This window comes from Staurois parvus, unplaced genomic scaffold (assembly GCF_062004578.1).
Source record: "Staurois parvus isolate SC_StPar_1 unplaced genomic scaffold, SC_StPar_1.0 ptg000122l, whole genome shotgun sequence".
NCBI classification, from domain to species: domain Eukaryota; kingdom Metazoa; phylum Chordata; class Amphibia; order Anura; family Ranidae; genus Staurois; species Staurois parvus.
In genome coordinates this window covers 13,651,038-13,723,126 of record NW_028317918.1, presented here as the reverse complement: position 1 = coordinate 13,723,126, position 72,089 = coordinate 13,651,038, and positions in this window count along the sequence as shown.

Genomic DNA, 72,089 nt, shown 5'->3' with positions numbered 1-72,089 from the left:
GAGCGGGCGGGCTCCTCCCTGACCTCGTCCTCTTCTTCTTCCTACTCAGCGGCACCTTCTGGCCTTCCTGCATATCCCGGCACACTGATGGGCCCCGCCCCTCACGCGCTCCGAGCGCACTTCGGGGATCCGCCCAGCACTCCGCTCTCCTCTGCAGCCGGTCCCTTGGCCCGGGTGACAATCCTTGCTGTACCCTCAGCCATGGCGGCCCTGCCCCTGTCCCTTTCCCACAGAAGTGTCCCTTCCGTGTGAAAGGGGGGGGCGGCACTGCCGCCGTGCCGCACCCCTGAAAAGTGACGCCCTAGGCAAATGCCTAGTTTGCCTTGCGTCAAATACGCCCCTGATTCAAACAATGTATGGACAGGCTGAATGTACCCAAGTTGATTGATCTATTGACTTGGGTACAACCAGCCTGTGGGATTTTACATGCAGTTATTGCTAGCGGCTAATATATCCACCAGCAGTAATCACTGTGGCTCTGTGGAAGGGATTCTCCCATCAACACTGACTGTTTTGCATGGTTGCAAGAAAGAAAATCACTCCATCTATGGCCGGATTTAGTTTCTGAAGATGGGAGGGCTCCTAATTAGCTGATATTGAGCCAAGCACATACACTAATCTGTCATCTGTGCTGCACAGTTTTAGGTTACTAGAAATCAGTAGGAGACATGCTTTGCTTGTACCTGCTGCCTAAATTGTCTCCACAATTACTGATCCACACGTATGAAATTGAAATTACTATATAAAACCTGGAGGTATTTTGTTTAACGGGTTTAGATGAAAACAGTGCATAGTAATTTATAATTAAAAGTATTGTTGTGGTTCAAATTGTCACCTGATCACCCCATAGGCCCTACCCGGGTCCTGATCACTGCCATACCCCATATCAATGTTCTGATCAACCCCATACCAGCGTCTTGATCAACACCATACCTCATGCTAACATCCTGATCACAACCATACCCCATACCAGTGCCCTGATCACTGCCATACGTTATAGCAGCGACCGACATTTTAGGGTCTCAACTGATTAATTTTCAAATATATCCCATAGTTTGTAGACTCTATAGCTTTTACACAGACTAAACAATATACACTGTTTTGGGTTATTTTTACCCCAAAAATGTAGCAGAATACATACTGACCTAAATTTATGGAAAAAATCAGTTTATTTGCAATATGTTATAACACTAACTAAGCAAAAATTTTTTTAAAAATGTTAGGTTTTTTTTCATTTATATATATTTAAAAAAAAGGTGGTGATCAAATACCACCAAAAGAAAGCTCTATCAGTCTCAACAAAATGATGCAAATTTCATATGGGTACAGTGTTGAATGACTGAGTAATTGTCACTCAAAGTGATAGTGCTGAAAGCTGAAAATTGACCAGGACTAGGAAGGGGTGAAAATGTCTGGACTTGAAGTGATTAAATCACAAAAATGCAAACCCCTAGACTGTTTATTGGAGTCAGAGTGAATGGACCGTTGCTTGGGTGACTGGCAGCCTCTGTATTGTTTGGGAAAGAATCAGTTAAATTCAGTACCCCACTGGGGGTATTGCTACAGCAAAAACACAGAATATAAACTTCTAAAACATAAAATTAGTTGCCATAGCTACCTATTACAAGACTGCTATTTGCAGAAAAAAAAACGTTAGGATACAGTTGCTTCCTATGTCTTTACAGTAGGACTTCCAGTGGCTGTTTGATTCTAAACTGGTGTATTACCTGGATTGAGGGATCATGAGAGATTTCCACAACCCTAGTTCTTTCAGTTAGTGTTTTTTTTTTAATTAAGTCACATAAATATCTCTATCTCTAGGGTGCTGAATAACAGAATGGGTAATTGGTTGAATTATTGGACAGAAAGTAGATTTAACTTGCAGTTTTGCCAAACAGGTGCTAAGTTAGAATTAATAATGTAAATAGGTTTAGAATGGCAAAGTGCATCCACACACTGCCAAACAAATCAGAAAAACAAATCAGATTATGAAAGCTACACAAACATGAATTCTTCACAACAATGTGTCTGTGACTCATTCAGGGTAATGTGTTCATAGCAGCACCACCCCAGTGGAACTGCACTATTCTGATAGCAATCATGGTGGGACTCCCCTCACCGTGGATGGGTCTTTTTGGGAAGTTGCATGCTAATAGGCTCCTGCCCAGCTGCCCAAACACTGGTCTTGACAGTGGAAGGCCCCTCACCTGCCTGGACATCACTTGTCCAGCTACCAGTTGATCATCAATTGTGGCCTTTCTGAGCTGTTTAGGGATGGAAGCAGAAAAACGTATTTTCCCTTGGAGTGTCCAGGAGCCAAGGGAGTTGCTGGAAAAGGAATTAAATGAGCCTGTGCCTGCATGGTAAGTAGGGATTACCTATTGAAATACCTACCTAGGGCTAAAGAACATGTGCATGGGTAACTACATATCTGGAGGCCTACACTTCAAGCCTATCCAATCCTAGGGTTGCCAGACTATTTATCTGGCTTGTATCTTTGGTCATAATATGTGCTTTCCTTTTCTTAATTTGTAATGAAACAAACAAACAAAAAAATTTTTTCAAATGTGTAAGTGGTCACATATCCTCCTTTCTCTTCTGCAATGGGAGAAAATATGAGACTCTTTTTCTAAAACTTCAAGATGTGTGACGCAGGCAGAAACTGCTTACAAAAATTTATTTTTTGGTTCAAATCTCCAGAGGTTCTTCATCACCACAAGTCTTCAATCCTACAGCTGTGTTGGAGAGGTTTCCGTGCTGTGGGAACCCATTACCAAATATTTTCAGAGTATCCTGGTATCCAACCCTTTTGGGTGTCGGTCCTGGCCCTCCCTCAACATCATCTTGGGATTGTTTTACCCCAGTTTCAGTTTACTATTTATTGGGCACACCTATTCCGGGCATCTCCAAACATGCTAAGAAACTTTTTGCATTTGTCTTGCTAGCTGCTAAACAGGTTATACCTATAGGTTGGCTATCTTCTGCCCCCCCTACACACTCACAATTATTTCAGTTTATAGATGATATACACAAAATGGAACATCTACTGCTGTAGCGGCTGACTCCTTGCCACAATCTTCTAAAATCTGGGATTTGTGGGATAAAGTTTGGGATAAAATGTTTGCCTCACATTCCTGGATATCTACCTCTTGTCCTTTACTATTTGCTGCCCTCTTAAACTTGTTTTATTCATGTACTCCATGGTGTGTCCCCTTCCTCATCTCCTTCCTCTGTACCTTTTCCTGATGTAGTGTTTGGATTCATGAATATGGTCCTATATATGAGCCCATTAGTCTTCTGAGAAATTTTAGGCCTGTTTATTGAGCCTGCTCTATTTGTGACCACTTATTCAACATGTATGACATATATTTTGTTCTTATGTCCTTTGTGTTTCCAGATGTTAAACCTTTATTTTTTGTCATTATACCTGGTCGAAAAAGGAAAAAAATCAATAAATATACATTTATGAAAACAAGTTTTAAATGATAGAAAATGGCATGATATTATTTTAATATGATTTATGATATATTACTGGTGGAGCAGCAGTAAATCATGTTTTTGTTAACTAATATCCACTGCATGTAAATCAGGTCAGACAAGGTGGAAAATGTAACTTCACTCAATTCTAAATACGACCATGTTTGTTTTTATTTTCAGGAGTCCCTTTTTGATATAGTTTACTACTACATATATTTTACAAATATTTGCAAAACTGACATGGTCTATTTTAAAAGAAACCACCTATTTAAGAGTATGCACATATTGCACTTGCTTATACTGTAACTAGAAAAAGAAAAACTTATTTCTTGAGAAACTTATGAACATAAAATTGCAAAGATAAAATTGCTGAGAAACTCTGTTTCATCATTTTCATGTGTGATTTCCTTCCATCCGCACAGAAAACTGAACTTGGAAAGATTCTAGACACTGAAATGGTAATGGAGAAAGATTGCTTTTATAAAACTGCTTTTCCAACACTCTAAGGATTAGTAAAAGGCAAACATATTTCTTATTATGCTAGCGATAAAGCTCAAACTCATACTGGCACAGGCATTCTATCTTTGACTTTTAATGCTTGATACTTTTTCCCTCATGAAAGTGATGTTTTAGTGTTAAATTGAATTATTCTTGTGATGAACATTCCGCAGAGATAATAACTTTACAACAATGGAGGGAAATACAGACAGGACTCCTTTTCACTTAACTCAGATTGCAAATACCGTAGGTTGTACATCTTAGAAAATACTATCTATGATCTTTTTTTATTATTATTTGAAGGGGGGGTGGGGTTAGGTCATGTAAGATCTCCCTTTCCTGGTAGTTTACATCCATTTCCACATTGTAGTACCTAGATAAACTACAATAGCTGAGCCTCTGCATAAATGGGAAATAGCAGACTTCCCTAAATTCTGTCAAGTAGATATTGGCAAGCTGGAAATTTTAATTCCATCTCAGATGCATTAGTTCATTGAAAAATTTTGTTTAGTCATATTCTTTTGAAATTTGTTTCATATCTTCAGCATTCGTTTCATATATTGTTGGGTCCAGGTAGATTAAAAAAAACTTTGTAGTTTTTCTAGAAGATTGCTATATATTTGATAAATTATCGAATTAGATGGATTTGTTATTTTCGGACACTGGTGCAACCCACCATGAGAAATGGCATGAGCTGACTAGACATCCAAATTAAAGAATGGAACAAAATTTGGATCCATTCATTACCTGAATCCAATTATTCAATGGGGAAGTTCTCTTGTTGGTGGGACTTTAAGGGCACAATTCTCTTATATGATAAACTGAGCAATTCAAAAGTTTAAAAGATTTGCAGTTTTATTTATTTTTTTAAAAAATGAAGTTACAGTACAAATTATGGTGGTGTCATCAAAGATGGTATTTCCAATGTAGAGGTAGGTCATGCATAAATTGCAACTTACAGTTGTGGCCAAAATTATTCAACCCCCACTGAAATTGAGTGTTTTGGCCAGTTTGACATTGCTTTTGATCATTCAGTCATCTTGCTTACATTTACATTAAAGAGGCACTTGTAGGTCAGACAAATATAACATAACAGTTATAATGAAATAACCACAAATGTCTTTTCTGTGCTCACAGCATTATCAGTTTTATTCAACCCCCAAGTGACATTCAATCTTAGTACTTAGTACAGCATCCTTTTACAGTTATAACAGCTTTTAAACGTGAAGCATAGCTTGACACAAGTGTCTTGCAGCGATCTACGGGTATCTTCGCCCATTCTTCATGGGCAAAGGCCTCCAGTTCAGTCACATTCTTAGGCTTGCGCACTGCAACTGCTTTCTTTAAGTCCCACCAGAGGTTCTCAATCGGATTTAAGTCTGGTGACTGCGATGGCCACTCCAAAATGTTCCAGCCTTTCCTCTGCAACCATGCTCTAGTGGACTTGGAGGTATGCTTGGGATCATTGTCCTGTTGAAAGGTCCAACGTCTCCCAAGCCTCAGGTGTGTGACGGACTGCATCACGTTTCCATCCAATATCTCCTGGTACTGAAGAGAATTCATGGTACCTTGCACACGCTGAAGCTTCCCTGTACCTGCAGAAGCAAAACAGCCCCAAAGCATGATTGACCCTCCACCATGCTTCACAGTAGGCAAGGTGTTCTTTTCATCATAGGCCTTGTTCTTCCTCCTCCAAACATAGCGTTGATCCATGGGCCCAAACAGTTCTAATTTTGTTTCATCAGTCCACAGAACACTATCCCACAACTTTTGTGGTTTGTCCACATGGCTTTTGGCATACTGCAGTCGACTCTTCTTATTCTTTGGAGACAGCAAGGGGGTACGCCTGGGAGTTCTGGCACGGAGGCCTTCATTACGCAGTGTGCGTCTTATTGTCTGGGCTGAAACTTCTGTACCCACATCTGACAAATCTTTTCTCAGTTCCTCAGCAGTCACACGGGGACTTCTCTCCACTCTACGCTTCAGGTAGCGCACAGCAGTCGAAGTCAGCATCTTCTTTCTGCCACGACCAGGTAGCGTTTCAACAGTGCCCTTTGCCTTGAATTTGCGAATGATGCTTCCTAAGGTGTCTCTTGGTATGTTTAACATCTTTGCAATCTTCTTATAGCCATTGCCCTTCCTGTGAAGAGAAATCACCTCTTCTCTTGTCTTCCTGGACCATTCTCTTGCCTTCACCATGTTTGTAACCACACCAGTAAATGTCTAGAAGGAGCTGAGTATCACAGTCATTTTAAAGCTGCCTAATTGGTGCTTATTATGCTTGATTGCTGCTCGGTGACATCCACAGGTGTTTTCAATACCTGATGGAAAGCACCTGTATGAACCTCTGTTCTTCAGAGTGGTAGTCTTTAAGGGGTTGAATAATTGTGGCAATGAAGAAACCACATAAGAACCATTTACTACTGTATTACATAAACAATTGATGTCATTTTAGTTGCATTTGGGTAGTTACAACGTCCTTGTAGGATTTGATTCTGAATACAATTCCAAATGTACACTATAGTCCCTAAACCCCTTTACAGCATTGGGGGTTGAATAATTTTGGCCACAACTGTAGGTAACTTTCCAAAAAACTTTATTAGAACTTGTGATGAAGGGACTTGTATGCTGTATTGGAGCATGATTTGTGCTGTCTCTGCCAGCAGGTGAATATAGAGGGTGAATCTGGAAGACTGATTGTCAGGACCCAGGTCTGAACCTGTAACTTCTGCTGTGTCTGGCACTGTCGCATCTTGCTGAGCCATATGGGATGCTAGACAGATGCTAGACAATTACTTGAATGATACTACCTTGCACCTTGCTTCTTTTCAATCTTGAACCTCTAGCTCTTCCCGTGAAATTCCTATCCAAGCCATGCGTTTGCACTTTTTGTTTGGTAGATAATAGCTCAGACACGGTTTAATAAATTATGTGTTGGGGAAGCTAATGTATGTATGCAGTCAAAATAGGGAATGTTCTCCCTCAACTCATGTGAAAAACAGGGCCAATGAAGCACAAATGAGCCAAATGTGCATATCATAATGAAAACATCTTGTTCCCCCTGGGATGGGTATAACTGAAACCAATTGACAGCTCTGAACCACTTCACTATCACATGCACACTGGCTGAAAAGGATGGCTTGGCTGCTAAACCAGCATGATACAGGATGCGATCTTACCCAAACTTCACCCCTTCTTGGGGCAGCATCTCCTCCTGGCCATGCTTGTAAAGCTGGTTTTCCTGTCTGAAATTGGGGAGTCCATATAGCATTGATAATCCCATATTCTGCCAAAATTCCACTGGTTTACTTAAGAAACAAAGTAGATGTGTTAAGCTATTCCATTTATTACAGGCATGCACATGCTCAGTTTGATGTATATTGCTAGAAAGGGTTTTTTTTTTCTTGGGAGAGTGCATGTGATCAGCACAGGGCCAATCAACACTGTCCAGACAGAGGTCAAGGGATTTCCATTCTCCTAGAGCAGAAAGAAAACTCCTCCTACAAGCTTTAGCTAGTGTTGGGCTGGACACAGATAGAAGTCACAAGACTGCTCTAACTGCTGATGAGAAAAGGTATTTATCAGTTTATATTTACTAAAATAATTTGCATTTCCATTTTTTGTGTACTGTGGGAGACCAGATATAGTGAATACAGGGTCCTGGGTTTAATAACACTTTAAGTATAAGCAGGAGGTAAAAGAAAAGCAGTAAATATCTGACAGACCTCCTAACCCCCAAAATACAATAAATAAGGAAAAATAAAATCAATAATCCTTTTCCTGAGGAAGTCACGTGGTTGTGATGCGATGCGTTGAGTAACGGAGGCCGGAGACGTTATTTCCAGTTCGGATCGTAGGACCGTATGTGATATCTGCTTTTTTGTCAGCTTATCGGAGTCTGTGGACTCGTGGCTCTCTGTAAGTGCATATATTTGTGTGCCTTTTGGTTTTAAATAAATGATTACACTATTGAAGGAATTTGTCTTCATTTTTGAGTGCACGCATCTCATCCTGGTTTGTGGAGGACTGACTAAAGAAAGGAACGATTACATCTATCGTCATTGGATTCCCATCAAGTGATTTAAGTGACCACATGACCACTCAATTTGCAAGCAATATTTGACCTGTTTTTATAGGTCAAACTTTAAGGTGAGGGTGCAATTTATATGGTGGTGGTGCACAAAGTGGCTTCACCAACATTTATTCTGGCACAGAAAAGTTTAGAGCACTATTTAGTTGCACCTCGATTGGACTTTACTCATTGAATATTTTGTGGCACTTTTCATTGTATTATTATATTTTTTCACTTTATTGTTTGTCACTAACTTATGTATTTTTTGAATATTAATTAATTTTATATTTACTTATTTATTGCATTTTGTATTTTGGGGGTTAGGAGATCTGTCAGTAATTTACTGCTTTTTTTTTACCCCCTGTTTATATGTAATATCTATTTACATAATATTTCATTTATTCAGTATATCTATTTATTAATAGCACTTACAGTAGCACTTTTGGGTTTTAGAATGGTTGCTGATTTGTGAGTTGATTTTATTTTGAATGGGTTGTTATGGGAAGATGGTTCTTATAGTCTTTGTATGGTGTATGGCAGTGCTACACTTCTCTTTTTTTAGATACATTAGTAAGTGGGAACACTTTTTTGTGTTTTCAGCAGCTGCTTATATTTATTTATTCACCATTATTGTGTGGGTGGCAGCACATTCAAGTTTGCTGTTTTTTACTACAAAGGAGTGTGCTACAGAATTCCATGGGTACTACACAGTATATGTATTTGTCATTTCTCCAAAACATTACCATTACATCATTTAAATGATAAACTGACTTTGATTTGTCTTCATTTCTGTTTTTTTCCCACTGTAGCTGTCCCTGCAGTTCTATTGTTTGCTGAAAGAGCAATCAGCTGGAAAAATGTGTTTCATCTAGCAGTTTGGCTCCCAAAGCTACCTAGGTCTAATGGATTTATTTATTGGCATTTTTGTTCACATGCAAAGGGAAATGCAACATTTCTTAGAAGTTTCAAGTAACAAAGAATGTAAATGTCAAAGGCAATTAGACACAGTTGCAGAAAAACAGCATCTGAAAATAACAAAAAGTATACATGCTGTCAAGGACCTTTACCTATTCAAATGGGACAGTAAAGTCTTCATATAGGATTACTATTTTAAATGTACAAAGGTAACATATTTACTGACTCTCACTTGTTAGCAGAGTAAATCTTTCACCTCCCCAGTCTCTTCCTGTGTGGCTTTGACAGATTTCAAAATATGATACAGACCACTGCAAAAGTTACTAAGAAAGACTTCCCCTGCTGGCTTTCTGGTAAGTGAAAACAAGGACTCAGGGAGTGGGTGGGTTATTCACATATCTGGGAGTTGCAGTCTGAGAGATATGTGGATGGGGCAGCATACAGGAAGGGTTCTTTACAGCAAGCTGTGACAATGAGGAATAGTGGATTTTAATTTGAAATTTGAACAGTCAACCCTCAAGTGCTTATAATAATAATAATGATGATGATGAATAATATAAAAAATGCAATCCTAGATATAAATGCATTTAAGAGTAAAATAAACAAGCACTGATCTCTGGCACATGGAAATTCCATATTAGTCTTTAAAAAAAGTTTTAGTTTTATCTTAAAAATTCATTGATTAATTGATTTATTACTGTAATCCTTTGTTTTTCCAGCATGTAGTGTGGGTTCCTTTGGCGGTAGTCTATTTTCTATCTAGTCTTCACTAGGAACCCCAACACAAAAGGTCATTTTTATTCCATCATACTTTTGAATTGTACCCCACAGGTTTGTCTTCCTTACAACTCTTAGTAATTTTGTGTATTGACCTTCTTCTATTTCTAATGCTCACATGACTCAGATCAGAATATTTTGTATATGTGTTTTTATTTTAATCTCCCACCTACAGTATACCTCTTAGCTCAGCTAACAACTCCTGTCTGGCTTCTGATTTATTCTTTATGCTGTTCTCCACCACAGACGTTTCAATCATATTACCAATCACATGAATCATATTTCCTTTTTTTGCCAAGCTATTACACTGGGTAGACAGGCAATCTATTTTACATTTCTATAGAATACTGTGTCCAGTTCTGGGTACCTCACTCACAGTGCAAAAAGATATTGATAAAATAGAACGAGTCCAGAGACGGGTAACAAAAATGGTGAAAGGTCTGGGGGAAAAAACATATTAAGAGCGACTTCAGGAACTTGATTTGTACACTCTGGAGAAAAGAAGGGAAAGGGGAGATATGATTGAAACCTTTAAATACATCAAGGGGGTAAATAAGGTTCAGGAGGGCTGTATTCTCAATATAAAACCAAAATCCAAAACACAGGGACATGACTTCAAACTAACTGGAGGCAAGTTCAAAACTAATCATAGAAAGTATTATTTTACTGAAAGAGTAGTTGATGCTTGCAATAAACTTCCAACAGAGGTCGTGAGCCAGTCAACAGTAAATGGCTTCAAACATGCTCAGGACAAGCATAGATCTATAGTAAGACAAAAAAAGTAAATGAAATAAAAATGAACCACTCGTTATTTTTCTGCCATCACTTTTCTATGTTTCTATATATTACCCTCAATATTCTAGTATATGAGTTAATCCATTTTTAAACTTTCTTTTAATGCATTGTATTTTCTAACCATATTAGGGAGGCATCTGTCCTACTTTCTAGACTTTTCAGTTCTTGTCTATTTTATCTTTGACAGCTTAAATCCCTTCTAGTACTTTTGAGATTACTTTCTTTTGATAACTGTATTAACTATTAAGAGAAAAAAACCCTTGGTATTCCAAAAATGTCTTCTTAATAAGGGTTTCTAATGGTTGCAAATACATCATAATGTTTGGGGCAATATGATTAAATATAGTTTTTATTTATAGCTCAATTATTTAAAGTATTTTATTAGTTAAAAAGTTATTGAACATTAGATATCTAGTCTATACCTATTCTAAATTGTTTTGATGTTTGTTTAGAAAAAAATAAATGTACTACCTATTAATTCAAATACAAACATTAATTCAAATCTTCATTCAGCCTACACGCTAAAATCAGTTTAAAGTGAAAAGGTAATATTCTATAATCATTGGTGTCGAAAAGGTTATACTTGCTTAAGTGGCAGTTTCAGAAGAATGTCAATCACTCTTGCCTGATTAGACAAAATCAACTTCAAGTATGAAATTACCAGGTCTTCCTAGCCAGCATTTCAATAAATAGGCTGCTGAAGCCATAGAGAAATACATTAAGTTTTATATGATACTTTATTCAGGTTAGTACTAGAGCACTGCTCCTCTGTGGCAGTTCCTGGCTATGCACAAAGAAATAATTACTGAGCCAGTGTTGTGCTGATGCAAAGCCTTGACTCATCTGGGGTAAAGGGTAATGTTTAGACAATGAAACTGAACTGCTGCTCTTGCATACTGAAAGAATGACAGCTACTATACAAGCCAAAATGTGTAACATCTGTGACTGAGTATATATTAAAATGTAATAAAGATACACTTTTGACTCAGACACATTTTCCCTAAATATTGCATGCGATCCTGGAGTTGTTAATTCACTATGCCAAAATACTTGGTAAATACCACATGAAAAAGCGTTAAAGTCAATTCACAAACGGAAATAAATTATTAAATGCATGCGGTAGTTAAGTAGTGGTCCAGACATGTCGTATTTAAGGAATGTAAAATTATAATAGCCAATTTGAAGTAGTCTCTATCTTTTTGGATCATTTCTTTCAACAGTAATGCATAGAAAACTAAATATGGAAATATGAAAATCATTGGGGTTGATTTACCTAAAGTATATTTTTTTAGTTTTAGCTAGAGTGGAGGTAGATTAGAACACCTCTCAGGTTTTTTAGTGTTATGTATGCCTCCGTTAGGGAGATTCACCCTCTCTATTTGTCCCGTTTACCACTATCATTAAAAGTGAAAGTAAAAGAAAATCCTAAATTTTGGGTTGTCCCGAGAACACACTCAAGCGACCTGTTACCACCACTTAATTAAATGTGTATTTCCAAGATAAAAATCCTAATTTATTGGTTTAAATAAACTTTTTCATTTAAAAACCTACTTTCATGAGTTGTGTTGAAATGATAATGTTGGAAATTACATCAACTTAATATTGTGTGTCATGTACAGTTACATTTCTGCATTCATTGTTGTACAATGAAATTTAAGGTAAGGTACCTTAATAAATTTGACTTGGTAACTTAATTTTGCTCTACATTGAGAGCTGCATTGCAAGTCTCCCCCCCCATTCACTTAACACAAATCAAGTCTCAGTTGTTTCAAAAACTGTTCCTTGAACTTGATGGACTGAAAGCCAGTGCTAAAGTAATGGGTCTCAAGTACAGTATTCTCTGAAGAATGTATGTGTTCCATAGCACAGTCATACTCAGATGACATTTTTCACTTTTATTTCAGTTCACAAAATGGTTGTCGCAGGGTAATGCGGAAAGAATATAGCAAATTGTAAGAAAGCTCACAAAATATCAACTTTCAATATCCTCCAATAGCTTCACTATATTGCCACAATTTGTTGCACAATATAGCAAAGGTCTTGTAGAGAAACAGTTTCTGCACCATACAGACAATATTAAAAAAATATTAATGCAAAGTGCTTACTCATTCATCAGTACAACTTTAAGGATTTGATTTTGGTGTGCAAAAAATGTCAATTGTTTAACAATTGGATTGTTGGGCCTTGGTTCACACAATGAAGTGCATGTGAATCACAAAGGAACTGCAACACATTCCTGTGCAATTCACATGTGGTTCAGTGTAATGCAATTTGAGCCCATTCATTTTGAATGAGCTCAAATCACACCACATCGCACCAAAGACATGCATGCACCAATTTTTGAACCACAGTGCAACCAGATTGCATGTTTTGTTTTGTACCACTGACATCCACTGCAGACTGCAAGGGTAGTGCGATTTGAATGCGGTGCGTGAAATGCACACAGATTGCGGGGTTTCTGCAACACATTCTAGTGTAAGCCTAAACTGATTAATTCATTTTTGAAAGCTAGTATAAAAAAAACAAAGCTAAAAACTAATACAGAAAATCAATTTGGATCAACTTGATTTTTAACTGCTTTTTAACTTTAAAAAACTTGCTCATAATTGTAGCAATTAAGTACACGTGACTTGAAGGTTTCTTATAAAAACTGGAAAAACTATTTGAATTAACTTAATATGTTTAAGTACTCAACTTAAAAACATGTGTTTATAATGCCAGTAATTAAGTTGGCGGTAAATAAAAATGCATTAATTTCTATCAGAAAAGCTAATTACCTCAATGCAATGTAGTTTGTTGCTTCAACTTAATTTCACCAGACATTGTCATAACTTAAAAAGCTTGATGCAAACTGTTGCGTTAATTTTTTTTGTTGAGCCAAAACATTATTTTTTAGAGTGCAGTAACAGAGGATACATTTTCCAATTGGGACCTGGGGCGCCAAGGTATTTCTTTAATTTGTAGGGATTGCCTCTAACTTCCTGTTTGCATGCACAGAGGTGGCCATCTTTTCCTCCCTATGCAATCCATGCATACCCAGTGCCAGTTCTTATAGGCATCTACAAATGTAAGTGTGAATTTTTTACAATACTTCTGTGTGCTTTAATAAAATTGAATGGTTTTACTCTATGAGATCCTTCCTGGTATTTTATTTGCGTGCATAATGGTACACCATCTAAGAAGGACCTATAGGAACAAGCCATGGGAGACTTAGGGGTATATCCCCAAATACAAGTACTACTGACCTGACTAGCAATAGAAAGTCAACAACTTGTGGTGAGTGTCTGTCTGTGTGGGAACACTGGAGGCACTAAGAAGTGGAGCACCTATTTTGTTTACACCTGAGCAAGCAATGGGACTTTAAACTTGAATTTATTCATTGTTTATATGACTGCTTAGCCTTAATGTTATTTTGTATTTCTATAGCATGTCTGTTATGGGCATGTTTTATATTTTGTGTATGAAGGTTTAGAACAGCACAGTTTATTTATGAAATTAGCTTTTATAATTTTATAGAATTCACTATCATACAGTGGAATTTACATGGTTATCATAAGGTCAGAGAAAGACACATGACATTTCTAAATTTTCCTTTACTTTTATTCGGCATAACAATTAAAAGCTGTAATTAATAGTAACAAAATCAATGCATTTTATAGCTAATAAAAGTGACAAAATTATTTTAGAAATAGCACATCTTTCTCTGACCTTTTGTTATCCCTTAAAATCTCACTGTATGAAGGTTAATCTGTATGTAGTATAATATATAAGTAATGACAGGAACTTTAAGAGTTACGGTAATCCATAAACACAAAAAGGATTGACCAAGAATAGGACTGATTCAAGAATGTGTAGAAAAGTCTACAATGAAGTTCAAAGGTTGCAGCACTCAAAAAAACTCAAGAAAGGTCAGCCACAGCAAGATGAGACCAAATAGTTGGCAAAGTTGCATTTTGGTTAGAAGTTTAGATTATTATGGATTAGTATGCAGTTCAAAAATCATAACACATCTCATCATTGTAAAGTTGTAACAAATAATTTTATGGATTTCATATTCCAAGTTGCAAAAATGATAAATTCACTGGAAAGCAGAGAACCATACTAAAAAACGTACAGAAGACAAAGCGGCGTTTTAATTTAGACAGGTGACACATTTATAGCACCATTTTGATGCACATTGTAATAGAGTTCAATCAGTGTAGGGCTTCCCAATTCAGACAGACATTCAAAAAAATAACCCAGTCATATATTTATTAAAAATAATTACATTTGTTTTACAAACAACTAGCATATGTACAATAATCTCTCCAAAGCACTTTCAGGCTGGGAGGTCAGTCTAATATTGGGAGACTGCTGACAGACAGAGATGATGACCTCATCAGTGTGTTGCTGCTGACAACTAATTATTCAGGCTGTCAAGTTTCCCAGGAGAACTCATTTGCACATTGAGGACTTTGGCAGATTTAACAGGAACAAAAAATGTATTATAATATCTGTCCTCCTATTTATAGTATAGTAATGAAATATACTGTATATTACATTTGTACTTGAATCTAACATTTAATACAATTTCATACTTTGTTTACCAGATTATTTTATACACTTAGTAATACCTTAATAATTTAGCACTATACCTATTATATGTAGACTGTGGATATGACGAGCCAGAATTTAATTAGGTTATGGCCTAATATGACATGGCCATTAACCTCCTTGGCTGTATGATTCTTTCCGATTTTTTGTGCTGAAAGCTGTACCAATTTTTTGCATGGAAATAATAATAAATTTAATTCAATAATATAATCAAACCAAAAACACTGAAATTTGAAATACAGAGGCAAATTCGCACATCGCTGAGCAAAAGTCGCAAAATCGTTTTCAGTGTCTGATGACGAATTTCCCCACAAATCATTATCACTCAATTCTGCAAGTGGTTCTGATTTACTATCGCTGCTCTAAAACCGCTTTTGACGTAAAGGGACGCTTTTTGGACGCCATGGACTTTTCTCAGTTTCCAGGCAGAAAGAACATTCAAAATGCAGGCAGGGCACAGGACAAAGCAGTAGGGACAAAATATATGTGAAATGCATTGAAACAGCAATGACAGCAAAAATGACATTTTTTAAAAATTTCTAATTTCCCGCCGGCGCCCGAACGTCTCGACGTCACAGGGACCAGAACACAGAAGCCGGATGCCGGCATCGGCCGGAGGAGATGGCCGGGGACGCTGCAGGGGACACATCGCGGGAGGGAAGGACAAGGTAAGTGCTGCAGGGACCCCCAGAGCAGCGCCGCATGGTAAGCCCGAGTGTAGCTCGGGGTTACCGCTTTTAGTATAGAAATGTTACCCCGAGCTACACTCGGGATTACCGCTAAGGAGGTTAAGAGTGGTGCCTTGCACACCCAGGTCATTGAATTCTACTAATTCTGTTATTTATTAATAGGTTCATAGAGCTTAATATCTGAATTTTCCTTTTGTGGGAGGAGTCGAAACATGGTGGTGATCAGACACTAAGAGCAGGAGCTCCCGATGCCCATAAACGAGTGAAGGAGGGATAAGAGAGATCTTACCTGTCTCCCCGCTGCTTTGCCTGCTGCTGTGCCTTTTAGGGTGGTGTCTGGTGGCTGAAAGAGATGACCAGGGAGAGAAGATAGTCTCTCTCTGTCGGCTGGCTTGGAGTCCTGCGTGAGGAGGCTCAAGCTGTGGATGCTGGGGAGGTGGCTACACCCACAGAACAGGAGAGGATGGCCTGGGAGCCACTGCAGCATTATGTGTGTCTCCCAGAGGAGAGCCCAGTGTGGGGCAGTGGAGTGAGCAGGAATCTGCACCAGCGCTGTGAGAGCAGTTTGCTGAGAGCTGACTGAAGTCACTGAGAGAAGGGATACAGGATGCCCATAGGCTTGTTGGAGGGTGACCCCCGCTATACTAACAAGGACCAAAGACCCCTGGTGAGTCAAACACCCACTCTGTACACGGGACATTTGATTGGAAGAGAAGAAACCGAGGCTCCCTTAGCTGGGTTAAGTATAGTGGGACCAGGGGCAGACTGACAACTCATGGGGACCCCGGGCAATAGGGGATCATGGGGCCCCTGTGTCCTTGCCCAAACTCAAAAAATCCTATGAAAAAGGTACCAGGGGAATCTCATGGGGAGCCCTACTGACCCCGGGCCCTCGGGCAGTGCCCGAGTTTCCAAATGGTCAGTCCGCCCTTGAGTGGGACCACAAGCAAGTAGCAGTAAATTCTTCTTTTCTTCCTCTGCCTTATAATGGAAAGGCCACTGAGAGAACAACTGAAATTAGACAGAGTCCATAGGATTAAATAACCACAGGGAATTGTATCAGAGGTTCCTAGAGATGTAATTGTGCATTTTCATCACTACTAGAATAAAGCCAACATCTCGAAGAAGATACTCGGAGTCCCAGAAGTAAAGTATGGAAAAGTGAGACTGCAGATTTTTGTGGAAATAGCATCAGAGACTTTAGCTAGGAGGAGAGTTTAGAAACCACTACTGGACCTGATGCGCAAGGAGAATGTTAGATACAGCTGGGGGTTCCCAGCATGTTTGATCGGATGAAAAGACGGACAATCAGCAAGGCTAAGGTTTCCAGAAGATTTAAAGACCTTTTGTGAAAGACTGGACTTGCAGATAGTTGACATTCAAGGATGGTCCAAAGGGACTAGGGAAAGGGGGAGAAAAAGAAAAGAGAAAAGAGAAGGAGAATTTTTTTTTCTCTCTTCCTATACAGGGTTTTAAGGTTGGATGCAGCGGGGAGTTAGGGACAGGCGAGAAGGAAAAGAAGGGAGGGAAGGGAGTCATACCCTGAGGAGGAATCGAAGGGGGAAAATAGCCACAACTGATTCCAGGGCTAAATATGTGCCAGGGACAAGTGGGAGGGGGGAGGGGACTAGGGAGGAGGGGGAAGGGGGCAGAGTGAGGGGGAAGGAAGGTAAAAGTCACCCAGAGAGAGTATTTCAACTAGTCCTAAAATTTATAAATCTGTCTCCCTCTGAGTCCCCACATAGATGGAGAATAGATATAGAGTAGGAATGAATATGTGTAAGTTTATGTCATATAATGTAAAAGGATTAAATACCACGACTAAAAGATATAAGATCCTGATGGAAATTCACCAATATTCTATTAATGTGGTGTTCTTACAGGAAACACATTTATCTCAGGATATAAATATTAAGTTATACTCTAAATATTATCCAACTTTTATGGGGATTTGACCATTAAACGTGCAAAGTGGGTGGAAATCGGGATAGCAAAGAATGTTGAGTTTGTGGTGGAAGATAGAGCGGTCGATATATGGGGTCGATTTTTGTTCCTGAGAGGGAAATTACAAGGATTAGAACGTACATTAGCAAATATCTACTACCCTATTAAGAATCCGATGGTATATCTGGAGGGTGTCTTGAAAAATCTTATGGATTTCAAGAGAGAACAGCTGATTGTGACCGGTGATTTTAATTTCTGGATGGATCCATGGATGGATGTGTCAACATCGGCGCGTGGAGGGAGGGAGGTGGTAGTCTTAAATTGGTTAAAAAAATGCTCTGTCAATGTCAATTGATGGACACATGGTGAATTAAACATCCAAGGGATAAGGACTACACCTTCTTCTCTGCGGTACATGGGACGTATTCAAGGCTGGACCATATAACTATAAAACATAGATTTTTGGATTCTTTGGTAAAGGTTAATATTGAAGTAATCTCACTATCAGATCATGCACCTGTTACAATGAGTTTAAGGTGGGGAAGAGAGAGGATCAGAAGTAATATGTGGAAATTAAATGAAATGATGATATTAAAGAAGGAAATAAAGCAATATTTTACACTCAACAAAACTGAAAGGATGTCTGTTGCGACGGTATGGCAGGCACATGAGGCTTATATTAGAGGCATTTTGATATTGATAGGGGCCAAAAAAAGAAAGACTGTGGGAAAAAATTAATTTGGTAATTAAGAAATGATATGATCTAGAACAAGCACATAAAAAGAACATAGATGTGGAAATACAACAGAAAATAATTTTGAAAACAGAGGAATTAAAGGATATAATGGAACTAGAAGAGTATTTAATGGGGTGGCAAAGGAAAGATATCAGTGGTGAAATAGACCAGGAAAATACTTAATGAGAAAAGTAAGAGAAAAGAAATCAAGGAATTACCTGTATATAGAAAAAAATGAAAGATGAGAATGGAGAAATGGTCTATTTAACTACTGATATTGCTAAAGTGTTCCAAAAATATTATAGTAAGCTATATGATTTGAAATCTAATAACTTAAAAGAATCTGAAGGAGCGAGAAAGGAAAAAAGGCAGTTATATGTAAAAGAGGCCAGACTTCCTAGGCTGGAGGAGGAGTGGTTACTGGAATTGGAAAGTCCAATCTCGCAGGAGGAAATCAATGGGGTATTGAGGAGCACAGCTGTGGGAAAAAGTTTGGGACCAGATGTCGTCACGTTGAGATATTATAGGAAATTTCAAGAGCAACTTGTGCCCAAAATGTGCGTGTATATGAATGCATTGGTAGGGGAGATGAAAATGAGGGAAGAGTCGTTACAGGGGTATATTACAATTATACCTAAAGAATGGAAAGATCCATCCCAATGCACCAGCTATAGGCCCATATCACTCTTAAATATAGATACAAAATTATATGCTAAGGTTCTAGCAAGCAGGATGAAGAAGTTGATGCCAGATTTGATCCATATAGACCAGGTGGGATTTGTACCAGAGAGCAGAGATAACGGATTAAGATCATTGTATCTTTTGAAAAAGAGTAAGAGGGAGACTGATTCGGTGTTGATAATGTCAATTGATGCCGAAAAAGCCTTTGACAGGGTAGACTGGGGATTCATGATGGACACATTTGAAGCTTTGGGAATTGGACCTAGGAGGATTCAGTGGATAAAAAAGTTGTTTACTTTCCCTTCAGCAGTGGTGAGGGTTAAAGGCACACTATCAAAATGCTTTAAAATGTATAATGGAACAAGACAGGGATGTCCACTCTCTCCACTGCTTTTTGTTATCTCTCTGGAACCTGTCTTAGTGACGGTTTGAAAGAGCATAAATGTAAAAGGAATCTCGATAGGAAATGAAGAGCATAAAGTTGTGGCTTATTCAGACAATATGTTGTTTTATATTGTGAACCCTAGAATAACACTACCCAATCTAATGAAATTTTTAAAGATTATGGTGAGCTATCAAATCTGATGATTAATGCCTCAAAATCAGAGATATTAAATATTACAGTTCCAGAAAAAGAGAAACAGATCCTACAGAAAGCTTTCCCCTTCGAATGGAGGAAAGAGAACTAAGTTACTTAGGAGTAAAGCTTACTCCTTCCTTCAAAAATCTTTATCAGAGTAACTATATCCCATTAATAAATGAATTAAAGGAAGAATTGAAGAGAATATCTATTGGATCACTCTCCTGGGTGGGTCGTATAAATATGATAAAGATGGTGATAGTCCCAAAGATTCTATATAAATTTCACATGTTCCCAATAGATTTATCAGGATTCTTTTTTAGGATTATAAAAAAGATGATTACTAAGTATATATGGGTAAATAACAAACTAAGATCAGTTATGAAGTATTGTGCAGGGATAAAGAGAATAGGGGTTTAGGAGTGCCAGATTGTAGGAGATACTACTGTTCTGTGCTGTTCTCACGAATAGCGGATTGGATGTATAATACACAAGGGAAAATTTGGGTTAAATGGAAAGTACACTAAAAGGGTCACAATTAAACAAGATAATTTAGATTCCACAAAAGTTTCAAAATCTTTCAAAAAATATAGGCTTAACATGGAATGTTATAAGAGAGTGGGATAGATTTTACAACCAGAAAATGTATATTATATAGGGCGCTCTTGTTGGAGCCCAACCTCTGTAGCTGTAAGATAAAGGTGCCAGATGGATATCAGGGATGGATGGATGGAAGCAGTAACACTGAGGCAGCTCTTCTTAGAGTGGAAGCAAGGCTCTAATGCAGTAACAAGAAAAAGAGAGGAAGGCGCCTCTAAGTGCAGTATTAACAATTTATTAGTAGACAATGGAAAATTTGCACTTACAAGATAAACGGTTAAAAAGACTCATCATGTGGTAATTGGATCCATGTGGGACATCCAGCCGTCCAGCAGCAAGCTATGCCTATAGGATCAGATAGTAGAGTCCAGGATGTGCCTGTGCATCAAAAATGAAGCTTGGAGAGCAGAGTCAGATGTAGCAGGTGACAGGGGCGGTAATGCATTTTGGAGCATGCTCAATAGGCTCCTTCTTCAGACCTCAGATTTTACAACCAAATGGGCTGGGAGTACAATTCACTGTTAATACCGTTGGAGGTACCTAATTTTTTTCCTCCAGGGAAAGAAAATACTTTAGGTACAGTAAATGGATTAAAAATAAAAATGCATATTTGAAAGATATCATGCAAAAAGGAGAATTATGTTCTTTTTTAGATTTAAAAAATAAGAAAGGATTATTTTATAAGTTAAATGAATGGATATACCACCAATTGAGACACTTTGTGGTAGCCCTCCCACAGCCACTAAGGGCGATGGAGAACATACTCCAATTCGAACATTTATTTAGTCAGGAAACAACACATAAACATGTAACCTTCTGTATTTATAAAATTCTTATTAATACACCTGGATGTGTCTCTCCAGCGTTCTTGGGAAAGTGGAAAAAAGAGCTTAGATTAAAATTGGAAGAACAAGAGAAAAGGAAAATATTGAAATTAATACAAAGGGCTGTAGACATGAGAGTAGTGGAAATTAACTATAAATGTTTAGTCAGATGGTACCATACACCTACTGTGGTATATAAACAACAAGCTCAGAGTTCACCTTTATGTTGGAGGGGTTGTGGGAGGGAAGGAACAATAGCACACATATGTTGGGAGTGTCCTAAAATACAGGAGTTCTGGCAAGAAATAATACAAGAAGTTCAGGAGATAACAGGAATTAAAATACCAAACAACCCTAGGACCTGTGTATTTCATAACTTAGATTTTACAGTGAAACAATATAGGAACATGATAATATTTCATTTAATAAATGCTGCAAAGGGATTGATACCTAGATTCTGGCAGAGACAGGAAATTCCTAAAATAAAAGATTGGATAATTAGAGTTGAGTATATGTATAGGATGGAGGAACTGTGCCATATTGGAGAGGATAAAGTTGGAAAATTTTGGAAAATCTGGGAAAAATGGATAAGCTATAAAACAACTAAGAGATACTTAGAACAAGTAGGAATGTAGAAGACGGAAAGGGGAAAGACTGAAGTGAGTTAGGAGGAAGAGGATAGATGATAGAGGTTAACTGGGGATCTGGGTGACTGGGGAGAGAGAAATTTGTAAAACTTGTGATATAAAGAATGTGTGAGTTTAATAATTGAAATAATTGTTTGTTTTATAATTTTAAATCCAATAAAAGATATACAGTTAAGGAAATAAGTATTTGATCCCCTGCTGATTTTGAATGTTTGCCCACTCACAAAGAGATGATCAGTCTAAAAATGGTAGGTGTATTGTAATACTGAGAGACAGAATAGCAACAAAAAATCAAAAGAAATGCATGCCTAACAATTTATGCACTGATTTGCATGTTCATGTGGGAAATATTATTTGATCCACTTCACAAAACATGACTTAGTACTTGGTGGCAAAACCCTTGTTGGCAATCACAGAGGTCAGACATTTCTTGTAGTTGGCCACCAGGTTTGCACACATCTCAGGAGCTCAGGAGGGATTTTGGCCCACTCCTCTTGGCAGATCCTCTCCAAGTCTTTAAGGTTTGGTGGCTGATGTTTGGCAACTTGAGCTTTCAGCCCCCTCCACAGATTTTCAATCGGATTAAGGTCTGGAGACTGGCTAGCCCACTCCAGGACCTTAATGTGCTTCTTTTAGAGCCACTCCTTTGCTGCCTTGGCCGTGTGTTTTGGGTCATTGTCATGCTGGAACATCCATTCACGATCCATTTTCAATGCCCCGGCTGAGGGAAGAAGGTTCTCACCCAAGATTTGACAGTATATTGCCCATCCATCGTCCCTTTGATGTGGTGCAGTTGTCCTGTCCCCTTAGCAGAAAAACACCTCCAAAGCAGAATGTTTCCACCACCATGTTTGACAGGTGGGATGGTGTTCTTGGGGTCATAGGCAGCATTCCTCCTCCTCAAAACACGGCAAGTTGAGTTGATGCTAAAGATCTCGATTTTGGTCTCATCTGACCACAACAATTTCAACCAGTCCTTCTCTGCATCATTCAGATGTTCAGTGGCAAACTTCAGATGGGCCTGTACATGTGCTTTCTTGAGCAGAAGGACCTTGCAGGCACTGCAGGACTTCAATCCTTGTTGCCTTGTTGGCGTAGTGTGTTACCAATTGTTTTCTTGGTGACTGTGGTCCCAGCTGCCTGGAGATCATTGACAAGATCCTCAGGTGTAGTTCTTGGATGATTCCTCACTGTTCTCATGATCATTGACACTCCACGAGGTGAGATCTTGCATGGTGCACCAGGCCTAGGGAGACTGACAGTTGTTTTGTGTTTCTTACATTTGCAAATTATTGCACCAACTGTTGTCACCTTATCACCAAGCTGCTTGGCAATAGTTTGGTAGCCCAGTCCAGCCTTGTGTAGGTCTACAATCTTGTCCCTGACATCCTTGGACAGCTCTTTGGTCTTTGGCATGGTGGAGAGTTTGGAATCTGATTGTTTGATTGCTCCTGTGGACAGGTGTCTTTTATACAGGTAACAAAATGAAATGAGATTAGCAGCACTCCCTTTAAGAAACTGCTTCTAATCTCAGCTTGTTACCTGTATGAAAGACACCTGGTAGCCAGAAATCCTGCTGAATGATAGGGGATCAAATACTTATTTCCCATGCAAATCAGTGCATTATTTGTTTTTAATTGACAGCTCCTATGCATGTGTAGCCCCGTGCTACCCACCCCCTCTGCACCCACTCTCTCCACCCCACCGAAGCCAGTGCATTGTGAAAACGAAGCAGTGGGGAGAGCAGTTGAGGAGGGCTGGACTATGTGTGGACTATCAATCTCCCCCACTCATCTTCCCTCACTGGGTAGCAAACGTTGTGGACTGCACTGTGAAAACAGAGAAGTGTTGGTGGTAGCGAGTCTAATGGGAAGGAAATAAAGACTGGAGTGCACCTCCCCTTCTCCTCTCCTTCTGATGACGAAATGCACAGGACACACTAGGGAGTGTAATGTTGGAAGGTTATAGTGCAAGGCAAGTGGATGGGCTCTGGACTACAGCTCCCACGAAACCCAGTTACAGAAGAGGAGGGGAGAGTGCAGATTTTCCCAGGAAACTTCTCCGTCTCTTCAATATAGCATAGGAAGAGACATGGAGAATGTTGTGGCTGTATGTTTGTGCCAGAGAGAGAAACAATGAGCCACCCAAAACTCTTTTTGATACAGATCAGCTGTGTTACCTAAGATGGATGCCACGGGCAGCCCACAGTGATCTGACATCTGTTCGGACAGACCATTGCTACTGTGTCAGTGGGTCTTGTGAGAGGGCCTTGCACTCACTACTTGCTGCCATCACTAGAGCCATTAGGAACTACCTAACCCTATAGCTCTAATCCTGCCTGCAGACCTTGCTGACTGCCTTAAAGCACATTAACAATTTCTGAGCCCCAATGTTTAGCTGACTGAAGAATCAGGACTAAAACTGCCCCTAACAGTTGCTGCCCAAGGTCTTTGCCCCTTTGCTTATTTAAAGAGGTACCTCTTAGGAGATGCTGTACCATAGCATATCTGTACCATACCCCAGCCACTCTAAACCAGAGTAGTAGCACCCACTCACATTGCATTTAATGTTCATTTACATTATTTTTTATTGCAGGTTTTTTAATATCTGTATTGATTTCAGTTAGTGATATAGAAACTGATCTTAGTCACGTAGTGGACTGTGTTAAAATATGCTTGCTGTGTCTTCATTTATGTTCTACATTAAACATGTATCAATAGATGAAGTGCATTTATTACTAAACATATGTATGTCTATTTTCCTGGTAGCAACCCACAATCAAGCAAAAAATATTTTACATTGGTGTCTTTATATGGGCTTGCACTGATTTATATTCAAGCAGGTGTGTCAGAGGGGCCGAGGTTCTTCTTGGAGTTGAGGCTCAGAACAGAAAACCTAGAATTACCAAATGGCTTCTTCAAGGGATGATGCTACATGTGTCAGACATTGGGGTTGTTTTACTAAAGGCAAATAGGCTTTCAATTTGCAAGTAAAGCTGCACTTTGAAAAGGGATTTACCCCAGAGATTAGTGAATGTGGTGAAGCTTCATTTTGCAAAGAATGCAGAGTCAGCAAAACTTCACCTCATTAACCATGCCTTGGACAAACCCCCTTGCAAAGTTCAACTTCCCTTACAAATGAACAGCCTTTTCACTTGTAGTAAATCAACCCTTTGCATTCTTCGCATTGATTTTACGAAAATAATACTTGAAATTCATAAATGGTGTGAGATCTATATAGTAGGAATCTTTGTTCATGTCCCAAATGTTGAAACATCTAGATGTTTATATCAAATAAAAGCTTCACCTTTTTGAAAAAAAAAACAATGCACATATTTTACAGGGAAAAAAAATGTGCATTTATTATTGTTTTCTGAGGACTCTGCAGAGCATTGCCCTGTGATCAGCATATCATGGGTGCAATCTTAGGCTCCTGCAGACATGTCCTCCAGCGTTTTGCCTATACATCTGTACAGGCTTTCAGTTACAAAGCTGGAGCAAGTGTGAATGGACTATGATGGCACTCATTAGCATCCTCACAGTTCTTTGAGAACTACAAGCCATCTGCCTCTGTGTATGGCATGGGAGTCTGGGCATTGCCCTGGGGACATGTACCAAGCAAAAAAAAAAAAAAAATACATTTGATGGGAGCAGCCATTTTTTTACTGCCTGAATGGAAATGTTAAAAATGCTAAATTCCTTTAAATAATATGCCTGGAGGATGTCCTCAACGTGCGTGTGCCAAAACGCATACATATATATTCTATTTAAATTGCTGGCAAATAATAGCTTCCAGCTGCTTCTTTCTGTTTGTAAACAAATGACAAAGTGAAGGAATCATTTCCTTTATACCAGACCCTTCCTAGATGAGGGTCTAGTACTAAAAAAAAGGTATTTTGTATTGGGTTTTCTCTAAAGATGCAAACCATCCCCTATACTTGTTGAAGAGCTTGTAGGGATGTAAGGAGACACCTTACAAAAAAACAGACAATAAATCAATATGAAATATCACCTCAAAATAACTACCAGGCCTGGAGTCTGGGGAATACAATACAGAAAAAAAAGAAAGAAAAAATAGCATGCCTCCTCAAAATCCATGCCAGATCCTTATCTGAGCATGCAGCCTGGTAAACCAGGAAAAGGGAGGGGTTAATAATTGCCCCTTCCTAAACCATACCAGGCCACATGCCCTGAACATGGGGAGGGTACCTTGTCAGGATGGATGAATCTGGCAAAACATCTTGTCCTCATGTTTTTGAGAACAAAGACCTATTCCTCACAACCCTAGTTCAGGGGCTTATCAGAATGCGGATTCCCCCTTTAACCACTTGCCCTCCAGAGGATTTACCCCCCTTCCTGACCAGGCCATTTATTTGATACAGCACTGTGTTACTTTAACTGACAATTGCACGGTCATGCAACGCTGCACCCAAATTAAATTTACGTACTTTTTTTCCCACAAATAGAGCTTTCTATTTTTTTATTATTATTATAATACAGGATTTATATAGCACCAACAGTTTGATCAGCGCTTTACAATATAAAGGGAGACAATACAGCAACAATACAGTTCAATACAAGAGGGTTAGGAGGGCCTGATCCTTGGAGCTTACAATCACATCTTTTGGTGGTATTTGATCACCTTTTTATTTTTTGCACTATAAACAATTTTGAAAAAAAAATATTTTTGACTTTTTGCTATTAAACATGTCCAGTAAAAAATTAAAAAAATTAAATTTTGTCATAAATTTAAGGTAAAATGTATTCTGCTACATGTCTTTGCTAAAAACAATCCCAATATGTATAAATTAATTTGTTTATGTGAAACTAGTAATGGAGGCAATCAGCGACTTATAGCAGGACTGCAGGACTGCGGCAGGCATTCTGACACTGGGGGGAACTGACTTGGTGTCACTGACATGCCCAGTGACACCAGTAAATTGATCAGTGCTAATAAAAAGCACTGACACTGTACTACTGGCAATGGGCAGGAAGGGGTTAAAAATAAAAGATCCCCCAGATACCACCAATTCATCCAAAAAGCAGTAATTAGGCACACTGATACTTTTTGACGCAAAAGTCCCACACTACAAATCCACTGTCAATCATGTCATGCAGAGATGTATATCCTTGTTATTCATGATGGAATACACTCAGGGACCCGTTAAAAAAAAAACAAAAAAACTTGCCAGCATGTTTGATCCCGTTGCTTACTCACCATAAATGACAGCTCCCAGACACACATGGTTGGTCCTGTTCTCACTTGGTCTGTGAGGGTGCTTACTTAAAGGGTCTTGTATACATTTGGGGGAAGCCCATGCTGTTTTTTGTGGGGTTCCCATAGACAGTCACGCTGGACCTGAAGGCTTTGATATAATTTTTAGGGGTGGTCTCTTGCAATTTATTTTTAAACTATTTCAGCGCCTATATTTACAGTCATTTGGAAATCCCTGGTTGGCAGTTGAATGGGGTTGGTGGGGATTACCAGGAGTTCATCCCTACACATAAAGAGGGTTGCTTACCATTGCTCCTTTACTGTTCATATACCTGCTCAGTGGATTTGTTCCTTACAGCAAGTCTCTAAGTAGAAATACATCTGTAACTCCTTTCTGAATGCCAACATTTGCCTACCTGTATAATTGCACTTTGGCTTTTATAGTGTTATACAATTAGGACAATTGTGTTGAAAAAGTCAAGAGTTGCTGAACTTCTGCTAAAAATTAGTAAGTGTAAACTTTTTTATTTGCACTAACATACAATTTTGAGTCAAATAAAGTATCATGTCAGTACTCAATTGTTTCTGTCGGAAGTGCACTAATACGGCTACAATCACCTCAAGCTAAGTGTAAGCTTCAAATTTTCTTTTAGTTCCACTATGTTGATGGACAAAACAGTTGCTGGAATCAGATTACACTAATTGAAAAATGCATGCAAAATCTAAAGTGCTGGTTAAATTAAACTAAACCTTACTTAGTCACAAGATAAAAGAATCAAGAAATTTGTAAATGAATAGCTTGAAATAGGACTTTATTGCCTACCAGTAGCTAGCCTTCTAAACATTGGTAATAATTCCCAATACTTCGACAGTCTTCTTAATCAAAGGGGAATTACAAACACTGGCTTACCATGAAAGTTAACTTTACCAAAGTAATTTGCTCAAAGGCAAGCCACCCAAAATGTAACATTTTCAAATTAGGTAGACCTTTTCTACTCATATGCTTCTACTGTTTTTTAGGTCTCCAGTTGAATTCCTCAAGAGAGTTTTTCACTTTGCCTTCCATCATTGCAGACCTAGAGAAATAGAATATAATATATTAGGAAAATATAATAGGAAAATAGATGCTTAAACTGACAGTTTCCTCAGGTTACTAACATGTCAATTATTGGCAGGTCTATCAATGGTGTTATTTTGATGAAAAGATTAAGTTATCTAAAAAGCAGTGCTCCAGACTCTCTGCCTTGTAGAAGAAAAACTATAACCTCATTGAGGAATACTCATACACTACAAGAAAACACTAAAAGAATCTTCAACCTTATCTTAACCATACTTCAAACTGTAAACTGATTGGTTTGCTTTGTGTTTTTTTCACACATGCACACATTTACACATAATTTTTGCAGTATTTTGAAGAAAACCTGCATGTGCTGCAAGTTCTAAAGCACAAACTGACTCTGGGTTTAACAGCAGTTGCCCTAGCTGAAGTGGTGGACCAATATAAAGTAAAAATAAGCAATGTATTTTTAAAAAATGAGATATTCTAGAACTGGACAGTAAAATATAATTTAACTGTATGTAAATAGTATTCATTTAATCTGTTTTGTACCTTTTTGTAAGAGCTGTTGAATGGTCTGTTTCTAGCTGCCTTCCCCCTGCAGTGTGCCTTTAAGGGTAGCATTTTTCCCTTATTGCTAGGACTTTATTAGGAGTGATTCTGGTTCTTCTATTGCCTGAGCAAAGCACTGAAATGACACCTATCTCTGGTACCCAAAGCAGTGAGAGTAAAATATCCCTCGATGTTAATGGCCAGTAGGATGAAAAATCCCAAGTAAGAAGTTATAGGATAAAATCCCAGACATCAGTGAGATAAAAAAAATGCCTCAGTGTCTGTGTTCAGTAAGAGAAAATAATGCCCTGACGTTAATGGGAGAAAATAATGCCTAGGTGTCAGCAGTCAGTAAGAGGAAATATGTCCCCTGTGTTGGTAGTTAGTAAGAAGGAAAAAAGCCCTAGCATTGGTAGTTAGCAGAAGGAAAATATTTCCTACTATTGCTGGTCTGTAGGAGGCAGAAATGTGATTACTCTGGTGGTCAGTAGGTGGAAGAAATGCCCTAGCATCAGTATCTTTGAGAGGAGGAACATCCTAATGGCTGGTGGTCAGTAGAAAGAAAAATGTTCTGGCATCAGTGTTCATTAGGAAGAAGAAATGCTCCAAAGTTGATGTCAGTGGGAGGAAAAAAATGGGGTGCTATTGGTGGACTAAGGGCTCTGTGAGGGGCTGGAGGGCTCTGCAGCATGGGATTTGTATGGGACTGTATGGCTCTTCAGCATGCTGATGTGGGCACTGTAGGTGCATGGGGCATCTGGAGGGGGCTGGGGGACTCTGAAGAAGGCTATGGGCACTGGATGGAGATGAGGAGCACAGTGATGGTCTCTGCCACTCCTGTGCTCACTGCTCAGCTGCTGTTACCCCATCTGACTCTGCCTTCTTGTCTCCTGGTTGCTGAGCAATAGGATGCAGCATCTTAACCTCCTTTTGGTTATTTACTGTCACTACATCTTTGACATCGTTGACAGCTGCTGGCTAATGAACCTAGTTACACACCCCTTATCTTTGGAATTGGCTGGTGGCAGTGTGACATTTTAATTAAACATCACAAGCCCAGAGAATTGTGAGAAGTGTTCACTACCTGGCTCCCGTACCCTTGCCTTGCCTGTTCCTGTAAGCCATGCATTGCAATACCTGTAATGCTCTTGGTCTCCTGCAAGCCCTAACCTTAGCCTGTCCCTGAAATACACTCTGCCTGTTGCTTGTTCTCATCTTGGATTTCCCCAAGGATACATTCTGCTTGTCCCCAGCCTTGAACACTCTGTCTGCTGCCAACCTTTACCTCAGTCTGTCCATGGAATACTCTCTGTCTGCCGCCTGCCCTAATCCTGGCCTGTCTCTTGAGTACTTTTACTGTTTGCCCTGACCATGGCATGAACCTGGATTAAAGTTCAGACACCTTCTACCTGTAGTGCTGCTTGGCCGGGGACTCATATACTGTATATTAAGACCTGGATGCAACCAACTTGTTCTGTATATTGTTTATCATCACTATGTTAAGTAGGGAGCCATCTATTGGGCATTCACTGCAACTGCACCCTTATTAAAAAAACAGGAAGTGTCTCTGTTTGTTAAAATAAAGATTTTCCACCTGCCACTGCAAATCCGTTTAGCTTCCTGAATGACACCAATGAAGACCTCCATTTGATACACATATGCCTTTTTACAGAACTAGTCATAGAGGTAAATTCAGTTTTGGAATGAAACACAACATTGCTTCTGTCAGTTTTTTTTAGCTAGCAGTCGACTAACTGTCACTAGGACAGAATACAAGTAAAGGTAGACCATCTTTTCTTAAGGGTGCTATAGGTGAAGCTACACATGCCAGCTAAAATTCCTATCCATCAGTGCTGGAAAGGACATTTCAATTGGCTGTGTGTTGGTAATTTTCCACCCCTCTTTACTGTTCAGACTTGCTATCAGTATGCAAACCTACCAAGATGTGAATTATTTTCCTTTTCTCTATCATGTGATTTGTCACTTAACATCAAGAAGGAAAACTTGAACTTGCTTACCGGTGAACGCCTATACTGAAAATAAATTTACAATAACCCCCAATTCCAGTGGAGTCAGTGCCATGGTACCTGCTGCCACCCTATATGGTGTCCTGGATCCTGTGGGACTTTCTTGCCTCATGACATTCGCACCCCTGAGCTTTGTTTGTCATTCAGCTTGAAAACTATAGGCAGCCTTGCCTATTACTTAACAGACCTAGATTCAGAAAGAATAGTTCCCTTTAAAATTCCCTTTAAAATGTAAAATTCACTGTGGAACGACTTTTTAAAAAGCAAACAGAAAAACTAAAAGGCAAAAAATAATAATAATAATAATTGCCAAACTATTTCACTAGCCTGAGAAAAAAAAACAATGTGCTATTCCATCTGCTTCCCATTTTATAGAGACTGTATTACAACAAGAGTTCTAAAAAGTTAGAATGAGATGACCTAGGTCACTTACTGTAGAAGTGTTCTGCAATCATTGAATATAAATGATAGAAATCTTCTCCATGGCAATCGTTGTTTGAAAAAAGGTAACGCACAAAGCCACAGGTACCTCAGCGTAGGGGAAAGATCATCTAAATGCACAGAGTGACCTTCAAGAAATAATTAAATACAGGCATCCATTATATTAACAATCTTTCTTACTTACACAATGCAATACTTAGATAATCCCTAGAAGGTCACATCCATTGCAAATCTTTTTTGAGCTATTTTTGCACTTTACAATTATGAGGATTTCTACACCTGTGAAAATATCCGTGCTAAGCAAGTATCCTTGTCCCTTCTCTTTAGTCTCTGAAAATAAGATCTAACTGACAGTAAAGATTATACATATTATTATACATTTTGACATGTATCTATGAGATTATATGGTACATTATGGAAAAATAATGTCACATATTGGAATGGAACACCAAATGTCATACTCATTTTATGCTGGACTTTAAAATGAATATTGATGTTGTTAAAAGGGATGCTTAATGCACATGAAAAGAATGACATTTATACTTTATGGCCAAAAGTCAGTAAAAATAAATGTTGGCTTGCTGGGTTGAAAGACTGCAAAATGTTATGTGTTTTTATATATGTTACTTTTTTTTTTTAATTTTACCCTTGTACTTCAAAATGATTTTGTGCAAAAACTATTGAACTGAACTTTTCTAAACTTTATTGGAAAAATATACAATACTGCTATACATTTATTTTGCTTTGATTTTATTCTTCTCAAGAGCAACTTCATTAGTGCACATTATTTTACTAATTAAACAAATTGTCTGAACTAAATTTGTCTCCAAATTATCCATATAACTAGAGTAAATGCTCAAGGAAAAAAGTACAGTACCCCCTTATGAAGAAACATTCAAACCCCCAATCTTGGTCTAAGGGCATTTTATGAATACAGTGGGCCTGTGCGCAAGTTCATACCTTGGGCCCTTCTGCCAGAGAAAGTAGTTTACAGTAGTTTTCTTTAGCTTTTGGTGGCTTTAGGTAGTCCCAGCTGGTTACAAAGTAATGTAAAGCTGCCTGGAGGTGGTGGAGCTAATTGCCTTGTGTGACCATTTAGCTCATACTCAACACTTTCGGGACAGGTGAGAACAAAGGATGTCCAATCAGCTGCATTCCAAACAATCCACTTTATTGAACCAAGATAAAACCAATAAAAACAGTGCGTATTCTTTACCCATAGGTAAGGGTTAATGAATAAGCACTGTCTTTAGTATGTAACGCATTTACCTGCCAGTACCCCACTGTATTTCCACTGTTTTTATTGGTTTTATCTTGTTCAATAAAGTGGATTGTTTGGTTTGCAGCCAATAGGATGTCCTTTGTTCTCATCTATGCAGCATACAAGCTGGGCTAGCACGTACAGGAGGAGTTGTTCTTGGAGATTGGGAGTCTCTCTACCTTGAGCAGTGGTAAACATATGTGTGTGACCTTCCCGACAGGGTTGCCACACTACAGTGCAATTCCCAGTGCAGGTGCAATTTCCAGTGTGGGCAGCGTGCCACTAAGATAAATGGCACCGACCCTCGGGTCCTGCTTTTGTGGGTGTTTGCAGGATAAAGTGCGGGTGCCGCAACTGCTTCCACTCACACCAGTGTGAACCAAGGCTTAAGCCAGGAAAAAACAAACATGGCCCAGCACATACACTGTGTATTTTGGTGTGCTGTAGTGCAGGTGTGTTGTCTGATATTGCAGTAGCCATTGGGATTCAATTCAAATTGAATACAACTCTGTTCTTTGTACATTAATGTGTGTAGCATACAGTAAAATGTGTATTTTGCCACAACTTACTGTAATGCATCAGTTTAAATTGGCTTTTAATAATTGTGGGGATGTATGGGATGGCCAATGCTTCCCAACAGCTTGTCAGAGAGGAAAAACAGGAACAAAAATATATTACATGTATCATACAGGATCGTTTTGTCCAACATGGTTCGGTACTTTCAGGGCATATACACAATTTTTAACCAGTGAAGTATAATTTTTGTTTATGTATTTATTCACTAAACTGAAAATTGATAGAACCCTATTGTATTTATTTAGATATTTAGAAAATAAAATGTTGAAAAACATTATAAGAAGTATAAAATATATGTATACATAGCACATATCTATATATATTTACTTAAAATCTTCAGTTTAGACAGACTGTAGCTGTGTGTACTGTCTCCTGTACACACAGCTACACTGCAGTGTCCACTGTAATGTGGAAGTTGTCTTGTTTCATTGACTTTTTTAATGCTAGATTCTGTGTGATTCTGTAGAATGTTAACTGTGGCACATAGAACAGTGCATTTTAAATGATAGTTAAGTTTATGATGCCAGAGATGTGGAGTGGCCACAGATGAGACAGAAAAAATGTTGATATCTGTCCACACAAATTCTGAACATCCAAGGTGGTTGGAGTAGGTAGAGCTCCATTACATTAATGACTAAAGTTAAAAAACTGATCAATCCCATTCAAGTCTTATCCTGCTTAGTGTGCCTCATAGGCTTATACTGACTCAAAATTAAGAAAAAAAGGGCAATTTCCCTTCTCTCAGTCTGCATCTGCATTCTACTAAAAGTGTCAAAATATTGGGATAAAAAGTATTCCTGATTCCAAAAAAATCCTCCTTAGCATCATCAACCTCATGTTGGTTGTTTCAGGCTGGATTCACACCATATATGTTGCATTTGGCACAAGATGACGTACATTAAACACACATATAGTTGCAAGAAAAAGTATGTGAACCCCTTGGGATTACGTGGAGTTTTGCATGAATTGGGCATAAAATGTGCTCTGAACATTATCTAAGTCACAACAATAGAAGAACACAGTCTGCTGAACATAATACTACACAAACATTAGATGTTGCCATGGTTTAATTGCACATAACATGTAAACATTCACAGTGCAGGAGGAAAAGGTATGTGAACCTTTGGACTTAATAACTCGTTGATCCTCAACCAAATGTTTTCTGTAGTTGCAGATCAGACCTGTACAATGATCTGGAGTAATTTTGGACCACTCCTCTTCACAAAACTGTTTCAGTGTAGCAATATTCTTGGGATGTCTGGTGTGAATCGCTCTCTTAAGGTCATGCCACAGCATTTCAATCGGGTTGAGGTCAGGACTCTGACTGGGCCACTCCAGAAGGCGTATTCTGTGCTGTTGCAGCCATTGTTTTGTTGAATTACTTGTATGCTTTGGGTCATTGTCCTGTTGCATCACCCATCCTCTGCGGAGCTTCAGTTGGCGGACAGATGGTCGTACGTTTTCCTGCAAAATGTCTTGATAAACTCTGGAATTCATTTTCCCATCAATGACAACAATCCGTCCAGGCCCTGAGGCAGCAAAGCAGCCCCAAACCATGATGCTCCCTCCGCCATGTTTTACAGTGGGGATGAGGTTTTGATGTTGGTGTGCTGTGTCTTTTTTTCTCCACACATAGTTGACTTGCATTGATATGCTTGTCACATGGACCTGTTCCATATTCCAATATTGGGTCTTTGCCTCTGTGTATGGCTTTCAGCTTTCTTGGCTCTACTGGCACTACAGCCAATTAGAGAGGGGGCACTAGCTTAAATGGCTAGGGTGCTTTTTACTTAGGGCTTGAGCAACATGTCTTCATGCTAGCAGCCGAGCCCCCTGTGTGTCCTGACTTCCCCATTGTGTTTAAAACTGGTCTTTTGTTCTTCTGTTTCCTGCTCCAGTGTGTCCCCTGTGATCCTTAGTCCTCTCCTGTTCATCTCTGTTGTGCCTCTGAAAAGAGCTCATGTCTCCCCAGTGTCCTGAACCTTGTGTTAAAGTGTGACCCTGTTCTCCAGCCTGTATCCTACTCCAGTGATCTATGCAATTTAGCTTGTATCCTGCTTCAGTGACCTCATACACTCCAGCTTGTATCCTGTTCCATTGACCCTGTACACTTCAGCCTGTATCCTGCTCTAGTGACCCTGTGCACTTGAACCTGAATCCTCCTGTAGTGACCCCATGCACTCCAAACTGTGTTCTGTTGCCTTTGGGAACCCTGTTTGCCATAGATCATACTATACCAGTTCTGTGTTCCTAGCATCCCAGTGGTGCAAGAGACTTCTTGCAAATCTGTACTAAGTCTCTAAGAAAAGAAAGGAGAAAGGCGCCACTAAGTGTAAACTGTAAAAACCTTGATTTATTACTCATGAAAGACAGCAACTTACAGGAGGGTAGATTAAAAAGGCACTTCAATATCCATCAATGGGGTTTACCCATGGTGAACGGCATAGTGTGCAGTCCAGGATGATAATCTGTCATCTGTCAGTGTCAGGCATGAGCAGCCAGCAAGATGGAAGAGTTCTGGCACTGAGGCTTTGAACGCACCGTGGAGTGAACTGTGTGCGCGACGATGTCACCTGGTGTCATGCGACGTGTTTCCTGAGCATGCACTGTGAGATGGCAGTCCTAGCATGCTCCTTTGTCAAGCTGATGGTATTGGAACAGTTTTGTTGGTAAAAGACGTATAGGGGTATGCAGGAACAGAAGACCCCTTGATGTGTATGAACCTCCGTCAACCACCTATATGGTGTCAAAAAATATATAATTCCCTATAAAGACATGCCCAGGACTGGAGTTGTGACGTATCCTTTACTGTTTTTCGCCTCAGCCAGGTTCAGCCTCTCCTGGGTGGAAGTCCTTCCTTTGCAGCCTCTATTCTGAGTTATGAGCTATTCTGGTGGTGCAAGCCTGTCAAAGAAAGCTTTAAACAAGCTTTGACGTTTTCCCTTTGCTTTCCATATGCTTTTCCCTTCTTTTCTCAGTTTGTCAGTACTTTCCTGTACCTGTCTGTGTTGTGGACATTTGCCATTTCCAAGATGGCTGCAGCAGTGCAAGTACTGGTACAGGTTTGTGGCATTTATTTTACACTTTTTTATTTACATATTTAAATTTTGAAAACACTTTTTAATTAAATATTTCATTTTTATGATTATCCCTGCTCTATTGAAGCATACATTTGCAGGGATGGCAATGTAATACTTAAAAAAAGGAAGTCCTAGGCCTAAACACCTTCATGTCCCTATGCAATGCATTGGGAAGGGCAGGAAGCAGCAAATGGAAGATGAAAATATATGGCCAGGGGGAAGAGAAGGCAGTAGCAAAAATGTAAGCATAGCCATAGATTAGAGCAGTGGTTCTTAACCTGGGTTCGATCGAACCCCAGGGGTTCGGTGAGTCAGTCTCGGGGGTTCGGCGGAGGTGACCCACACCCGACTCATATGATTTGTGATGACATGCCCCGCTTGTCCATCATTGGCTGCAGGTGGTCACGCAACATCGCTTAGCCCAGTGGTCGGCAAGCCGCGGCTCTTGTGTGCTGGGCGCCCGCTCCCCTCCCTCCTCTCGGGCGGCAGGGACTCAAATGCAATGATTGGCCAGTCTCCTCTCACAGTCCGCCCTGAAGACCGGAACGGCGCGGGAATATAGCGAGAGGAACGCGCGGAGCAAAGGTAAGTGAATTGACACAGGGGGGACTTGGGGACTTAATATGGGGGATGAATTAATATGGGGAATGAATTACTATAGGGGGGATGAATTACTATATGGGGGATGAATTACTATATGGGGGATGTATTACTATATGGGGGATAAATTACTATATGGGGGATGAATTACTATATGGGGGATGAATTACTATGGGGGATGAATTACTATATGGGGGATGAATTACTATATGGGGGATGAATTACTATATGGGGGATGAATTACTATGGGGGATGAATTACTATGGGGGATGAATTACTATGGGGGATGAATTACTATATGGGGGATGAATTACTATGGGGGATGAATTACTATATGGGGGATGAATTACTATATGGTGGATGAATTACTATGGGGGATGAATTTTCATACCGTTTGTTACAACATATCTTTGCGAGCAATCCTTTGAGGATGCTGGACATAAAGACGAAGAAAAGGAACAGACTTTGTTGCGAAAATGACATGAGAGTGGCACTTGCCAAGGTAATGCCGCGCATTTCTGAACTGGCCTCTGAAAGACAACAGCAGAAGTCACACTGATTTGCGGTAAATATTCATTATTTTGTTTTTGTGTGAAAATCATGTTTTAATGGTTTTGTTCTTTGTTCTTAATGGTTTTGTTCATTTTGTGCACCTATGTATAAATATATACCTATGTTTTGAATTTTAAAAATCATATTTTATTTTTCCAATTAAGAAGGGTTCGGTGGATGCGCATATGAAACTGGTGGGGTTCAGTACTTCCAAAAAGGTTAAGAACCACTGGACTAGAGGTTGTTTATGGTGCATTTGTTTCTGGTATATACAATTGTTTTGCACATTGTATTTACCGTATTTTTCGCACCATAAGACGCACTTTTTCCCCCCCCAAAAAGGGGGGGAAATGTCAGTGCGTCTTATGGAGCGAATATAAAGTGGCCGGTCCGGTATTTTTGCGGCCACCATGTCAGAATACCGGGCCGGGCGCTCAGCTGTTGTCTCCTGCAGGGCCTTACCTGTTCCTCGCTCCAGCGCTGCACAGTCTTCCCGCGCTGGCTTCTGTGACAGCCGGGTGCCCACTGCGCATGTGCTGGGCTTTGTGAATGATCCGGTGTCTTCTGGGACACATGAAGGGTCCCAGAAGGCGCCGGGCCATTCACAAAGCGAAGCGCTTCTCGCACCTGCGCAGTGGGCACCCGGCTGTCACAGCCGGGAAGAAGAGGAAAGGCAACTCCGCGGAAGTGGGAGCGGGTACCTGTCAAATTCAGGTAACCGCTCCCCCTACCTTCCCAAAGGTCAGCAGTCTCTGGTCATCTCCTGCACTGTCCGCAGTCTCTGGTCATTCCCTGCACTGTCCGCAGTCTCTGGTCATTCCCTGCACTGTGTCCGCAGTCTCTGGTCATCCCCTGCACTGTCTGCAGTCTCTGGTCATTCCCTGCACTGTCCGCAGTCTCTGGTCATTCCCTGCACTGTCCGCAGTCTCTGGTCATTCCCTGCACTGTCCGCAGTCTCTGGTCATTCCCTGCACTGTCCGCAGTCTCTGGTCATTCCCTGCACTGTCCGCAGTCTCTGGTCATTCCCTGTACTGTGTCCGCAGTCTCTGGTCTTCTCCTGCACTGTTTCTGCAGTCTCTGGTCATCTCCTGTACTGTGTCTGCAGTCTCTGGTCATCTCCTGTACTGTGTCCGTAGTCTCTGGTCATCTCCTGCACTGTTTCTGCAGTCTCTGGTCATCTCCTGTACTGTGTCCGCAGTCTCTGGTCATTCCCTGCACTGTCCGCAGTCTCTGGTCATTCCCTGCACTGTGTCCGCAGTCTCTGGTCATCCCCTGCACTGTCTGCAGTCTCTGGTCATTCCCTGCACTGTCCGCAGTCTCTGGTCATTCCCTGCACTGTCCGCAGTCTCTGGTCATTCCCTGTACTGTGTCCGCAGTCTCTGGTCTTCTCCTGCACTGTTTCTGCAGTCTCTGGTCATCTCCTGTACTGTCCGCAGTCTCTGGTCATTCCCTGCACTGTCCGCAGTCTCTGGTCATTCCCTGCACTGTCCGCAGTCTCTGGTCATTCCCTGCACTGTGTCCGCAGTCTCTGGTCATCCCCTGCACTGTCTGCAGTCTCTGGTCATTCCCTGCACTGTCCGCAGTCTCTGGTCATTCCCTGCACTGTGTCCGCAGTCTCTGGTCATCCCCTGCACTGTCTGCAGTCTCTGGTCATTCCCTGCACTGTCCGCAGTCTCTGGTCATTCCCTGCACTGTCCGCAGTCTCTGGTCATTCCCTGTACTGTGTCCGCAGTCTCTGGTCTTCTCCTGCACTGTTTCTGCAGTCTCTGGTCATCTCCTGTACTGTGTCTGCAGTCTCTGGTCATCTCCTGTACTGTGTCCGTAGTCTCTGGTCATCTCCTGCACTGTTTCTGCAGTCTCTGGTCATCTCCTGTACTGTGTCCGCAGTCTATGGTCATCTCCTGTACTGTGTCCGCAGTCTCTGGTCATCTCCTGTACTGTTTCTGCAGTCTCTGGTCATCTCCTGTACTATGTCTGCAGTCTCTGGTCATCTCCTGTACTGTGTCCGCAGTCTCTGGTCATCTCCTGCACTGTTTCTGCAGTCTCTGGTCATCTCCTGTACTGTGTCCGCAGTCTCTGGTCATCTCCTGTACTGTGTCCGCAGTCTCTGGTCATCTCCTGTACTGTTTCTGCAGTCTCTGGTCATCTCCTGTACTGTGTCCGCAGTCTCTGGTCATCTCCTGTACTGTGTCCGCAGTCTCTGGTCATCTCATGTACTGTGTCCGCAGTCTCTGGTCATCCCCTGTACTGTGTCTGCAGTCCATTGGTTCAGAATATTTTTTTTTCTTGTTTTTCACCACTAAAACCTAGGTGCGTCTTATGGTCAGGTGCGTCTTATGGAGCGAAAAATACGGTATATACTTGCAATATATATTTATTATTTATTGTATTATTTTTTTATTATTTACTGTATATATTTACAACTTTTTAAACACCTTTTATTTGTATATTTGCATCACTAGGGCAAGTTTATTGCATGATAATATTACCTGTTGAGACACTAACCCCACAAAGATGATGGAGACAAGAAATCCCACCTTCTAGGTGAGAGTAGAGAGAGGAATGTCTTGAATGTTTCTGAAGCACAGACAGAACCATATTAGGTATTCTTAATAAAGAAATAAGAGCTGGAAAGGGCAGAAACATCACTCTTCCATGTGCTGCTTGCTACAAAGGCCAGTTATAGATTGGGGTGGTTGCCATGTGTTTCTACAGAAACATGACCTTTGATAGTGCTGAAAGTCATCGCTGGTTGGGACCCAGGCATTTTCCCACCCTTGGTTACTCTTTTTATATATTTTTTTAATATTTAAAAAAAACATTAAATTTTTTTACAATTTATTTGTATATTTATTTTTTTCTCAGTAAGGCGCCCCTGCCCTGGGAAAGTAAATACAGGCAAGACTGGGTTGGTGTCAAAGATATACCACTGGCTGGAAGTTGTCCAACGTGTGTTTGATGCAGGGTGTTATGTGTTTGGGAGTTTACACTTTTTTCAAAAGATGCAATGAGGTGCTGTCACAAAAATGACAGTATCTTCTCAGACCAAAGTTCAAAGGCCAGGAAGTATAATTGCCCTGTAATTGTTGTGGATATTATGATATTGAACAGGCTTGAGACTGCTACTGGGTGACTACCATCTTAAACTTAAAATCGTACAGCGCTAAGATCAATAAATATATATATATAATGTCCAAAAGGGCAATAAAATACCAATAAAAGTGACTAATATCTCAATGAAATAAAAAAAGTTCCAATATGGTGAATTTAGTACATCTTGGTCCAGCGAGTAGTGCTATGGTGGTGTAAAAAATGCGCACTCACCGGACGCGCATAATGATAGCGCTTTGATATAATAAATCCAGATGTCATCTATTGGAACTTGACATTGAAAGATCTTCCCTCTATGGGATGGGTCATCAGATAATGTGCCAAACACTATGGATCCTTGTTCCTTCCCGGGGTAGTATCACCAAGTATCGGTGAGGAATATCAGCCTGTCCAGGGATGATGGGTCTATGGATTTAAAGTACTCCCCACATAGACCCGCAGACACAGGATGAAGCACATCTTATAAAGCTACTCCTATATGTAGACCTAGAGAAACCAGTTATCCCCTATACCATCTTGGATGTGACATCAGCAGCCCAATATAAGACTTTATTTTAAATGATGTTATGACATATTCACCTGCTATCGTTTATTCATGTTTCAGACTCACTGAACAGCCTTTCATTTATCTGATGACAGGGCAAAGAGGCTGAAACCCGGTTCTCACACATAGCTTCTGCTTTGTTTATATTTTTGTGCAATAGTGAGTCTAATACAGTTGGCACACCTATTTAATTAATAAATGGGTGCACATATGATATATTACGGTTTTTCTCTGAAATCCTAACATTTGCCAACAGGAAGTTGTGCAGACTCCTGCTGTCTGTCTACATAGGAGCAGGGGGAGGACCAAGATCAAGGGCTGGCACAGGCAGAAATTGACACTTACAGGAAGTAGTCAGATTTCTACTAAAGTTACACAAGTAACAATATGGAAAAAATTTTTTTTTTTTGGGGGGGGGGGGGGCATGTAGGTGCCTATTATCTTCTACAGCTTCAAGGTTTTCATTTAAAAAGTGAGGTCTGGTAACAGGGTCTATCCAATTTACAATATAATATTGTTTATTTTGGCTTTTATGATTTTTAAAAATCTAAGTCCTGTAACACAAGTTATGTCTTCCAGATTTCCAAATAGGAGTAGGTGTGTAATGCGATTTCAGCAGCAGCACAATTGTACCATCAGCTGCCCAACATGAGCTCACAATTTATGCACCCTTTGTTTTTTAAATGCATGACTACGATACTCTTCCAAGTCTTTCCAACCACTCTGTATAGATTTGCTGAAAATGACAGTCTTAGTCTCAGTAATGAGCCCTTACTGGTACACGTGCACTATCCTAGAGGATGGCGATCATATCACACGTTCGGCAAAGTAGAGGAGAAGTTTTTTCTTTTAAGAAACTTTAGTTCAGACTTTTTTTTGATTATTATATTGCGTATCTAGGTACTGGTAAAAGTTTAATGTAATTTGTGCATGGCAAAAATATGTCTCCCTTGACAATGAAGGCTAGAAAATAAGAGCAAAACTATCATCAATACAGTTAACCAAGAAGATATTAAAAGCAGCAGACTCATTTTTCCCCTGTGATCATGGGGAGCATGCCTTGTTATGGTTGTTTGGGAAACACTGATATTGACTAAAATGATTAAGAGGTTTTTAGTAAAATACACAATCCTGCCTACTATAGCTGTAGATAAAACCGTTTGTGCAATTTCCTCAGATATATTAGTATATCCCAGGCTCACCGGGGACTCTTCTTGTGGCTAGCACAATGCATTAAGATTTCATTTATTCCTCATAATGAGTTTTCAAGATCTATAACACTAAGCCATAACTGTACTTCTCCATTCACATCTCTGTTTAGCAGCATGATAGATGCATATTATTCTGGTCAGCCCTGTATTGATTAGGCTAGATTTCTACTTTTCACAGGTAAATGATGAAAAAGGAATGCAAAGTAGGAAAGATATTTATTAAAAATGTTTGTTCTTTGTCTGTTGATGCGTCAATATATCCTGTTCTATTTTTTGGTAATTAAATAAACAATGACAGTGCCAAGCCTTGCAGGATTTAGGTTTTCATGCCATCATTTACTGTCACTGAGTCCGGATCCTCTAAGTTTATGTTCTACCTGCAAATTGATGTGTAGGCAAGTCAATGGAGGATTGTTCCTTTGAGTTGACATATCAAACACTTTGAAATGGAAACACCTCAAAGATTTGACATTCCAATATCAACAATACATTTTTTTTATGCTGGCTGTGAGTGACGTTTATGGCTAAAAACCATCAGAAGAGGTCAACTATCAAATTTTAGATAACACTAAAAGTGAGTTTCAACAGCTTATCTATGCATGCTGTGTAGTGCCATGCCATTTCCTTAGAATTACTCTCTGCCCTGACTTCTGCTGTATCATTAGTTACAACTTAATTTGCTGCCCAGCAAAGTAAGTAATGGCAGATAAGAAAATTATCGAATCCTTTATATATTCATTAACAGTTTTTTTGTCATTGCAAATCTCAGTGTGAGATGTAAGAGCAAATTAACAGTCATATGCGAAAGGCAAAACATAAAAATCCATATCCCTGAGCAACCAATTTAAATTCATCTTTTAGTTGTCTCACTTCTTTTGCTAGACCTATGATTGTTTGCTACAGGAACTGCATGTTTAACTTCAGCTTTTCTCTCTGCGCTGCCTTAACACTGCAACAATGATGCTGTTATCGAATAAAATATAATTTATATATATCCCCCCAGGGATTCCACAAGCACATAGCACTTGGCCTTTTCAAATCTGTACGGTAGTTGTTGAGCTAATGTGGTCAGCAGTGTGCTCTCCTTCTCCCTACTGCTACATAGCAATGCTGTTAGAAAGTAGGCAAATCTATAATTAGCTCTCACTGACACTACAGGGGAAAAAGGGTTTTGACAGACAGTACACACAGAGCCCACACAACCCGTGTCTATCTCCTCTGAAAGCTGCAAGGATGGCATATCTGCAGTCCCATTCAATCATGCAAGCCTGAAAATTAGATTGAGGGCTGAAAAATTAATAGAGGAGGTGGCTTCACTGCTGGCTGTAACTGCCTCTTGGGAACACCCACAAACTGGGCTTCAGCTTGGGGTGGAGCTATTGCCAGCACAGACAGAAATAAAAAGTATAATTTTGTTGCAGAACAACTGCACAGCGCTAGGGGTATTAGATGCCCTGGGGATTCAACAATGATATATTGTGCAAACACCTCTCTAATGTTTTGAAAATATTATCCCTGATTATAGCCTGAGCTCCAGAGAGATGAAGGAAATCCATGCCAATAATGACCTTACCTACTTCAGACTATTATAATTGTATTCAAATACATTTTCTAAGCTCCAAACCTTAATCTTTGGGTTAGTTATAATATCACAAATATATTTGCTTTTTTGACTGATTCTTACAAAAATGTGTAACACCCTCCAGCTTAGTTAGTTTTTAGGCAGAGGCTGAGGAGCAGCCTGGGATGAGTCAGTCTGTGATTGAGGCAGGAATTCACCTCAGTACAGGCTAGGGATATTCTGAAGGTCAGAGCTTCTGGAGCCCTCCCACCTATCCAGAAACCTGAGAGCTTTCTGGGGGAGGAGTAGAGGAGGCCCAGATTTGCATATTTGAGGGACCTTGGCTAATCCTCTGGCAGTAGGCTGGACATGGTGACTAAGGCAACACTTAAGTATCCATGAGATTGGGAGCAGACTTAGTGAGTGTTGGGTAGAAGAAGGAGTGACGAGCCTGGAAGGGGGCTCCAGATAGGGCATGATCCTGGAAGGTAGGATCTCCTCTGTTCCATCATCTCCTTGGGAGGACGGTCTGTAAAGCAGGGAAGGAGCCAGTCCAGCATAGGGCCTGAAGGCAGCTACCAACTCATCAAGTTAACAGGGAAAGGAGTGAGTACTTCTACACCCCCTGGGCCAGATAAGGGGAGATGTCCATCAAGTGCAATACCCAAATAGTCTTCACCCAGGACTGTGCTAAATGTACAGCTCTTGGGCTCCCTTGCCCAGGGATACCCCCAAGGCAGCTGGGTGCAGATGAGGAATCATCTAGGGTCTGCGGAGGTACACCAGAAAGCCTTTTGTGTTCTCAAAGGAGAGACTGTTGCAATCCATTTTTTTTGTACATAGTTGCTAAGAAGTTTGTTTCTGCAGTTCCTCAGGCATCCCCTGTACCCCTAGACCCCATCTAAGTTCTAAAACCCTCAATAACATCATATAACCAAGCTCAAGGACTGTTTAATGACTTATGTGTGGAAGGTGTGGAAGAAAATACATATTGCCTGGCTGTGCAGAGCTTTAGGGGGACCAAAAACTCAGCGACTCCTATTATCTGATCCCCTATAAACTAGTCAAATTCTCCACTCATCACTCCTCTCTATGAAGGAGACAATGTGGGAATGTGGGTCCCCCAATTCATTTACTCTGATTTTGCATATCACTAAGATTTTCTTAGAACAAAGTGTTCAATCAAGTATCAGAAAGAGTGGAATACATATGATTCCCTCTACTACACTGCTCAAAAAAATTAAAGGAACACTTTGAAAACACATCAGATCTCAATGGGAAAAAATGTGCTGGATATCTATACTGATATGGACTTGGTAATGTGTTAGGAACATCAGGATGCCCCATGATTTGATGGAAATTAATATTATCAATCTACAGAGGACTGAATTCAAAGACACACCAAAAATCAAAGTGAAATGATGCAGCAGGCTAGTCCATTTTGCTGAAATTTCATTGCATCAACCCAAAATGGTACTCAGTAGTTTGTATGGGCACCAGGTGCTTGTATGCATGCCTAACAACATCAGGACATGCTCCTAATGGTGTCCTGGAGTATTTTCTCCCAGATCTGGACTAGGGCATCACTGAGCTCTTGGATAGTGCAACCTGGCAGCATTGGATGGACCGATACGTGATATCCCAGAGGTGTTCTATTGGATTTAGGTCAGGGTCAGTGGGGGCCATTCAATAGTATAAATTCCATCCTCCAGGAACTGCCTGCATACTCTCGCCACATGAGGCCGGGCATTGTTGTGCACCAGAAAGAACCCAGGGCTCATTGCACCAGAGTAGGGTCTGACATTGGGTCCAAGGATTTCATCCCGATACCTAATGACAGTCAGGGTGCCATTGTCTAGCCTGTGGAGGTCTGTGCATCCCTCTATGGGTATGCCTCCCCAGACCATCCCTGATCCACCACCAAAACGGTCATGCTGAACGTCGTTACAGGCAGCATAACGTTCTCCAAGGCTTCTCCACAACCTTTCACGTCTGTCACTTCTGCTCAGGGTGAACCTGCTCTCATCTGTGAAAGCACAGGGCATCGGTGGCAGACCTGCCAATTCTAGTGGTCAATGGCAAATTCCAATCGAGCTCTATGGTGCCGGGCAGTGAGCACAGGGCCCACTAGAGGATGTTGGGCCCTCAGTCCACCCTCATGAAGTCTGTTTCTGATTGTTTGGTCAGAGACATGCACACCAGTGGCCTGCTGGAGGTAATTTTGTAGGGCTCTGGCAGTGCTCATCCTGTTCCTCCTTGCGCAAAGGAGCAGATACCTCCAAATTTCATATGGTCTTTAGATTAGCACAACAACAGTGTGTAGAGAGCTTCATGGAATGGGTTTCCATGGCTGAGCAGCTGCATTCAAGCCTTAAATCACCAAGTGCAATGCAAAGTTTCAGATGTAGTAGTGTAAAGCACACCACCACTGAACTCTAGGGCAGAAGAGACATGTTCTCTGGCGTGACGGATCATGCTTCTTTGTCTGGAAATCTGATGGACGTTTTTGGGTTTGGCAGTTTCCAGGGGAACGGTACTTGCTTCACTGCATTGTGCCAAGTGTAAAGTTTGGTGGAGGGAGGATTATGGTGTGGGGTTGTTCTTCAGAGGCTGGGCTTGGCCCCTTAGTTCCAGTGAAGGTAATGCTTAAGGCATCAGCATACCAAGATATTTTGGACAATGTCATGCTCCCAACTTTGTGGGAACAGTTTGGGGATAACCCCTTCCTGTTCTAACATGATTTCCCACTAGTGCACAAAGCAAGGTCCATAAAGACATGCATAAGCACGTTTGGGGTGGAGAAACTTGACTGGCCTGCACCAGATAGAACACATTTGGGATGAATTAGAGCAGAGACTGCAAGCCAGGCCTTCTTGCCCAACATTAGTTCCTGACCTCACACCTGCGCTTCTGGAAAAATGGTCAAACATTCCCATAGACATACTCCTAAACCTTGTGGACAGTCTTCCCAGAAGAGCTGCAGCTTTTATAGCTGCAAAGGGTGGGCCAACTCAATATTTAACCCTACAGACTAAGACTACAGACTAAGACTGGGAAGCCATCAAATTTCATGTGCATGTAAAGAGAGGTGTCCCAATACTTTTGGCAATATAATATATATATATATATATATATATATATATATATATATATATATATATATATATATTCTCAAGCACTCTAAATGTCCAGGTGCTCACCCACAAAGAAATCCAAAACTTATGTACAGTAGAGGGGGTCTTGCAGAGGAGGAAGATCAAAACAGAAGTATTTTTATTGTTAAAGTGTTACTAAATCAACCACAGTAAAATCAATCTGTTATGCAGTAAGCATGCTTGTTATACTCCCTGTGGAACCTAAGGGGTTAATCCTCCACTTTGGGTAAAAAGACTGTCTGATCTTGTCTTCTCTGATCCGTCCAGAATCCCCATCTGCTGATAGTACAGAGCCCTAGGAGGCACTCTGCATATGATCAGTTTGGTGTGTTTTTTTTTTTTTTGGGGGGGGGGTGGTGCAGGTGATCAGCACTGTCCAGACAGAGATCAGGCAGCCTCATAGGACATAGGGGTCAGGCAGCCTCATAGGACAGTCAGAGGAGAATGAAAATTCCTCCTACAAGCTTTAATCAGTTCTTAGCTGTGTACTGTGGGAGACCAGATATAGTGAATGCAGGGTTATGGGTTTAGTAACACTTTAAGCCTTTGCATTTCAATTGCATTTAATTCATTTAAACCAGCCTTTATTTCAGTAAATGCATATGCTATTCATTTTTCATGTACACGATTCTTTATTGATTCTGCTGTTTCTTGCAAAAATACTATTTTAATGTATCTGTATCACACTATTTTTTGTTGGCTATGATAGCAGAACCTGTGTAATCCGACAGAAAAAAAAATGTTTCCTTTTTTGCTTTCCACCTGCAGTTTAGCTGTCAGATATTTTCAAATCCAACTTTACACGTTAAGAATCTCTCTCTCTCTCTCTCTGGAAACATGCACATCTTTTAATGACATTCCGCTAATGCGGCTTCTCAGGAGGAACCTCATACTTTTCCCTGAAGACCAGATCAGTAGCTTTCCCCATAATCCTCCTTTTCTTTTAGAAATAAGGTCCACTTTTAGCAAATCCTGCAACCACTGTAAATGTAACAAGAATAGCTGAAGTCATTTCAGTCATTTCTGCCCACATAGACCAGTAAAAATACGATAGGTTGAAATGACTTGACTCCTACCTTACCATAATCACAGGTTTCCAGAAAAACAATGCTGGTCATGCTTAAAAAGCATTTTTGGCACAAACACATTTGTAATTATGCAGAGCCAGCAGGGAGTGGTTGTTCTTCTGATGTTCTATAAACCTATACAGGATGCAAACGGATTATATGGAGAATTGGAACGTGTGGGCATGAAGATATTTGCTGCAGAAGAATCATTTTATGCTTTGATGTCTTGTAATGGTGAAGTTAATAGGGTTGGTTCCTAAATCACTGTGAATGGAATCCATATTTAGATTTAAGATTTTTGTACTTAAGGGTAATAAATAAAGTTTATTTCTAAAAAGGCTATTACATACACTTATCTGGTTTGAAGAGCATTTTTATTTAAAGATTAAAGGGGATTACCAAATGCATACATTAAATTCAATCTGTTATCATATTGAGTTGCTTAACTTCTTACTGTGTGCATTCAGGCAACTGCTGATGTTATAGTGGAAATAGGAAACTGAGCTGTCATACTGACCCTCTTGGCTTGGTAAGTTAAAGTAAGAGTATAGCCAAAGCTATTTTGGCTATATTTCTCTTGGGGATTACAGGAATGCAGCTAGTTCTGCATTCCCGTGACCCATTTTCAGTAGACAGTGGGCTCCATCCCTCTGTCAGCAGATGTCAAAGAGCTGATTCAAGCTCTGAAAAGATCCTGACCATATGGTCGAAATCCACTCAGATGCCTGGACCGGCAGCAGGCTCTGCCTCTCAGCAAGTAGCTGGGAGACTGAGCCAACTGCTCCCAACCCCTCCACAGCTCTGTGCTCTTTGATCACTTAGTTCTCAATCTTAGAGCTGAAGGGGGACAGATGCAGCATTAGATTGATGCTGAATCCACCTAGGGAAGTATACATTTTTTTTTTGTTTTTTTTACAAGCCCATACTTCTCTTTCAAGTTGTTGAGCTTGAAAAAAAAGCACATAAACATTTTCTATGAATTTCCTCATATGAATACTGTTTTGACACAGTGGGTTGATTTACTAGGGGAATTAAGCTCTTCACTTTTCAAGAGAAGGGAATTTGCCCCAGAGCTTAGTGATATTGGTAGAAATTCACCTTGCAACAAATACCCAATCAGCAATAAAAAAAAAATATATGTTTTTGTTACGCCTGATGTAAAGGGGGACTCTACTGGGGTCATCTGATGTAAAGGGGGACTGTTTTGGGACAACCGATGTAAAGGGGGACTCTATTGGGGACATCTAATATGAAGGACACTCTACTGGGGCAACCTGATGTAAAGGGGGACTCTACAGTGGACACCTGATGTAAAGGAGGACTGTATTGGGGACACCTGAAGTAAAGGGGATCTCTACCGGGGCCACCTGATGTAAAGGGAGACTGTATTGGGGACACCTGATGTAAAGGGGACTCTGCTGGGGACACCCAATGTAAAGAAGGACTCTATTGGAGATGCCTGATGTAAAGGAAGACTCTACAGGGGACACCTGAAGTAAATAGGGACTATATTGGGGACATCTGATGTAAAGAGGACTCTATTAGGGACACCTGATGTAAAGGGGGACTCTACTGGGGACATATAATGTAAAGCAAACTCTACTGGGGCAACCTGATGTAAAGGGGGACTCTACTGGGGGCACCTGATGTAAAGGGGGACTCCATTGGGGACACCTGATGTAAAGGAAGACTGCATTGGGGGCACCTGAAGTAAAGGGGGGCTCTACCGGGACACCTGATGTAAAGAGGGACTGTATTGGGGACACCTGATGTAAAGTGGATCTCTACTGGGGACTGCACCTGGCGGGGGTGAAATTCATCATCTTTTCCCTGGGCGCTGGATGACCTTGTCCCAGAACTGTTGGTCGTTTGCAGTATATTAAATGTTATTTTAGGATTTAAATACACTTTAAAATATAAATGTAGGTACATATATAAGATTCTGAGTTATAAAGGTTACTGTATGTAACCATTCAAAAATACTTAACGTGTTAGTTCATCTTTACAAAAAAAATGTAAAGTTTAACTAACACAGTACACCTGCCCCACCTCCCACCCCTTCCTCTATCCCCTTTGTACAGACCTCCTGCAATACTGAACTGTCAGTGTCCACACAGCTGGTTCAGCGGGATTTGAAATCCCTGCTCTTCTCCCTCTTCTCTGTACAGTTGATTGGCTACCATGCACAGCAACTCCAGATTCTAAGTGCTCCAGTTTTAGTAAATCTCCCCCTGAGGGTCATATATGCTAGCTGGGGACCCTTAAATGCAGTGGCAGGATAATGTACTGTATCTAATCCATCCGAAAGATCAGATATGCTTTGTATATGTACAAACCTATGTCTAGGTCTGCTTGTGAAGTTGAAGTCCTGTTGCAAGGACTACTACAAACACAGAAACAATAGTCTTCTTCCCAAATTCTAATTTATAAACAATTTAACTACTGTAGCTGAAGCATCTTCTGTACATCACAGAGATACACCCCCTTCCAAGCAGGATTAGGGCACCCCTCTGGGCAATTTATTTCAAGTATTGGATATTTTACTGTAAATTTTCACTTTAAGCATTTAAAAAAATCACTGTTTCCAACCAAACTAAAAAATTTTTTTGTATTGGTACATGTTCACCCTATGCTATTTTTTTTATACTCCCTTGCCTATTAGCCAAAAAAATGGGCATTTTTAATTTGAATGATTCAGCTTCTATTGATTTCAAAGGGATTTGGGTTTGGCATCTGACCTTCTTGGAAGTTTGCTGAACTTTGCTCAAACCGAACACAGAGCAGTTCACTCATCCCCCCAAACAGTAACAAAACCAAAAAAAGCACCTTTTCTTTTTTGATCAGTTTTAAAACTTTTAAAATAGTATAGTGTTACTGTAGAAAAAAAGTTGCATTTTATTCTGTAAAAATGTATAATGAACAATATTAAAGACATTATAAAATCATGAAAGCATATAAATACATGGGCATCTTAAGTACGTTGAATGTCCAAGGGAGCATGCAATGTCCTGTTCAGAAATCATTGTAGTAAACTCTTGTGAAGAGCAGCTTCTTCAATCTCGGTGTAGTTTTGGAACTTGTTTGAGCCACTGCTTTGAGGAGATGATACCTCAAATTCTGTAATGATGAATGGTCTAGTCCAATTTTGGCAGATTTTCTTTCTGGATTTGTAGGTATTGGACATGCAGAGTGAAAAGTAACTTCTGGTTACTAAGCCAGCTATGTCACTTTTTGCAGATGTCATATCGCTAGGGCTGAGCAACAAAATATGTGAATAACTTTTTCCCTGCTCTATAGAAAATTATTTGGTTTGTTCATGTTTATCAAATATGTCCTCATGTTAAGTAAAATCTGATGCTAGGCCCTTAATGTAACATCAAATTACTCCCATATATACATATACAGTAGATTGAAGGCTGAAGTGCCAATGAGAACATGTCACTCCGATGTCTTGGCATTCTTACCAATAAATATTTTATTATTGCCTGCATATTTATTCCATCTATAATGCATCAGGTCCATCACAATCTCCTTTGACCAAGATAATTCACTTTTACTTCTCACATGGATACGGATGCCATCATTCCTTACATTTATTCTTTTCTTCTGAAACAGAGCGTATATAGAAATATTAATAGGCTATACATATGCAGAAGCAAAGCTGCAGAGACTTCCTAGTGACAAAATGTCCAAGGGGCAGAACTGCTGTGCACAGTGGGGAGACACAGTCATTCAACTGTATACACCTGAAAGTGTTGGATGTTGAATATTCTGGTGGCTGGTATAGCTTTGCAGAAGCTTGAAGAATGGAATGAGCAAAGATGGGAATGGTAAAGTATATGTAAACCCTCACTTTGTAAAACAACCCATTCTGTTTAAAATAGAACTAAAAGGAAAAACATTAATGTATAGATGTAAAAAAAACCCATTATAAATACCTTGTTTCCCCCTTTTTATAAGTAATCACAGCGGGGTTGATTTACTAAAGGCAAATAGACTGTGCACTTTGCAAAGTGCAGTTGCACTCTGCAAGACCAGTGGCTCCAGAGCTTAGTAAATGAGCAGAAGCTCTGCTGACTTCCATCATCCAGTCATGTGCAAGCAAAATGCAGTTTTTTTTAATTTTCCTTGCATGTGATTTGGTATTTTTTGTAAAGTGAATCTCTACCTCATTTACTAAGCTCTGGAGACAGTGCACAGTGTTTTGCCTTTAGTAAATCAACCCCATAATTTCTGTTCTCAGCAGCATAAGGGGCTTAGAGATGTTACATAGTTGCATAGTCTGGCTGAAAAAAGACAAAAGTCCATCCAGGTCAACCATAGAAAAAAAAAGTTATAATCCTATAAGCACAGTTGATCCAGAGGAAGGAAAAAAAACCCAGCAAAGCACGATCCAATTTGCTCCTGCTGGGAAAAAAATTCCTTCCTGATCCCCTGAGAGGCACTCAGATATTCCCTGGATCAACTTTACCTATAAATGTTAGTATCCAGTTATATTCTGTGTATCTAAGAAATAATCCAGGCATTTTTTGAAGCAATCAACTGAGCTGGCCAGAACCAACTTTTGAGGGAGTCTATTCCACATTTTCACAGCTCTCACTGTGAAGAAATCTTTCCGTGTTTGGAGATTACATTTCTTTTCCTCCAGATGTAAAGAGTGCCCCCTTGTCCTCTGTGATGACCTAAGGGTGAATAACTCTACACCAAGTTCACTATATGAACCACTGATGTATTTATACATGTTGATCATATCCCCCTTAATCTCCTCTTCTCAAGAGAGAATAAATTTAGTTCCTCTAATCTTTCCTCATAGCTGAGCTCCTCCATGCCGCGTATTAGTTTAGTTGCCCTTCTCTGTACTTTCTCAAGTTCCCCAATGTTCTTTTTGTGAATTGGTGCCCAAAAGTGAACTGCATATTCCAGATGAGGTGTTACTAATGATTTGTAGAGGGGTAAAATGATATCTCTCTCTCTGGAGTCTATACCTCTTTTAATACAAGAGAGGATTTTGCTCGCTTTAGATATTGCATGCCATTATTAAGCTTGTGATCTACCAGAACCCCCAGGTCCTTCTCCACCATTGATTCCCCCAGTTGCACCCCCCACTAGTATGTATGATGTATGCATATTCTTAACCCCCAAGTGCAAAACCTTGCATTTATAAACAATCTCATTTGTCACATAGTTACCCAATTAAACAGTGCATTGAGGTTGGCTTGTAAGTTGGAGACATCCTGTAAGGACATTATTCCACTGCACAGCTTGGTGTCATCTGCAAAGACTGAAATGGTATATTTAATCCCAGACCCTACTGTATATAGTTTATAAATATATTAAAAAAAGTAAGGGTCCAAACACTGAACCCTGGGGTACACCACTGATGACCCCAGACCATTCAGAGTATGAATCATTAACCACTACTCTCTGAATGCGATCTTTTAGCCAGTTTTCTATCTGTTTACATATGGATTTTTCCAAGTCCGTAGACTTTACCTTACAAACTAGCTGTGTGTGGGGAACTGTGTCAAACGCTTTTGCAAAATCCAAGTATACCACGTCCACCGCCACCCCTCTGTCCAAGGTTTTGTTCACCTCCTCATAAAAAGAAATCAGATTTGTTTGACAACTTCTGTCTTTCATGAATCCATGCTTTCTGTTGTTTAAAATATTTTTTTCCAGAAAGAACTCATCTATGTGGTCTTTTATTAAACTCTCCAGCATCTTTCTAACTATAGAAGTTAAACTAACAGGTCTGTAATTACTTGGTAAAGATTTTGACCCCTTTTTTAATATAGGCACCACATTGGCCTTACGCCAATCCAGTGGTACTATGCCAGTCATTAAAGAGTCCCTAAAAATTAGAAACAATGGCTTTGAAATGACAGAGCTCAATTCTTTAAGGACCCGTGGGTTTATGCCATCCGGTCCAGGTGCTTTATTCATCTTAATTCTGTCTAAATATTTTTGGATCATATCAATTGGAGGTGGAGAAAGAGCAATAAACTGATCTTCCCAGTGAGTGGCTGTGCAGGGGTGCATGTCAGTACAATTCTGATCATTGGGCCACAAGCAGGCTGTCCTTTCAGCACAGCCAGAAAACTGAACACGCTGGGATGGATGTGCTCTCATGCCTAGTGTGGTCAATTTGAAATAGAAAAGCAGGGGGACTAGCAAGATCATCAGGGATCAACACACAAAGAAAGTGATAGAAAGAGAATAGCATACTTTTCAATACAAGTACATGGTACAGCAGGCACATATCAGGAATATGAAATGTTGGGGTAACATATTCTTTATTGCTCTTTTACGGGTTGGCTTTCTTCCAACTTTTTTCATTGTTTTTTGTAACAACTTTAAAGTTTAACTTCACCCAAAAGGGGAAGGTCCACTTGTTTCCATTCCAAAGAGTGGCTAAAGGAGCTGAACATAGAAGATACATCATATAAACGTTTTTGATCCTAGAAACATACAAGAAACTTTGTATCTTTGTTTAAAATCTTCAAGTGGTTAAAGTTGTGTAATTCACCATCTATGCATATTGATAATGTATAAATAGCTTTATCTATTATTAATCTGAAACTAGATTTATATGCTTTTTACACAATGTAAAACTCTGGTTAATGCAACTACAAAGTTACACTAAAAATTATTTAAAAACAACTTTGGGGTTGAATTACTAAAACTAGAGAGAGTGCAAAATCTGGTGTAGCTCTGCACAAAAACCAATCAGCTTCCACAATTTTTTTTTTTGTCAAAGCTTAATTGAACAAGCTGCAGTTAAAAACCGATTGACTACTATGCACAGCTGCACCAGATTTTGCACTCTCCAGTTTTAGTAAATCAACCCCCTTGTCTGCTATGCAGACAAAAGAGCAGATCATAGCAAATATAATAATTTATCTCTAGTGAGTTTTAATGAAGAACTAGTAGCATAGTTGGACAGTCATATAATATGTTTTGCTATGTTTAGCTCCTTTATCCTACCCAAGTCACATCCTTGTTCTGTTTCTTCTACTAAACACAGAAACAGAAGTCAGTTTTGTGCCAGAAGTGTAAACTCCTTCTTGTGTCAAACTTAGATATGTGGGACTAAATTCTCACCTCTTATTCAGCTAGTAGGAACAGCAATAGAATGTGTGACCGTCTTCCTCCCCGTTCATACTGTGGCTATTTAATCAAATGTAAACACTTGTAAAAAATGTGTTAAAATGAAATAATAAAATATTAATACAATCAGTACAAGAGAAAACATAAATATTGTAAAGTCAGAGTTCAGCTCATAAAAAAAGCTGTTCATAGACAGTCTATGCTTTAAAATCTGGTAGTTTTTTTTTTTTTTTGCAAAGGTCACATTAGTCCTTATTCTGTAAATACTTGGCAGTGCTTTCTAAGACCTAACTCTCTGCCACAGTGTAGTTTTTAAAAACCCAACATCATGTCGTATGGACAAAGGCCATGCAAACAGATGTTACCCGTGAAGAGAGAAGAGGCCTGAATAGCTGAATTGTTCTGTCTGAACTCAGCTTAAACTGACATTTGAAGGTTAGCTAAGTAACTGCCACATGACCAGGAAAACCGTGCCATTCTTTAGAAACAACTAAATCCAGCAGAAACATTAATCTTTGCTTTTACCCTTGAGACATTTTAGATTCAATAGCTATTTGCACAGCAGTTTTAGTGTGTGGAGAACATTATGTATGTACAGATGCTGAAAGCACATTCAGTTCAGAAAAGCATTTTATTATGCCGGGCATTTTATCCTTTCAGTAAGGTAAATATGCTTCTGTAAAAGCATTTTCAAAACATAATGATCCCTATATGTTCTTTTATTGCAATAATAGTTCTTGGTGTCACAAAAAATCATGGCCATTACAAAGTGTTTATGCCTTATTTCAGGCAGTTATTGCTGGCTGGTGAGAGTAAGCTGACATTTTTTTTAAACTACAGCATGTTATAAAAATGTGTAATGGATTTTTCGCCTCAACTAAAAGCATCCCGTGACCAAATTAATGGGGTTGGGTCATCATTAGTTATTCATACATGATTCATTTGACTTGAATACTTGCATATAGTGTTTGTAATTTTCAACCTATTACTGCATGTTAAGACTTTTATAAAAAAAAGGCTTAAAAAACTTGATGTCCTTTAAACCTTAAATAAATGCATACAATAAAGCTTGAAGATGGATCCCTCTAAATAAAACACAGTTTAAATGAGTGGGTTAAAGCAGTTGTAAAGGTATTTTTTGTTCCTAAAATAAATAAAAGAGGTTTATACTTACCTGCTCTGTGGAATGGTATTGCACAGAGCAGTCCTTTACCTCCTCTTCTCGTGTCTCGCATCGACACTCTCAACTCCGCATCTTCTCTATGTGGCCCATAGCCTCTTGCTATGGGGGCACATGTGCTGGCATGTTCACAAGCTTAGCTGTGTGTGTCTATAGACACACAGCACAGCTTGGCCCCACCCTCCTATCAGGAGATTTGACTGACAGCAGCAGGAGGCAATGGCTCCCGTTGTTCTTAATCTGTTCTGTGAGATCAGGAAGAGAGACCAGTGTTGCTGCAGAAAGGCACAGCGCTCGATCGAAAAAAGGCTCAAGTAAGTGTTAGGGAGGTGGGGAAAGTAACAGGTAGTGGGACATTTTTTACCTTAATGCGGGGAATGCATTATGGTAAAAAATGACTTGACTTTATAACCACTCTAAAGAAGAGCTAAAGACTGCTACACTTACTGCTTTTTCAATGATAACCCATTTTCTTTTCTGATACCAACAGCTTCTCCTGGTCATCTTCTGGGTTTGGCATTTTTGACCATATTGGTTGGGAGGCATGGGATGATGCAACACCCACAAATGAGCATAGGAGTTCATTTGTCCTGGCACAAAAGTATGCTGAGATTATACACTAAGCTACACTAAGGTTTGTGAGCAAGAAAGGCTTTAATTTTAGAAGAGACTTTTTTAGTTAAAGTTTACTTTAAAAGGTTGAGCTTCAAATATCAATTAAGTGGGATATCATAACATTCAGGGCATGCTCTTAAAGTCTATGTGAAGTCAATATTTTTATTTTAATAAAATAAATAACAAAGACAAGGGGTTACGGCTGTCTGTGTTTCTGCTAAGAATGTTCATCCCTTTCTTGCCTTGGTTGCCACTGTCACCAAGACAATGGGTACACAATTCACCAAAGCTTATTGCATGAGTTAAACCAGTCACATGACCACATATTGCATGCGATACTGAAAATGTGAATTCACTATTACTAGTTTGCGGTATTTACCGAAAATAGCAAAAACACTCGGTAAATACCGCATAAAAAGACCTTAAAGTCAATTCACAAAAGGAAATAAATAATTAATTGAATTCAGTATTTAAGTAGTGGTACAGGCATGTGGTATGTATTGGTATCTGTCAGTACTGTCATGGGTTGTTGAGGAATGTGGGGCCGCGGAGTACTAAACAACCGCTGAGTCATCACCTGTCAGCGTGGTTCCCCACTGACAGCTGAATGTAAAAAAAAAAAATTGCAGACAATTAAAAAATAATTTTAAAAAACACATGTCCCCCCTCCATCCAAACTAAGCCCTTCAGGTCTGGTTTAGATTTTGAGGGGAACCCCCATGCCACAATTTTGAAAAAAATGGCATGGGGTCCCCCCAAAATTCATACCAGACCCTTTTCCGAGCATGCAGCCTGGCAGGTCATGAAAGGGAGGGATGAACGAGCACCCCCCCCTTCTGAACCATACCATGCCACATGCCCTCAACATGGGGGGGTGCTTTGGGGCAGGGTTCCCCCACAAATCACCTTGTCCCTATGCTGATGGGGACAAGGGTCTCTTCCCCACAATCCTGGGCTGTGGTTATGGAGGTCTGCGGGCGGGGAATCTGGAATCTGGAAGCCCCCTTTAGTACGGGACCCCCAGATCTCAGCCCCCCCCATGTGAATGAATATGAGGTACATGGTACAGCTACCCATTCACAATAAAAACTATAGTGTGAAAAAAGACAGGAGACAGTCTTTGACAAGTCCTTTATTAAAAGAAAGAAAATAAAAGAATGTCCCCCGAAGTAGATCCAACAGCAGTCACGATGCCCGCCGCTGCTACCTGAAAAAAGAAAGAAAAAGGGCTCCACTCCCGAAGCTGACTCACGCCATCTGACTGCTTCGTTGGCTTGACAGTTCTTACTTATGTAAGGGATGGGGCCACCCAGTGACATCACGTATATGGCCCCACCCCGTATAACATCATTAACCAGCATGCCCCGGGCGATAATGTCACATGGGGGCAGGGTCACATATGTGATGTCACTGGGTGGCCCCTCCCCTTACATAATTAAGAACTGTCAAGCCAGCGGAGCAGTAGGTGGTGGGAGCCAGCATTAGGAGCGGAGCCTTTTCTTTTCTTTTTTCAGGTTGGCGGCGGCGACAGGCATCGTGATTGACAAAGAATCTACTTCGGGGGACATTCTTTTATTTTCCTTCTTTTAATAAAGGACTTGTTAAAGACTGTCTCCTGTCTTTTTTCACACTATGCTTTCTTTTTTTGTGAATGGGTAGTGGTACCATGTACCCCATACACATGGGGTGCGGGAACTGGGGGCCCCTTGCTAAAGGGGGCCTACAGATTCTGATAAGCCCCCCACCCACGGACCCCCACAACCACAGCCCAGGGTTGCGGGGAAGAGGCCCTTATTCCCATCAACATGGGGACATGGTGCTTTGAGGGTGAGCCCCCATCCCAAAGCACCCCCCCATGTTGAGGGCATGTGGCCTGGTATGGTTCAGGAGGGGGGGCGCTCAATCATCCCTCTCCCCTTTCCTGACTTGCCAGGCGGAATACTCGGATAAAGGTTTGGTATAAATTTTTGAGGGGACCCCATGCCATTTAAAAAAAAAAAAATAGGGGTTCCCCTCAAAATCCATACCAGACCCGAAGAGCTTGGTATGGATGGAGGGGGAACCCCACTCCATTTTTTAAATTGTTTTTAATTTATGGCAATTCTTTCTTTTACATTCACCTGTCAGTGGGGAACCCCACTGACAGCTGAACCATTAATGCATGATTTTCACTACTAAAATACAGCATGACTTGATAATATAACTCATGCGGTATTTTACCGCTTAGTGAATTGTGCCCAATAAGTGAACAAAAATCCTCACTTTGGGTAGTCTTTTTTTCTCACTTTATGTTGCTTGTCCAAGACAGGAAGTACAATAAATTGTATCCTGCTTGTCCAAAATCAATAGATTTTTGCCACAGGAATCCGGAGGCTGCAACAAACCAGCCTTGTAAAAGGGGCCTTAAGGTTAAAAATCTGCATGCAGCTTCACCCTCAGCCCCTTCTTAAAGTACCTACCTGCGCTTGATCCTGTCATTGGCTCCCACTACTCTAAATCACAGCCTGTGAAAAAGGAGTAAGGGGCGGGGTTGAGCTGCACTCTGTGTGTCAATGGACAGGAGCAAGCATAATATGCTTGCTATGGAATCACTCAGCAGGGGGGAGGAGAAAATCTTGCGGGGGACCCAAAAGCAGGAGGAATAAGGCTGTGTGTGCAAAACTTTGCACAGAGCAAGTGAGTATGGCATGAATTAAAAAAAAAATATATATATTTTTTTTTAAATGACTTTAGAATCACATTAACAGTTTATTGCAAAATAGCATTCAAGTGAAAGAAGTAAAAAAACAAGTGGCTGAGAAATGGTTTTACTGACCCACAGGCATCTGGCTGTGATGCATTGCTCCGTGGCTGTGGAAAATCGAATTCGACCTGCAGAGTTGAACAGGCAGCACAGTCTGTCAAACACACCCATTGCAGTCAATTGGAGTGTGCTGCAACTATGATCCATGGTGTGTTGGTGACATTTTGTTGCTTCAACAACAAGCCAAGCATTTGGCTCTGAGTTGTGGTGCAGTATTTTAATACAAAACCCTCCTAAGGATTAAATAAAAAGCCTCTTGAGTGCCTGCCAGCCACTGCTATCTTATTTCTATTACATGATACAGGTCAGTGACCAGATCTGAACCTGTAGTTTTCCTACAACTTGTGTCTATTTACCCCATATTGGAATTATATCCACTGTAGTATTTGCATTTTGCAGAGCAGAGTAGGGACTGGTCAGAGATGGATTACTTTGATGCAGCTAGGCAGCTTAAAATGTATTGCAATGTACAGTATGTAAACAAAAAATCCCTGTTTTTATGTAAAGTTGCTAGAAAGGCTGTATAGCAGTGTGCAAAGGGTTAATTCAGAATATTTTGTGTTAACATATGACCACATCCTTTTAGCACCTGACAGGTTATACAGGTATTTACTGTATGCATAAGCTATTTGTATTTGAGCACAGGTTTAATTCATTTCTATTTACATTTACTTTAAACCTGGGTTTAGATGATAGTCCTTTCTCATGCAGTCTAACATCCATACTGCCTTTAATGAATCCTGTGCATAATAAGTTACAGCCACAGCAACCAATGACACTATGTATTATGCAAACATTTGGGGGAAGTAAACCCCTCATCAGAATCAGAAGCTTTCTTCAGCTTGGGGCCTTTATCTAACCCCTGTACACTGGTATTATGAATATGTTCTCCATGTAACTAAACTGATTTTAGCATAGAAATAGTTCAGCTGGGATACTATACAACACCTGTAATGTACAGACAGCTACTAGAAGAAGGATATACAAATCGGTAAATGAAATACAATAATTCCTGGAATAATATGCAGCACAGCAAGCATACAGGGAAGGAGAGCCACATCAAAGTTTCTTTTAGACAAACATGAAAATAGCTCTAAATGTATTTTGCTTGAAACACTATTGTTTCCTTTGAAGCCTTTACATAATTCATAATAAAACTGCTCACAAGTTGAATGGAGGGAAGGATTAAAGAATGGGACATTAATGCATACTTATCTCTGCATATTTATATAAACCATTTTCATTTTAACTAGTTGGGTCTTTTTAATGATCAACTGATTGCAGAGATTTCTATATCTTTTTTATGACTAGAAGATTGAATAAATGAGTATGTGTCCTTTAGATGTCATTGCTGTTTTACTGTTTCTTAACTTGCCACACTTTTGAACCTCATGCATTTCATTTTGGTAATGGAATATTGGCAAGATCCCAGATGAGCACATTAGGATTGAGCAAAAAAGGCATATGCGGGAAGAACAGAGGGAAGTATCTAATTTTTATTCCTTCTAAAGTAAGGTCTCTTTCCATAATCTTCGATTCAGCCTGCCATTACAGGCCAAGAGGCATCTCTGTATTGGAGACTATGACACATGTGTTCATAAGACTTTGACACCCCTGATCTATTGTGCAGAGCTGAAAACCCAGATTATTTTTAGCCTTCTGTAAAATGCCAGATGGCAATATGGAAATTAACTGCAAGGAATAAAAAGTGCTAAAAACTATAATGCCAGCATACTAAAAGGTTTACTTTCAGCATATAAAATGTGAAAATGTAGCAAACGGGTAACACTAAACTTTAACCAGTTCAGCTTGAGAGATGGTCATATGACAGTATCAGCTTGCTGGAAAAAAAAGACCATTGTTCTTCTCGTAACCATATGTAGCACTACCCCCTCAGGGATTGCTTAATAATTTTTGGGTTCCCTGTCAATCTGGACCTCCCCCTGAAAGCCCAACCTCTGCAGACACCACCACACTCCCGAGACCACAACAAACTGTAAAATGGATTCACACACAAGGTAGTATAAACCAATATGAAGTTTATAGTGACATTGAATGTAACTTCAAAAAGAACAGAATAATGTTGTATATGCAGCAAAATAATCACTCTTGTCAATATTAGGTAAAGTTAACAGCATTAGAAATACCCATAACTATTAGCAGGCCTGCTTTCAGAAATAATCCAATGCCTCCAATCTGAGGGACTGTTGAATCCCCAGTGAGTGAGAACAACTATCAAGAAACAGATAAGCTCTATTTGGGACCTGATGGCAAGGATTAGATTTAAAGTGTAGAGTTCTCGTTTATAATTGACCAATGTCCCTTTAAGAATTCTATAAAGTCTTCTGCATGCTTGTTGGGACCCAGTTGGTATGAAGCTGAACAAGCATGTAGATTATAGTTCCTCAAGATGCTAACACAATGGATAATGAGGGAAAAGGGAAAGATTTAGTACTTTTCCTTTTGATGGTAGTGATTTAGCTCAAGGTTCCCTTTAAGGCACTAAATAAAGGCATATTTGAAATAGTGAGGTATAACAATTGGCATAAGTGTTTGTGTAGCAAGAACAACTCTCTCTGGGTGTCAAGGTCCAAAGGCAACAGTAGTAGAAATGCCGTTCTACTGGGAAGGGTAAATGGTTGTTTCAGTCGACACTGTTGTAATTTGGCCTGCAGCAGTGTGTCCTGCGATCAGCTTGGATGATGAGACTGTAATGTATCCCAATGATGGCAACTGGGAGAACTAGGCTACAAACTTGGGCAACTATGTGTAATATCCACAACTATGTGCATGTAGATAGCTGATGTGATGAAACTGTCTGTGTTCACTTAATCAGTGGGTATATGGGACTCTCTCACCCAATGATGTCTGGCAGATCATCTTTCTCTGCGGATGGGGGCCCCCCACAGACTCTATGGACCTATTCCAGCATCCCATCTTGTCTCCTGCTAACAGATTGGACCGTGAGCAGCGTGGCAAGACTGAGGATCCGCGTGCTCTTTTCCACTCTTCCTCCCTCTCTCCAACTCTGGCTCTGCGGCCTAGTTCAGCACTCCAGCCATCAGCACACTTCCTTCTTTCTTGATAAGGAAGGACAGAAGGAGGCTTCACTATGTACAGTATTTAAAAATAATTTAATAACACATTGTAAGATGTACTCACATGTAAACCATGAAAGTATTGCCTCTAAGTAAATGGAGCTTCAAGAAAAGGATCTTCCCCACTCCAGATGATAAGCACAGCAGCGATATCCAAGGGCTATACAGGACAACATCAATGAGCAGAGGGGTATCCGAACTGTCTTAGATGGACACTGACTTCCTGGATCGCTGTGCACTGTCAGTGGGGGATGGTCCGTAACCTTGGTTACGTGTTTTGGAGCACCAATCTGCTCCTTTGTCAAACCATCTGGTTCTGCGGTCCATGGTGATCCAGAAAGTCAGTGTCCATCCTTTCTTACAAATACAGACACACATGTCCCTGTGGATTAACAGAGAGGGAAGGGGGAGAATGAGGGACAACATGGAGATTTCTTAACAAAATGGAGGACTGCGTCAGTCTCTGGGTGTACGATTGCGACACTCATTATTTGCATAGTATATATTAATGTTATAAAATCCTAGAGTGAATTGTTTTTATACCTTCTCTCTTGATTTCTCCCCTCACACTTCCTGTTCAGTCTCCCAGGTTTTCCTATTTACTGTATATGCCCCTGCCCACACACAAGCTCCACTGGGAAATGTAGTTTCTTGGTGTAGTGTTCTTCAGTAAAGTCCTGCAGTTCCACGTGGCTATACTTCAACATGTGAATGCTACTGTTCTGCAGAACACTGCCATCTTTTGTTGACTTCAACATCCTGCATTAGACTTTTATAGCAGGGTGTTACACATATATAAAGCTCTGGAAGGAATCTGATTACGTTACTAACATGCACACGTATTTCAACAACTTGCTGAAACATGCTCAACCTATACTGAATATTTTAACCACTTCAAGTCCACACTTTCACCAACTTCCAGTCCAGACCATTTTTTTTCTTTGTTTGCGAAAGCAATAATTTTTCATTCTCTACGGCTGCATTCCTGCAACTATTGAATAATACTGTAATTGGCCTTGTAGCATGTGATCTCTGTGATCAATCATAGGGATCACACTGTACTAAACAATAATGCCAGGAAATTACATATTGTTTACTACTGTCCTGATTGGTTACAGCAATCACATGGTACCAGGGCCGTTCACAGCAGCTGTGCACAACGATCTGGGTCCTGCAGTGTCCAAGCTCAAGAGGCATTTGCAGGGGGATGTACAGGCACATATACAGCCAGACAGGATGCTGTTAAAGTGGAATCCCAGTTTACACCTAACTAGCATTAAAGCTATCCCCTCCATTGCCTAACACCTATGCTAATTAACCTGAGTAAGCAAGATGTGTATACTGACTTATTTTAACACTGCTCAGGTCTGGTCATGACATCTTGCACTCCTGTGTCAACCAGTGGTGGCCAATTGGAGAGGAAAGAGTGCTGACAATGGATGGGTCATTGAAGCCTATGAGTGACATTACTGCTCCAGGCTTTACTAGCTGTTGCAAGAGCGTCTTCTGCTCTCCCCTGCAGTCAACAATGGCTGACACAGGGGAGATCTCATGATTGGACAGGAGCATCCTGAAAATAAGTAAGTATATACATCTTTCATACATAATTTAGATAGCATAGGTGTTAGCAAAGGGTAGGGTCAGGTATATGGCTAGTTAGGTGTAAGTAAGAATTCCACTTTTTGGTAAAGAACACTGACGTATACGTTTCAGCAACATTTACTTATTTGTACTGAACAAAGAAAGAATATTGCTAACAAAATTAAACAGAAATATATTGAGAGAAAGATGGAGGCTGACTTTTCTTTCTGATAGTGCTAGTTGCCTGATTGTCATGCTGACCCTCCTGCATATGAATATGATACTATGGTAACTGTTCTTCGTAAGTATCTGCTCCACAACACAAAATCAACTATAAAACACAAGCAAAAATAGGGAGCAGCAGCAAAGTGCATTATCCAATGTGACATTTATTATTAATTTACAATAACCCCTTGGCGCCGGCTCCTCCTGACCCTTTAAGGGTTGCAGAAGCTGGGAGGCGGGGCAGGGTTTTAGGGTCATGTGACTGCCGTGATTCGCTGTCATGGCGGTCACATGATCAGGAAAGGTCCCGATCGAAAGAGGAGATTGGGACCTTTCTGTGAGTACTGGTCATGTGTGCTGGGAGCGCGCAGGGTGTGCGCTCTCAGCAAATATGTTTTTCTTAATTGTACGCAAATGTGCGGCTGCTCAGCGTCACAGGCCAGACGCCGGAAGGCCGCACATTTACTTGCGGCCGGAGCCAAGAGGTTAAAATATACTCACAAACCATGTGAATGAAACAGCACATTGAGATACACTTCCATAGCACAGATGTACATAAAACTCAGCATAATCAAAATTAAAGGAGAACAACACCGGTATCCCAGCTGGCTTACGCATTTCAAGGGCTATACCCTCTTCCTCAGAATCAAACTTTCTGGATTAGCACAACTATTTGTATCACTCTGTTCATCGTTCAACACGTGAACCTCAAGCACTGTCCTTCATCAAATGTCCCCCAGGTCATGTGACTAAAAAAGTGAACACATCTGCCAGCTGTTGTATCAATTATCTTTCACACTATGCCCATATTATTCCCTATAATATAAGTGTAAATATAGCAAATTGCATAAATGTATGTCGAAACTCCTCTCCCTATAGTATTCATATATGTACACACTCTCCTGTTAAGATGTTTCTTGCCTGTATAATACTCTGCCACTGCAAGGGAAAAATAAAAAAAGTTTTTCATAGTATATAAAAAAATTGGGGAGCTGTCCAAAATGGCATCCTTGTTATAGCTGGACCGCACGCTAATACCTAGGACCTGAAGTTCGGGTCAGATATGTGTTCCAGCCATCACTTCCAATGTGGATCCAAGTCACGTATGGTCCTACCAGGTCGTTCATCAATCTGCAGCCTTTCACTAGAGGCTAAGCAACTAGGGTTCAATGTTACACAGGTGAGGGGCAGCACCTGATGGCCAGTCACCACAGTAACCTCACACCTAGCCACTGCATCTACTGTACAGTAGAAGGTATGCTCTCATGCTGCCAGTTCTAGAAAATCTGCAACCTACACTCATACAGCAATGCATGAATTATGGATAAACACAGGTGGGCAGCAACCAATTAAATAAAACTATAGGCATGTAGTAAAAATATAATTTAAAAAGTATATAAAATGTACAAAAAAATTAGAGTAGAGGCTTACCTAGCTCACTCTCAAGGGGGCTCCTAGACTAAAAAGGTATAAATGATAAAGACGAATTGCTCTTGCTTTAATACTTTAAGCCGCAGATGTTGAGCAAGTATAAAGATAAGGATACAAATAAATTTCTAGTGTTGAGGTAAAGTGAAAACAAAATAATACATTAATTGTGTACACATATTACATAAAAAAACAATGATGAACAGTGAATAAAGTGCTCAATAGTGAACCAATGCCAAAGGATAAAGTGCAAAAAAGGATATAGAACAATATCCTTGTTTTTTGATAAATAGTCCAAACTCTTCATTCCAGTGTACCCACCAGCATGAACACTGCACCACCATGATAGCAAATTGGAGGCTTACCAGATCTTTTGACCCCTTAACTATAGGGGGTCAACAAACATCTTTTTACAATCCTTCCATCCAGACTCATGAATCTCAAGCCAAACCACATGTATCATCAAAGGCTCCACAGACTGTCCTGATCTCATAAGGTTGGCACATATTCATAAAAAAAAAAAGAGGTGCCTCTCACAGTGCAGATAGTTAAAAAAAACATTTATTGAACAGAGAGAAACGCACTTACAAGCATCATGAACTTTTACAGCGATCATAAAATCCTCAGACAGCAAGGAACAGTAAAAACGCAATTCTGTTGCGATGACATCACAAGGCCCTCTTTTACACTATTACTCTTTTGCTCTTTCTTGCTTTACCCCACAACCCTTCTATTTTTATGTCTTATAGACTGTACTTTCCGTTTTACTTAAAGTGGTTCTAAAGGCTTAAGGTTTTTAGTGTGCAGCGGCCCCCCAGCCCAACTAATATTCACCAGAGCCCAATCTCAGTCCAGCAATGTGCAAAGGAGACTCAGCTTTCCTGGGTCTGAATCCCGCTCTGCTGTGTCTTATGAATTCAGAGAGCAGGGCTCAGGAGCGAGCATGTACCAGTGCCCCCATAGCAAGAAGCTGGCTATGGGGGCACTGCTCAGGGGGGAGGAGCCAGAAGTTCTGGCAGGGGACCCAAGAAGAAGAGAATTGGGGCTTTTGTACAAAGCAGGTAAGTATGACATATTTGTATTAAAAAAAAAACCTTTAGTAACTCTTTAAAGGTCTATGATTTCCTTCTATATAATTTTGTTATATGATTTACTTTTATAGGCTAAACAATATCATTCTACAAGCTTCTTATGTCACGTATGTTCTTATGCCTTGATTATTCTTTCTCTATTGGCGGGTGTATGGGTTGTACCACATATCACTGTGTTTACCTGTCCTTGTGCATTGCACAACATAGCTTGCTCGAATTCAAAATAATTGTTATATTGAAAGCTGGCTGTAAATCTTATACCAATTCAGCTAATAAATTTGTTTGTAAAAGAACTAACATCACATGCTAACCAGGGCCACGAACTAACGTGTTCATCCAGATGAACACATTAGTTAGTTAGTTCATGGCTCACTAGGGGTGTTATCTCACTCCAAGGGTTCCAACAGAAGTTTGATGTAACTACATTTATCCACCAAGAGTGTGACATAGCTCCATAGGCACATCAAATGTGTGAACTAGCTACATAGGCCACCAGGTATTTGACTCAGTTACATAGGCAAACTAGGAGTGTCCTATAGCTGTGTACATCCACCAATAGTCTGACCTAGCTAATTAGGTCCACTGGAAATGTTGCATATCTCCATGGGCCCACCAAGATGGTGAACTAGTTACAGAGGCCCATCAAGATTGTGACCTAGTTCTATAGGCTCTCCAGTAGTTGGACCTAACAGGCGTGTAAGTAGCTCCACAGGCTTGCCAGGAGTCTAACAAGGATTTATAGATCAACAAGGAGAATGACCTAGTTATGCAGGCCTACTGTCAGGGACACCAAATGCGGGTATCCAGCAAGGATGGCCTGATCAGTGGGCTGTACCTTAGGAAATCAGGAGTCAGTCTGAATAAGGTTTAAATAAGTTTATTGAGATAAATAACACAACTTCCAAAACCAATCCCAACACTAGTAAAACATAAACAATGTGAAGAAAACCCAAACAATAATCTAACTATGTACAAAATGGAGGGAGCACACATAAGCAGAGCAAGGTCGGGGCTGAGACAAGAAACAAGGGAAGCAGGAAGCAAGGTACTGAGAGCTGGAAGCAGGGCGCAGGGTATAGGAATCAGGTCACAAGATCAGGTACAGGAACCAGGAACAAGGATCAGGCTCAAGCACAGGAACAGGTACAGGAATGAGGATCAGGCAGGGACACGGCTCACAGGAAGAACACTGAACCTCAGTTATGAGTGAGCTTAAATACCACCCAGCAATCCATGTCAGGTACAGCCTTGTTCCTTGGAAAGCCAGGTTGCTGGGATACACCTGCGGGTGGCCACCAAAACTGCACCATTCAACTCCAGGAACAACAGTGCCACTAGCAGGTGACCCAGGTAATGATACAAGTCCTGACACCTACTAGAAGTTTGACCTAGCTACATAGGCTATCCAGGAATCTCATCTATCAATGCAAGGCCACCAGTAGTCTGAAATAGTCACACAGGCCCACTATGAGTGCTACCTAGCTACATAGGATAATCAGAAATGCAAACTAACTTTGTAGACCTTAGTCATTCAGCTAAATGTCATGCCTAGCTAAACAGGCTCATCGAGAAGTAATACCTAGCTACACAGGCATACCAGGGCAGTGCTGTAGCTATATAGGATCACCAGGACTGCAAACAAGCTTCATAGGCCTGCCAGAGGAATACACTCACTTCAAAGATCCACCAAAAGGGTGATCTAGCTCACTAGACCCACCAGGAGTCTCAGTTAAATATGACTTACTACATTTTGAATTAAAGAGTACATAAACACTTTACATTTATCTACAGTATTTATTTATTTTATTTCAGGTACTTATATAGCGCCATCAATTTACATATATATTATACATTCACATCAGTCCCTAACCTTCAAGGGGTGTACAATCTAAGGTCCCTTACTTACATACATACATACACATGATAGGGCCAATTTAGACAGGATTCAATTAACCTACCAGCATGTCTTTGGAGTGTGGGAGGAAACCAGAGTACCCGGAGGAAACCCATGCAGGCACAGGGAGAACATGCAAACTCCAGGCAGGTGGTGCCATGGCTGAGATTCGAACCAATGATCCTAGTACTGCCAGGCGGAAGTGCTAACCATTTAGCCACTGTGCTGCCCCTTTTGATTGATACAGATTCTATTGTTGGACATTTTCTTAGTACTCTTAGTACAGTGCATGGCTACATAAAATATATGGTGTTCATGTTGTTATTGACACAAATGCACTGAATCAAGGCACCATACTTCTTTCATAGATTGCAACGTCTCAAAAGTTTTGGAAAACATCTACACTGACAGTAGAACCTTGGAAGAATTATGACATTTTCTAAGTCACTATGATGTAAAATATAATGTATTGTGTGTGTGTGTGTGGGGGGGGAGGGGGGGATGTAACAGTATGCCGATATCAGTTATACTGTATGTTCTATGCTTTGTTTGTGTGGTCATTTTTCATTCATACAAAAGGCTTTAAGCACCTAAATTAGCCTTGCTTTTATTATAAAAAAGTGTACAAGAAGGTTTAAAAATACAATTTTAAAGCAAGTAAAACAAAATATGTGTGTGGTTTTATTCAATAATGATTGCAAGCATTCATGTTACTGAACTGTCTTCTCTATAGATATTGTACATATATCAATCTTAAACACAGAAGCTACTGTATGTTTAATTGCACTGTGATGCATTCCAAATCAATGTACAGTATTTCAAAGTTAAGGACCCATAAAATATGGCGGAAGAATATCAAGCTGAAATGTTTGGATGTCACTGATGACTAAGACTTCTTGGCAAGCATATCAGTTTGTTTAATTTAAGAATTCACTTTAAATAGAAAGAGCAAGTGATTGTACAAGAGGATATCACTTCAATCAAAATGCTTTGTGATAATTGGGCAGCACAGGACTTAATATATCACCAATCTCAAGTGAACCTATAACATTCAGAAAAACTTAAAGCATGAGCATACATTATATAACAAATATGAATAGTCTGTGTACAAATGAGTTTGGCCAAACAGACTGGATGACTTCCTTTCTTTAATGTGTGTGTCTTGCAGCAAGTGGAAACATTGATACTATGCCAAATTAAGCTTTGGCTTAGTTCTTTACTTTTATCAGGGTCTGAAAGCAGACAAAGTAAAACAGCCCAATTTTAAATGGCATTTGCAAAAAAAAGAATATCTCAGACAAAACAAAAAGACATTCAGCCAATCCCGAAGCTCTATATGAAAAAGAGTAAATTAATGGTGGAATGCATATTAGTTCTCGCTCAGTGATGTTTGTTTGGGCTGTCCATTAATAATATTGGCTCCCTCTGGGTAGTCTAGTTTCACCCAATAAATGCACATAATTATTAATGCATTCTTTTAATAAAGTCTGTTGGTTAGATGTAGAAGATGCTGGTATGTCTGAATAACTTTTGTAGGTATTTTAACTACAAATCTCTTAACTTTGCAAGGGAGGGAATATAAGCAATATAAGAAAACATGCCTATCAAATGTAATAAAATGTTTGTCAAGAAATGCCTTATGTATAAAATGTACTGCATACTTGTACTGTATACATTACACACGATTTGCTTTACCATATATATATTTGAGTTGTTAATAAAAATATGTGTTTTCATGACTTCTATCATCTGTATAAAAAAGGTGAAGGCATGCAATGAACCTTATTTACTAAGAATATGTGAAAATTCTGATGCATAGTTTATTTTTCATCGCTACTGACAGCTAATTTTTGAAGGATTTTACATCCTTATTTAATGTATTTACATTCACCAAGTCTCCATAGCTATAGCATATAGCTGATCCTCTTTCCTGATCATTTAGAACATCAAATCATGTGCAGGGAGTTTCCACATGCTTGGATTATTGAAGTGAATATTCACATATTTTCTCAATTCCATTAGCTAATTCACCCAAATATGTTAGGTTGACTTCAAGTGAATTCTGATCTCTTCAAGTTAGGGTCTGACTGAAGTGGCCAGTTTATTTGCGGTGTTGTAAGTTGCAGTATCAAAGGTTATGACGGCATATATGGCTTCTGGGAAAAAGTCCTCTGATAAGCATAAACGAGGTTGACATAGTCAACTGACCAAAAGAGACAAAAGGACATTTCACAGGATTGTGACCTGGAATAAAAAAACAACTGCTGCAAAAGTGACAGCAGTTTTTCCAGAAAATATATATGCCGCCATAACCTTTGATACTGTACCTCGCAACACAGCAAATAAATTGGCAACTTTAGTCACAGAAGCACCGGATAAGCGGGCACCAACAATTTGCCCTTTTTGAAGCTCTGTAAGCTCTGACATGACTCCGTATTACAGCACACTCAGTGAATGATGGAAGTGAGGTTTTCCACCTGTCAGCTAGGTGTCTCATTACACAGCAGAAGCAAAAGAATATTACATCAGTTCCACTTTCAACGGGAAACATATCATCACTTTTACACCTGCAAATCATGTAGTGTTTCCATTTTCTGGTCTAACTCCTGTAAATATTTGGCTGCTTTGGCCAGTCACTGAGGGTTGTATTCCAGTAATGTGAGCTGAGTGGAGAGGATAAATATTTGGGACAATATAGAAGGATTCTTCACTCCTAGGCTGTGCCTGGAGATGATGACACTGTAGAGGGTCCTTGTTCTTCCCTCCCCAGGGTTCACCTGTATAGGATGTTTCACGAGAAAGTTGGAGCAAAGGACCAAGGAACTGAAGCTAGTCTTTGTTAGGGTCTGCAGAATTAGGAAGATGGCTGCCTTCTGGAGCACCTTCATAGGCATCTGCTAGTGCAAAGTGTCTTTATGGTGTAATGCTGCAATTGATTGTGTATTTTTTTGAACCTACATGTTTCAAAATAATTACTGAGAGATCAATTTTAACGAGGAGAACACAATAAAAAACTCTTTTAATTTAACCTTGGTGTGTATTTGTGTTCTGTGTATAATAAATATCCCTCTTATTTGTCTTTGATTTTTCGAAACCTTATTACTCAGCTTGCTAAGATACTTATGATTACTCTCATGGGGTCAGAGGACCAATTACTGTTACTGCAGAATCTAAAGCCATTGACAGATGCTCTTAAATGATCTATTAATTTGGGAGGCTGCTACCGACTA